General features: G+C 42.4%; 1 protein-coding gene across 5 annotated transcripts; it reads left to right on the top strand.

Moving 5' to 3' along the window:
• The first annotated feature begins 24,636 nt into the window (after positions 1 to 24,636).
• Positions 24,637 to 43,523, top strand: LOC147424907 (initiator tRNA phosphoribosyl transferase family protein). 5 transcript variants are annotated; one of them, XM_086499569.1, is made up of 6 exons: positions 24,640 to 25,054; positions 41,536 to 42,381; positions 42,459 to 42,553; positions 42,643 to 42,751; positions 42,824 to 42,883; positions 42,962 to 43,514. In XM_086499569.1, the coding sequence occupies exons 1-6, from the start codon at positions 24,778 to 24,780 to the stop codon at positions 43,171 to 43,173; spliced, it is 1,599 nt and encodes a 532-aa protein (XP_086355695.1). In that variant the 5' UTR covers positions 24,640 to 24,777; the 3' UTR covers positions 43,174 to 43,514. The 5 variants fall into 5 exon arrangements, with proteins under 5 accessions (XP_086355694.1, XP_086355695.1, XP_086355699.1 ...); XM_086499573.1 differs by having other exon boundaries at positions 24,915 to 25,054; positions 41,497 to 42,381; positions 42,962 to 43,516; XM_086499568.1 differs by having other exon boundaries at positions 24,637 to 25,054; positions 42,643 to 42,883; positions 42,962 to 43,519.
• The last annotated feature ends 28,566 nt before the right edge of the window (positions 43,524 to 72,089 follow it).

The raw sequence follows: 72,089 nt of genomic DNA, 5'->3' as shown, positions 1-72,089 counted from the left end.
TAGCTTTGCAAGTCGTCAATTGAATGATGCTGAAAGAAACTACACCACTACAGAGCGGGGAAGGTTTAGCTATGTTTTATGCAGTAAAGAAATTCTGCTACTACCTTCTTGCCAACAAGTTTGTTTTCTATGTGGATCATCAAGCCTTGTTGTATCTAGTAAATAAACCTTGTTCCACGGGAAGAATTACACGATGGTTGTTAATTCTCCTTGAGTTTGATTTTACCGTTGTGGTGAGACCTGGTAAAAGACATGTCATGACGGAGCATTTGTCTCGCATACCCAATGGTGAATCCCCTAGTGGAGTCGATGATGAATTGCCTGATACTTCTCTATTCCTAGACGAGACCATACCTGAATGGAGTGAGAAGATTGTGAACTTTTTAGTTAACGGTTTTCCACCCAAAGAGCTTCGTAAGGACATAGCTCAAAAACTGTTACAAGAGTGTGAACCTTATTCTCTCATCACAAGAACTCTCTACATGCTAGGAAACGATGATATTCTTAGACATTATGCCCGTGAGGATAAGTATTTATACATACTGCAAGAAGTCCACATGGGTATAGCCGAAGGATATTTCTCAAGGGAACTAACAGCTAAAAAGGTGTTGCAATCAGGCTATTGGTGGCCTACCTTATTTAAGGATGCATCACTTTTTGCAAAACGATACGATGAATGCCAATGTTACAAGATCACACAACGAAAGGATAAGATGCCCTTACATCCTGTTAAAGTGACTCAACCATTTGAAAAATGGGGTTTGGACTTTGTAGGCCTAATTAGTCCGGCAGCTCGTAGCACTCAATCTCGATATATTATCGTTGCCACTGACTATGTAACAAAGTGGGTGGAAGCCAGGGCAACATGTAAGGCTGATGCAAGGTCAATTGCCAAGTTTCTCTTTGAGAACATTATTACAAGATTTGATTGTCCCTTTGAGATTGTGAGTGACAATGGCACTCATTTTATAAATGGAGTGATAAAAGAACTCACTACCAACTTCATGATAGCTCACCATAAGTCCACGCCTTATTATCCACAAGCAAATGGCCAAGCTGAGAGTACCAACAAGATGTTAATCTCTGTCTTTAACAAAACAGTGGAAGCTCATCGTACAGATTGGGATTTAAAGCTTACATCGGCTCTATGGGCTTATTGTACTTCTTAGAAAGTGGCTATTAATTGTACACCATTCAAAATGGTATACGGCCAAGAAGCAGTTATGCCATGGGAGTTTGTAATTCCTAGTCTGCGAAGCTTGACAAGAAGGTTGGGATGGTAACCCTTTAGTTGAGCACTTATATATCCTTGAGAGGTTAGATGAAGAAAGACAACTGGCGATGCAAAATGCACTTGTGGAGAAAGATAAAAGGAAGAAATGGTTTGACCATCATCTAAAGAACAAGGATATCAATGTTGGTGATAAATTCCTTATATATGGAGTGCTAACGAAAAGAAAAAGTTGAAATATGCGAGAAAAGAACCATATAGAGTATGTGAAATCACCCTACAAGGTACCATTCGTGTGGAGACTCTTGATGGAGTTGAAACCATTGGATTCCTCAATGGGAGAAAATTTAAAAGATACTATGATCCTTTAAGCCAAGAGGAACTACGTGCCATCCATCAAAAAAAGGCAGCCAAGGCACAAACAGAATTGAAGAAGATACAAGCTCAAGCTGAGATTAAATCGCGACAACAATGCATAAGACGCCAACGAGAGGACAACCTTGGAGTTACACATGCATTCCACGTTAAAACAGAGGATGATTGGTTGGACTCTGACACACCTCTATGATACCCTATTGAGCTAAATAGCACCTATGGAAAAGTGCTATATAACGTCTTATTGGACACGGGTGCTAAGTATAATTTGCTATCATATGGGGTGTGGTGTCAGTTGGGAAATCCACCTCTATCTGAGAGTATTATCCAAGTCAAGGGTGTCAACAAGAAAAAAATTGTGATTTTTGGAATCTGGCATACTTCTGTCAATTATGACAATGGGGTTGTAGCTCAAGACTTTTTAGTCATGCCTGCTAGAACTATGGAGGGTAATATAAACCTAGGACGCACGTGGATGATAGCCACCAAATGCACTATTGATTAGGGGACTGGGGATGTCACAACGCAGAAACTAACTCTTAGCCCTACCACTCAAGCCGTAGTCCCTGAGATATTGCCTCTTAACAAAATAAAACCCAAAATATTGCATGTCCAAGAGGTTGAACCATATGTCCCCATAGAACCATATGTCCCCATAGCCCAACTCTCTAGAGCTTCAATTGTTGTAGTTTAAATAAAGCTTGAGACACACAAGACCCATCCTAATATAACAAAGAAAACATACAAGTGGGTCCCTAAAGCTTCTTTAGCGACCATAGCTAGCGCTAAAAGACATAAGCCTGGTAAGAGACGTCCCACTCGCCCCAAGAAATGTAAAGAAATGTTGTGTTGGATTCCTAAAAAAATATTGGAAGCCCAAGGCTACTATGAAAGAAATGATCAAATCTGGGTGTCAAAACATAAAGGGTGCCTTACTAGTCACCTGGCCCATGTGAGCCCAATCATGTAGCTCCAAAACGAATTGAAGCTCGTGGAAAGGAAAAAATCACGGAATACTACACACCCGCTCCAAAGCTAGTTTGGGTACCGAAGAAAGAAAGATTTGTTCCACCTAGCTCAGGAAGAGGGAAGTCAAATGAAGCTTCTTGCTCTTCATGTAGTTCCTATACGAAAAGAAAGCTTCGACACAACCTCCACCTACCATTGTACATATCCATACAAACAAGGAAGAATTTGCACCTCCCGTTGTAAGTTCACCACCTACAACAACGTTGCAAATCAAATCATGGGAGAGTACCTTACCACCCTTGCAACTAGATGAAATGCCTAGGGCGGTTGAAAACTATTGGTCAAAGTCTTCACCCATAACAACTTGGAACGATTGGTTTCAAAAGGTGACGACATCATTCCAAAAGGTATGATCTACCCAAGGAAGGGGGGAGTGTTTGCTAACATCCATCATTCACTTGCTTCCCTCTCAACCTTCCTCCCTGACCTCTTAATCTCCCAATCTTAGGGAATGTATATATAAAGCCTTATACTCACAAAAACAAGATAAAGAAGTAAAAGAGCAAGAGCCACCAAACAAAAATATGGAAACCTATGAGTCCTATACCTAACACAAAATCATAAAAACACATTATGCACAAGGAAACGACCTTTAGACATGACCCTTATAATATTTGCACTCTAATCATCATCTATCTATGTGTATAGATATGGCTAGTACGCTAGAGTCATCCACTCCTGCCTTGGATGAGAGGTACCCTCGTTACTTTTCACAAGTGTTTCACATGGTCTTTCCAGTGCTTGCCTGTGAATGGGATTTGGTAGGTACGCTAGCATGTGAGAGGAATTTTGAGGAGTTAGAATGGCTGATACGCCTCTTGACCACGACTGATCCATACTTAGTAGAGAGTGTTTCTCCCATTGCACAATACTACCCTCTTGACCAAGATGACTATAGACGTCTAGTGACCTTCTTAGTAAACATTGGTGCCCCTGATGATGAAGACAATTTAAATGATTATATGATGGCACATATGGTCTCACGGATGATGACTTTGTTTTTCTCGATGACGAGGATAGGGGTTTAGCCTTAGGGTTTCACCCCAATCTCTACAATATCCTATTCCCTTGACTCTCTAGGGGGAGTGCAAATAATTAGGTTAGGGTTCCTTATGTTGTTTAATTGTGTTCAATAAGGATTGGTGCCTATTCCCAATGATGTGCCTCCTAAAGGTATTCTTGTGTTTCATAGTGTGTACAGGAATGTGTTGCTGTTGTTCGGATTTGGACCTTCATGGAATCTTTCTCTCGTTCACTCTTCAAATCAAGTGCGATCATCAACACAAACAGGTGTTTCTTATCCATTAGCATTGCCCCTTATCTTTTTTGCATCCATGTTTATCTGCTTTAATTGTGATTGGTAGCATAATATTCAGCACATTTTTGCTTAGTACCAAACATTAAATTCAATGTAATTTTTTGTCATAATCACTTATTTCGGTTTAAAAATCAAGCCGTCCGACTAAGCTAGTTTGACCAAGCTAGGCGTTAGAGATCTTCTCTTAATACCATGGGGAATGCCTTCCTAATAATCAATGGTTACTTAGGTTCTTAATCCGATTTAGGAAGCATTGTGTGCAATGTACTAGGACTTTCTAGTGGGCTTAGTCCCTATTGACCTTTAGCTTAAGTATTGTAAAGGGAGTTTACTAATGTGATGAGCGTGGGGAGAGTAACATTGTTATTAACCCCCAAAGTTACAAAATTAAAATGCTGAAAACAAACAAACAAAAAATTCAAAGTGCCACAATATAAACTCTTAAGCGGGAAGAGAAATCTCAGCTTGATTAGGTACTTCACTCACATGTATCGCCTATGGTACTAGAGCCCTAGAGGTTCCCAGTGTGGACGCTTTTCCTTGAAAAGCAAAAAACCCAAGCCATACAAAATAAGCACACACATAAAAATTGAATCACTGTGAAAAGACTTTGGGGGGTCAAAGAAAAGGAAATAAGTCAGGCGATGATTCCATGAGCAATTCCTTTTATCGTAGCTTAACTACAAGGTCTTCTAGGTATAGCCTCTAGTCAGCCCTCGGACATGAAATACTTGGCTCTTGTGATTAAACAACTTAATGGACCAGAGAAAATTAGAAGCTTGCCCATGGTATTAATAGTTGATCTCTAGTGTCTTTCGATCGTTAAATTAACGACCCCAGACTTGTTTCGTTTTTTACCTTTACAATTGTTTAGGCATTTGATTATATTACAATTTAATGTTATTGTTGACAAATGGTTTAAAATTATGTTACCAATCAATTTGTCTATCTACAACTGCATATGCTTTTTAATTGTATATGAGAATGCAATTACTGTGCCAATGTTGTTTGAATTTTTCCGTGGTGACTGAAGAAGGCTAAGGACATTCATCTCAAATGCTCTTCCACCTTGACAACCGAGCTTCAATACTATAGATTCCAAGGACGAAATCTACATCAGAAAGGGGGGCATGTTAACCGACAAGCCAGATAGTGGACTTAGCACTGGGCGAATAGGAAGCTTGGGGATTGCCCAACGCTCCCTATCGCTTGGTGTTGACCTTGGTGTAACCGGACGATGGAGACCCTTTTGGTGATGTGATTACAATTCATGCAAAGGAGTCAATACTCGGTGAATAAGAAGCTTGGGGATTACCCAACGCTCCCTATCGCTTGGTGTTGACCTTGGTGTAACCGGACGATGGAGACCCTTTTGGTGATGTGATTACAATTCATGCAAAGGAGTCAATACTCGGTGAATAGGAAGCTTGGGGATTGCCCAACGCTCCCTATCGCTTGGTGTTGACTTGGGTGTTAAAGACATTACAAGAGACAGTTGGGTCAATACTAGGCGAATAGGAGGCTTGGGGATTGCCCAACTCCACCTATCGCTTGGTGTTGACCTTGGTGCAACAGTGAAGTCAACACCAGGCGTATATGAGGCTTGGGGACTGCCCAACGCCACCTATCGCTTGGTACTGACCTTGGCAAATGGGCGTCAGCCCAGTAAACTTCCACAGACATTAGATTGTTTTGAGTCAGGGACCGGGCTTGTCGGTCCAAGAGAAAAAGGGTAAGAGTGATCGCCGATGAGAGGTGCTCACTCTAACTGGAACATTCAAGGGTTACTTGGCTAAGCATGGGAGCCCAAGTGTGAATGGGCGAGCTCATATAAAAGTCACCTAAACCTAAAAAACAATAATTCTCTCATTTGTACAATTGAAGAGTGCTCTTGCTCCATCTCTATCTTCTTCTTCATCTCCTTGTGTGTATGTATATGCGTGTGTGAGTGTGTGAGTGAGAGAGAGAGAGTCTGTGTGATTGAGCATTGCGACGAAGGCACAACAGCGGCGAGGCAGTTGAGCATGGCACGACGGTAGCTCCTTCTTCTTCACGGCGATGAATCTTCCATGAAGGCAAGCGTAGGGCAGTGAGTGACAACCCTTGCTCTCTTGAGCTTGCTAGATTAGTCTAGTTGTGTGCTTTCAACCATTTGTGGCTTGCACACAGTGTATGGCAAGTCCCTTGCATTGACACGTGCAACAGATGTGCACAATTATTAAGACTATAGTTCCCAATGGTGTACTTCAAACTAAGTCCTTCTCAACCAAGATAATAGATCACGGTCCCACTTACCCTAAACCTATTGCAATGAATAGGTCCAACCTTTCATGGAAAACTTAAGGACCTCTCTTCTTAAGCAAGAAAAGAGAAACCAATAGCTCTGATACCAATGTAATGGAAATGGCCTATGAACTTTGAGAATAGCAGAATCAAGAGAATTAGAGTCAATATTTTCATGAGACTACATTAAGAACATAGAGGGTGAACTTAATTAGCGGTAGCAACATAACCATAGTACTTAATAAACTTGGCATGAACAATAATTTTGCGAGAGAGAGAGTTAATGAACTTGACAACAATTGATGACCGGATTTATGTGGAGCCGGTTCCCCCTCCAATAGGCTTTTGTATTATAGATTCTCCAATCAAGAGAGACTTGATACAATACAATCTTTATGTCCCTTGTGACCTAGGTGATGCAATGAAGATGGAAAACTTCATGCGTCATGAGCCTAACATAATCTTTGAAAAAGCATTAACCATCCCCTGCCTAAGTCCCAAGGCCTCAAACACCTTCAAAGGTGGAGAGCTAGCGGGAAATGAGGGTAGGGAAGAGGAAGAATAAGTAACATACGAGAAAGAGAAGTTCCTTATTTATCATCACTCTTCTTGCATAGCATAGCAAAATAGCATAATAATGATGAAGAAGATGGAAAGCTTAAGCATTGGAGCATGGCTCTTGGTTGGATTTGCATTCCATAGCCAAGAGTGTTGGTGTAGGCTCTCAACTTCTCAACAAGCTTGGAGAAGGAGATGGAGCTCTTGCACTTTGCACCTCACACAATGAGTGTGTGTGTGTGTGTGTGTGTGTGTGTGTGTGTGTGTGTGTGTGTGTGTGTGTGTGTGTGTGGGAGAGTATACCCCCCAAGCTATCCCCCTCATTGCTTTGGTCGACCCCCTCTTCTAGCTCTTGGTGGAAGCTCATTGGACCCCTTCAAACCTAGACAATCACATGCAGAGTGCATATCAAGCAAGCATGCTAGCCTTGGAACAAGTGTCCCCCATTCCCCTTTGAGAGAGAAGACTCGATAAATGCATACACAATAAAGTAAATTAGTTAAATTATCATTGGACCCCTTGAGAGGCCAACCAATAGGCTTTAGGCACACCATGAGGGTAACCTGAAGAGGAATTGACAACATCCTTGTTACTTCTTTAGACAATGCTTGACTTATGTGAGGGTGTGTGTGTTTTGTCTCTAGCTCCTACATTTGATGGATCGCCCTCCCCTTGAGTAGGGATCATGTTGACTTTTGGGAACACCTTGAACCCTTCAAGCTTGGGAAAGGTTCTCACCTCAAGCTCAGCCCTAGCACCTCAAGCACGACAAGCACCTCAAGCACCTCAGTCAGCAAGCACCTCAAGCTTGGGCCGGGTTCCCACCTCAAGTACATCCCTAGCTTGCCTAAGGTAAAAGGAATTTTAACACTAACCTTTGGAGGACTTTAATGAAGCTAACCCTAAGGTCTTTAAGCTCCATTAGGTAGCCTTTCTCTTTGACATACCCTCTCTCATTTGGACCCCTTTAACCTTGGCCCCGTGTTGAGATAGATCCATAAGCACATGTCTATATTCTAACCCTTGTTCCCGTTTATTCTCCCACATTAAATGATCAGTTTAATATGAGAAAATCGTTTGGGTTGGTTATATATCAGATTTTATGACAAATGTTGTTATAAGTTAATGTCATTAAGCCATGACAAAAGCTTTCATATTGTGTCATTCATTGTTGATGTCTATTATTTTGCCAAGCCTTGAGCCACTTATGCTGAAAGTCCAAATCCTAAACTTTTGTGAAAGTATAAAGGTCATTTATGTAACCTATTTGATAAGTTGATTAATGAGAAGAATTCTTTTGAGAGTATGACATTATGTATGTGTATCTGCAAGCTTTATCTTCTCTTTTCCCTGCCTACGTTGTCACATATTGATTCTAATTGCTTCTATGCATTGCCAAGTGAAGGCTCTTCAAGTTGATGTAAGTCTCTCACAGTGTTTCTAAAGTTGGTTGACAAATGTCTCTATGAGCTATTTTGTGTTGTACCTTGAGATTTATGAGTTCGATTAATGAACTATCAGTTGCATATGTATTTTAGTGCAAGTATATTCCATAGAAAAATGGAGTTCTAGAGGAGAATAAAACGTATCTCTCATCATTCCTAAAATGTAGGGTATCTCAAACATAGATTTTGACCTAATAAAATTAGGGTTAGAGTACAATATCATTTTTGCATCCACATACTGTTTGGAAGTTTGGAGACCATATGATTGGCTGACCTAGTCCTCTTGATCATCCCTACAAGTTTGGTTGCATTTGGATTCCATATGGTGATGAAATGGTAGAGATTGACTCACGTTCATAAAATAGTGTTTTGTCAGGACAAGGGCAAGGCCGGACCAGACAAGGGCAAGGCCGGCTAGGCAGTGTAGAAAAGGAGTCCAACTAGGGCAAAGGGCTAGGAGCCGTGCTATATAGTGGGAGGTTGGGTGGTGGACTCCAAGGCTCTAGTTCCCCTTGTCTAACATTGGTATCAAGAGCAAGGTTCCTATTTTTGAGAAAGAACAGGCGAGGTGTTGGAGAGCCATACAAAGCTTTGCATGTTTTGCATGTTGGGGTGAAGAGCACCGTGGAGCTCAGCCCCTGTGAAGAGTACGACGAGGACAGGACTGTGTGGGCAAGCGCCCTTGGCAAGGAGAGCCGTCGGGTGAAGGTAGCTCAAACCGAGCACGCAGGGGCTCTATGGCATCGCGTCGGGCTGCTGAGCAATTCACGACCCAAGGCCAAAGCCTGCTTCACGACATATCAACCACCATCTCCCACACAGAGCTCTTGCGCGCTACTGCTCATGCCATGGCGTTTCTGGAGCTCTAAGTTCATACTTAAAACGCCTAAGGCCCTTGGCCTTAGGACATAAAAGTGGTACTAGGGGTGATACACACCCTGCATCAAGTAAAGAGCTCCGACCTCCGGAATTCGTAAGCATAGATCCGAGGGGATCGAAGGCAGGGCTGGCAAGTACACACACACACACACACACATTTTTTGCGTACTATCTGCAAAAAATCAGAAAATTGATAAAGTGTCTCAAGGGGATTCATAAGCGACGTTATTTGTCAAAATTGATTGCGGTCAAAAGCAATACCACTCATACTTGATTTGTCTACAACGGGTTCAACGCGAGTCTGTTAGTAGCTGGACACACCCTACGGAGCTCGACGGAATATTATTTTTTGTAACTATTCTTTGAGAAAAACCGACATTTCACCTTTGTAAATATTGGGGCTTACAGAAGCTTCCGGATTGTATCCCATTTTTGACATTTAGATTGAGTAGATGGTTAAATTGGAACATTAGGGTTTGAGATTGTAAGGTATTTATACCACTTTTGACCTAAATGAAAAAACCTGTGTCATTTTAAAAAAAGTTATGTATGTGAGTGAGCGTACTGTGTACGAGAGAGAGTGAGAGTTTCATCTTGACGCTGCGCGCACACCTGTGGTTGGAATCGAGTGCGGAGAAGTGCAGCGTGTTGTCCCCGACGTGAGCTACGCGCCGATACCTACATTGCGGGTGTACGGTCTGGTTTTGCGAGCTCGACCTACAAGCTTCATCTGGTGATTCGGTGAGCATACGTTATCCGTTTTTGCATTTCAGCATATCCACGTGTTCGCATTGAGTAGAGCTACACATTAGGCACTTTAGTTTTCGGAAACGACGACCTGCAAATTTCGACCAGACATCCTACGTGATTCTGCACCAGGTGTTTAGGGTTGGGATTTTGGTTCATGGACCTTAGGGAGAGCGACCTATTGGTGTTAGTAGGGTCTCCTTCAAGTTCTGTGGCATTTCGAGAACGTTTGATGGGTATTTGGCTCTTGGAAGCGTTGTAGGAAATCTCCTCTTAAGCACTCTTGAAAGTTGCAGCTTAGACATTGGGTAGAGACATCTATAGGAATTAGTTGAGAGTCGGTCGAGTGTAGACTGACACCCTATGCTTGCTTCCATGCGCCTGCGGGTCGAGCTTCGTCCTTAGCTGACAAATCTTGTTAGGTGAGTTCTCGCTGTGCTGACGTCTGTCGCGGCGTATCCGCCAACATTGGTCCGCTGCCGGGGATGAAAACCCTAGGGAGGTGACTGAGATTAGTCCTTGAGGATAGGGATTCTCTGGCTTGCCAGAGTCTAGGTTTACATTTAGATAGGATCAGAGGGTGGAGGACTCTCTAGGTCTTAGAGGGAGTCTAGGGAGCATGTGTTTGGCCTAGATCCTTCGACTTAGGTAGACTTAGATAGTTTTTAGGCCTTAGTTGAGTTGATAAGTAGGAGTTTGAGTGGTAGAAATGGTGGGAGGAGAGCTTGAGAGTCCGGAGAGTTTAGGAAGCAACCAAGACACCATTATCACCATTTCACATGATAAATAGGAGTAGGGTAAGTAGGACATCATGATTTATAATCTGGAGCACTTCATGCATGTTATACTTGTTGTTAGGTTCATCACAAGGTTGTAAAAGACGCAAAAGAGTGTTTGAAAGCTGAAGTGAAGTTCAAAAGTTACTGTGAGTGGTTCTAAGAGAGCTGGAGAGCATCAGGAGCGTTTTTGTCAAAAAATAATAAAAATTGTAAGCCAGGAGACATCCTACATGTAGGATGTCTACATGGTGATCTAGTGGAAATTTTGAAATTTTGAGTTGACCAGTGTGTTCAGAAGGTAGGTTTTACCCTATTTTCACCTAGAAAGTGGAAATTTGACCATATCTTGACAGGGTAAGGCCAGATAGACAGAAATTACCAGACATCCTACCCAAATTGTGCCAAGGCATTATTTTAAGACCAAAACCATAGGATGGTTGCATGAGCATGACCTACATGATTTATTGAGTGCCTGAGGAAGGTTTCATCTAAATTGGGTGAGAAAATTGGGTTTTAAACAGAGTTTAGTATTTTTTATTGAAAAAGGCTAGGACAGCTAAAATTGGGGTCTTTTGAAATCCAAACTAAGATCTAAGCATAGCACTGGGTTGCTGACATCAAAGGGAAGCTGTGACTCGAGTTTGGGGTCAAACAGGCCAAGTTTCATGCATTAGATATCCTACGTGTAGGATGTGTTCTGTGTGATTTGGAACTCCAAACCCAGCTTTGAGCATACCAAAGTGATAAGGACCTTAATAGGAGTCTGTGCTTTGCATTTGAATCTCTTTTGGGCAATTAGACATGCTACACGTAGAATGTCTAATGCATGAAATTGAAGCCAGAAGCTGACTGTAAGCACAACGGGGTGTTGTATAGCCTGAGGCAAGCCTCCTAGTCAATTTTGGTCCAATTGGAGTTGATTTGACTAGTCAGACCAACATCAGGCTTCTGGAACAGATTTTTGATCCATTGACCAGCTTGAAGGTGTCCAAATCAAAAAGTAAAAACAGTTGTGGACTCAACACATCAAGGGGAATCTATAGTGCAAAAACCAGGCAAAATAGAGCAGGAGACATCCTACGCGTAGGATGTCTACTGGGGCTTAGTGAAGACAAAAGCTGACTGAGGAAATAGGATGATGTTACAGTTGATTTAAGGGTTCCAGAACTTCTTTCAGAAGTGAATTTGGACCTTTGTTTGACCTATTGCCGGAGCAAAGATGGAATTAAGACTTTCCACGTAAATTGACCAACATCCAAGGGAAGTACAGTTCCAGATTAGCATACCTAATCCAGAACATGAGAAGTGTATAAAATACAGTAGTGGTTGAGGTTAACCCGCCAGTTATACCAATCATTACTAAGACCACCTCTAGCGGTTAAATGCTTTGATTCGATTGCCGAAATTAAACGCTTGTACAGGTATATTCAGCGGAAAGCGAGAAGTTGTGCGGAAACTGATCCTTTACCAGGTGAGTGGTTGGATTTATGTTAAATTGCATTGCTAAGTTTGAAGAATTTAAGATCAGGAAGACACATTCTTAGAGACCAAAAGGTGGCAAGTGATCAAGGTAGCTTAGTGTCCACCGAAGAGAGTGTAACTCAGGCAAGGCTAGATCCACTAGCACCGATTATTGAGGAGGGTAGTGATACTGACACTTCATCAGACAAGTCCTTCTTCATGATGGGTAGTCAACAGCCAGGAGGTTTCTCCAATGAAGGACCAATGCTAGGAGGCATCACCTCCCTAAATCCTTTGAACGACTCCAAGTTCACTATAATCTTCTTAGAAGGAACAAACTCGAGGGGAGCCCTAGTTTATTCTGACTATCGAGGACGCAAGTGTATTTGTATTGAAGAAAGGCCTGCTCAGAGACTAGAGATAATTCGAGTCTATGATGATGGAGATAGATTCCGAGACGAAAAGGGGAACCACTATCTGATAGTTAGTAACCCTGAGGATTACAATAGATATGGAGATAACGTGGCAAAAGGAAAAATGGTTTTAGAAACTCAAGAACCACCTCCAAACATTGATCGACCTGGAGCGCTTTTTATGTATGATAAGAAAACAACCAGGGTCTCAACCTATAATGAGAATGTGGGGATTTACAAGCATGAGAGCGAGGGAATAGTCTCTTACTTTCGTTGCAAAGAACCCTACCCAAACGAATTAAGCAAAGATAAGGTTCTTTACTTATTCTCTTATGAAATTGCTATGGGAAAGGATATTGTTTTTGTTGATAGGTACGGCCGAGAATACAAACGTATTCTCCCAGAGGAGGTAGAAAAGGCAACGGTTCCAGAAGCATCAACATATGCCCCCGAAGAAGTGCCAAGGGTCACCTACACCCCTAGCAAGTCGACAAATCCCTTTTCAGAAGAGTATGACGCGACCTCACATTCTACCCAACAACAGACGTTCAACTACCAGAACCAACCAGCAACCCAACCATCATTGCAGGCATGGCTTCGACAGAGTGCAACATTAGAACAAGATCGAAACCGAGATGGTTATCCAGCCGCATGAGGGATAAATGATTTACAAGAACCACCACTCTATTCACGGTATCAAGGCAAGAGTAAGCCAAAAACTCAAGGGTCAACAGAGCTTGGAAGATCACCCATAGAGCGAGTTCGAAGAGATGAACCATCTCTTGCAAGAACCGTCAGAAATTACAGCTTAGGAGCACTAGTGGACGAGGAACCCGCCCACTACCGAAGGCCAGAGGAGGTATATAGATTGGGATGAGGAGATCCAATGATGAGATTTGTAGATCATTGTAGAATTAGACCTTCTCAAGTGCAAAAATGGGTAAACAAGAAATACACGGGAAACAAAGATCCTAGGGATCATGTAATAGCCTTTGTGCGTGTAATTAGAGCTGAAGAGGTGCTAGACTTCCCTACCCAATTTACAGGGTTTGGACTAACCCTAGAGGAGGATGCAGCTACTTGGTTTGACTCTGTGGAGCGTAGAGACTTTGAGTCTATGGAGGAGGTGTTTGACGAGTTTATTGAGGAATTATCACAAAGGGGGATAGCTCATAATACTGTCTCACAAATCCACAAATTCAAACAGAAAGAAGGGGAATCTGTGCGAAAGGCAGCCCTACGAGTAAAAAGATATGTTAAGTTCTGCCATGTGGAAGAACTGCCAACTCAGTCCAGACTTATGCTTATATTTATTCAAGGACTAAGGAACGCAGATCTCCAGAAGAACTTACATATGAAGAGGAGCACGACGTTAAACGAAACTAAGGAGGCTCTTTACCTTGTAGACAATTGTGCGGTCTACAAAGAGGGTGAATTCAAGGATCTTGACGATGATTCATCCTCACAACAAAGTGGAAGCAAGTCCGCTAAGACAACACCGAAAGGAGAAGTAGCTGTAAGCCAGGAGAAGCTTGTAGAGGAAGTGCTAAAAAAGATTAACCTGTACGCCAAACCTCAGACTAAACATCCCAAGTGGTGTGCTATTGAACAAAAATGGACAAACCATGAGACGAAGGAATGTTATTATAACAAAGGATATGTGAGAGAGAGACCTTATGCTCCCCAGGCTCAGGTAGCATCTCCTCAACTTCCACCGATGCCTAGGTATCAAGCAGGCAACCTACCAAGACCTATAGGTGTAGAAAGACCACAACCAGTGTTGGGGCAACAACCACCCCTACCAGGATTACGACCAGTCGGCATAAGATACACACCAACAGTAACAGAACCAGAAGACAAGACTTTGGTACCTATGCATGCAGGTTACAAAGATCCCAATGGATATGCTGCAAATCCTGTCTATTATCCACCAGAAGAACCCTCAACGCCAGAACCATGGAGCATGATGGGAAGTGCAGGACCACCAATAGCTGCACAAGCAGCAGGAGAAGGAAGATATAGCTTGGATGAATGAACATTGTTGTTCATAGCCAACGGAGGCATGAGCGTGCAGAGACATGCATACCAACAAAGAGGAGGTCAAGGAGCACCTCAACAACCTAAGGGACCCTGCTACAAGTGTGGTGGAGACCATTGGCTAAGAGACTGTCCTCATGATGAAATCATTAGAGTCAATGCATATTGCACCGAGTGTGGAATTACTCCTTTGATTTCTGATTGCCCTAAGAACCCGAGCAAAGGAGCAAAAACTACCTTGAACATGATGGAAGCAGTGCCTTCCAGTGGAGGGTCAGAAAATGAGACAGTGATACCTATTCAGGCAGTGACACAAGGCCAAGCTCAAAGAATGACGAATGAACTCATAGTTGAAGAGCCAAAAACCAATGCCCCAAGTTCAAAATGAAAATCAGAGAAGTACTTGGAAAGCTAGAAAGGCGCGTATGAAAGCCAAGAGAGAACGAAATCAAACGGCTCTATCCGAGGAGTTAAAACACACCAAGGATAGATTAGAGCGGTTAGAGGATCTAGCTAGTCTAATGTCACACACTACGGCAACCATAGCACCCAAGGAAATAGTAGAACCCAAAAGTGCAGGATCAGGAGGATTAGTGTTGGCAGAAAAGGTAAATGAGCAGTTACATGCACTTTTAAAAGCCTATGAAGCTAGACTCAAAAACAACCAAACCCAAGAGCAAAGATGGATGACTTATCCATATGCCGAATAGAAAAATAGAGGTTGAAAATGTGTCGAAAGATGATTGAAACAGCTCAATCCTTGATAGAAAACCCGCTTGGTAAACCTGCAAGTTGGCACGAAGTACCAGCTCCAACCCCTATCAAATCAACTTTAGAGAAACAAGTAGACATGAAGGCGAGACTCACGATTGCCTCTGAGTCTAGGGGAGAGCCTATCATAGTGCCATACAACAGAAGAGACAAGTGATGGGTTCCAGCCTAAAACATTGGTAGAAATGGGTAAGGATTGTAACGGTCTAGATGACCTGTGGAAGCAAATCCGTGATGCTAACGAAGCTAACAGGGTGAGTTACCACATAAATAGCACAAGAAAAGAGAAAAATGAGATCTTACCTCCTACTGAAGAATTTGAGGCAAGATCACAAATGAACTTTGATATGCATTCACAAGGGGGAGACCAGGGATCAATTAGTTCGGGGCATAGCCAACCAGACTCGCTGAAAACTCTACCCTCTTACCTAGGGGAGTATGAAGCTAAGTCTGAGGTGAGAGCAATCCCATCTCAAAGACTTTCTTCTAACAGAGTGATGGATTCACAAGGATTGATTGAGTTATTGTCCACTCCTGTGGCATGCACAATCACATTAGCCGAACTCCTGAGGTTACGTAGGCAAATTCTTAGAAAAATTTGGAGTAAAAGACTCCACCTTGAAGCTTCAAGAAGGGATCAGAGAATTGGACAAGCCTCAACTAAACACTAGGCCAGTACCTTTAAACAAAGTTGGAGAGTATTGCGAGGAAGAAGATGGAAATACCACGCTACCAGTAAAATTTCAAGGAGTAGTTTCCAAAGCTATTTTTGACAGTGGAGCAGGAGTCGCTATCGCCACCAAGGAAATCTGGAAAAAATGGGGAAAACTGGCTTTGAGAGCTACCAGAATGTAATTGCAATTGGCAAATGGGTTCATGGAAAAGCCTCTAGGACTCTTAGAAAAAGTAATTTTCACCTCGTGCAGAATCAAGTATGAGCATACATTTGCAATAGTCAATTTCAACAAAAAGAACAATTATGAGATCATCTTGGGAAGACCGTTCATGAGACAATTAAAGATGGTCCAGGATTGGGGTTACGACCACATATACCTCAGACATGGCGAGACTACAACCATAATACACCTGAAAGACCATAGTTACAAAGATGTGAACCAGACACCAATGGAAGAGTTTGATTCAGCTACATTGGCAGGGTCCGAACTCCCAGCATGGTTAGGGCAAAAAAAAAAAGCTATGGATGTCCGGAGCTTCACATTGTGGGAGCTTAAAAAGAGAGGAATGCATCTTAGAAAGAGCTATTGAGGACAAGGATTATATTCCAGAATCTTTTCCTGAAGGAACCCTAGAACCTCTGGAATGGGAACACATACTAGCAACATTGGATGTCTGTACCATTACAGATAGCCCAACGACAAAATTTTGCGATAAGGACGGCTATGATGTGCTACCCTATTACATGGTAAGCCTTATACCAACAGGAGATGAGAGTGTAGAACCACCAGAACAAGAAGAGTTTTATAACTCCTCTGAGCATCTGGAGGTAAATAACGATGCAGACAACGAGTGGTTAGACAGCTCAAGCAAGCGTGGGGAGAAAACAGCGAATATCAAGTTTTATGATTTTGCCAATCAGCACCCTAGACGCCAGGAAAGCTATAGGAAAAAACGAGCAGAAAACAAAATGAGAGAGAACCTGATGCCTAGGATAAAAGATAAAATTCACTATCTAATGCTTGTCAAAGCAGAGGATTGTGCAAAAGACCAAATATCAGGCAGATTCTCAAAAGTTCGAAGGGAACGAACGCAAGAGGAAATAAAACAAGTACGGAAAGCCAAAACAGAAACAAAATCAAAAAAATCTCAACAATCAAAACAAGAAAAAGCAAAAGACCCAGAGTGGACCAAATTGGAGCGTAAAAAGAAATACCAAGAACTAAAACGGTCATTACGAGAGGTATGGACTACTGAGGGAGAAAGTGATGGTAAGGAGGAGTCAGAAAAAGGAAACATGAATGTACCATCTCACTATCGAAAATTCACTATCCAGGATAGAAAAATCATAATGACACCACCAGTCAGGGAAAGAATAAACCAGGAATCTTACGATGGGCCGAAAAATGCAAAATGGATAGACCTCGCTGAACCACGTGAAAAGCCTTAGTCAGTCTATATCGCAACTGATTTAGAGCCTGAAGAAGAATTGCTAACACTCTGGCGCCGTTGCCGGGGACTTCCAGCAGCTTCTACGACGCGCACGACCACCCGACAGGCTCCAGACATGAGAGGTAGGCTCACCACCTTGAGCTTTTCGCGCATGTTTGTTGTTTTGTCGCGAAAACTAGCGTAGGGTTCACACGAAAAGCGAGCAGTAGAGACCTACAAGTAGAAGTGCCCACCTAACGGCGAACCCAAAAGCAATGAGGCTTCATCGACAGCTTACCCTAGCACAGGAGACCACTCTTGGATGTCCAAAGGCGGTAGAAAACCATCGGAAAAAACCCTAACTTCTAGAGCCCTGCAAGAGGCCACCAAATGGTAAATCGGCGGAAAGACGCCCAAATGCTACCAAAACTCATGGGTAGGAGCACCTCGACATGCTCGACAAGTCTATATAGCCCACATGGCCATAAGGTGACCCGAAGCGGCACTAAGCTTCAGAAATGGCATCAGACACACAAAGCGTCAAATAGCTCTCGCGGCCAAACCGCATGTCCGTTTCTCACCAAACTTCACGAGCGGCTTTCCTAGACCATCAACAACAAAGTCCTATGGTGGTAGACCACCATAAGTCATCGACAACATGTAAACGTAACCACGGGTGCTTCTAGAGCGACAAATTGCCAAACAAAGCTCCGGTGAAGCCAAAGTCGACAAAAACCATATGGCAAGGATCCCCAAGGGATCGGGAAGCTATGGAGACCAACATCAAGAAATTTCATCGTCGAAAAGCACTCCAAAAGTCAGAAAACGGCCCGGAGGCTTTGAAATCCACACAGGGAGTTTCTTTCTATCTATTTGACTTTTTTGTTGAAATAGGGTTTAAAAGGGACTCAGGGGGGCTCAGGGCAGGCACCAGTAGCACTCACCATATAAATTTCATCAGGAGATATCCTATGCGTAGTATGTCTCAAGGCCAATTCTGGGCACCAACCCCAACATCTCTCATCCCACACTGCTTCTGAATAGCCTGTACATGCTAGCCACCAAGTTTCATCACATTTGGACAAAAATTGACCTCATGTGCATCAAAAAACGCAAAGTCAGGGCATAGAGGCAATAATGGGCCATAGACCTACCAAAACTAGTCCAAACACATGAAACTTGCACAATACACTCATGAGCACATTGCCAAGCTATCTGTGTGGTCATATGTGAAAAATGATGAAATCGACATCCTACGCGTAGGATGTCTAAATGATATTTTTGGCCCCCAGCTTGCATTTTTCAATTCCAGATCTCCTTATAACACCTTCCTAAGCTCATATATCAAGTTTCAAGCCATTCTCATCACATTTGGCCCCCAACACCTCCAAGATGCACTTTTTGAGCCTAAAAACACTACACATGCTCTTACCAACACCAATTCTTGTCCAAATCAAAATCCAAGAGCAGGGCCATGTTCCACATGCCAAGAGCTACCCATAGAACCAACTCCAAGTCATTTTGATGAAATAGACATCCTACGCGTAGGATGTCTCCAGCATGATTTTGACCTACTGTGCAAGAAATGACTTCATAGGGGCCATTAACATGGTGCAAGGAGCTTGTATATCAACTTTCAACCCATTTGAATATCATTTGCCACCTGTTGAGGACATCCTACCCAATTTGTGAGCCTAAAGCCTAAATTTGTCCAAAAATGCACTTTTTGATGCCCAAACCCAATTTCAATCACATAGCCATGTTACACAGGTCAAGGGACACCAGCATACCAAGTTTCACCAAAAACAGGCAAGATATACATCCTACGCGTAGGATGTATAAATGATAATTTTTAGCTAGAAAGCTACTGTGAGCACATGTAGAGTTTCCCTAGTTCCTTTTAAGTTTTATTTTCAATTTTCAAGTCATTTGGATAGTTAGAACTCAGTTTCTCAGCTAATATGAAAAAAACGCTAACTTCGGACTACTGAGTGCCGACAGGATCTATGGCAGCCGCAAAATCACCTGCAAAGAAGAAGAGGATGACAATAAAAGACTACTTGGAAGAAGTGGAGCCATTTGTGATCTCAGAAGGAACCCTGAAGCCGACCAGCACATGGATTCAGGATGACTTGCTAGAGTCTAATAATTTGAAAATCTACCAAGGCGTATTCAAAGATCTTGAAGGAAATGTAGTGGAGCTACCCATGATACCACGGGAGCTCAATGAATTTTTCAGAAGCAAGATGGGAGATTACCTAGAAAAGTTGGATCTACATAACTACTTTGAAGCTTTGCCAGAAGGAATTGACATCAAAAGAGTGTGGGAATTTGTAACTACAATCAAAGAAGATGGAGTGGCCCGAGTCACCGATCTGCAAGGCAAGCCAGATACCATGATTGTCATCACAGAGAGGGTGGTGGCAACCGCACTCGACATCTCCAACAAGGGAGATAGTGTGACAAAGAGGCGAGATGAAGTCAAGGTGTACTCAGAAAAGAAGAACAACTACACTTTTGAAGATATTGCAAACCCAAAAGTGGCTATCATGAGCCAACTCTACAACCAATACTTCCACATGTGTACAAAGCGGCCACAAAAGTATAGGATGCCACCTGGAGCCACTGCCACCACCTTCACCTGGGCAATGCAGAAGAGCAAGCCAAAAGTGACATATTATGTTGCTTATATCCATGACAACCTGGTGAAGATGGGCAACAGAAACCCCACCTACATTTTACCTGGTCAGCTAATAACAAAAGTGGTCTATGGAGCATTGCACGCCAAAGGAAATTGGCATGAGCCTCCTTCACAGAATGATTGGCTAAAGCTGAAAGAAGATAAAGAAGAAGAACCTCCCAGGGCACCCAGAGTAGCCACACGTTTGAAGCGCCGGTTAGAAACCGTGCTAGAAGAGCCGCCAAAGTCGAAGAAAGGAAAGAAAGAAAGTCTACAAGTGCCGATCAAAGAGACCAAGTCACAGAAAGCGGCACGGCTAGAACGACTAATGGAAAGCTTCAGAGCCGAAAGAGCACTCAAAGGAGATTTGAGTGAGTTGTGGAAGCCATCCCTGGAAGCCATGTCGGGATCATCTCGAAGGGTGCACAGAGATCGGTTTGAAGACTACATCAAAAATTTTGAGATTTTAGATGCTACGACAGAGAATATCCCTAACATCCCATTTACAGAAGAAGAAGTGGACGAAGTACGACGGCAGCTGCTAGAAGAGCAAGAAGGCCAAGAAAGGGAGAGAAAAACCAAGGCTGACAGAGATTTCAAGAAGAAGCTAGCGACTCCACCGTCAAGCCCGGAGTCCAGTCCACCCCCATCACCACCTCCCCTTAGCCCTCCATAAGCCCAACAAAAGGAGGATGAACAAGACGATTTCAAGCAAGAGAAGAGCCAAAAAGAAGAGCAGAAAGAAGAAGCTGAGCCCAAAGAGGATAAGCTAGATCCAGAAGAAAAGAATTTCATAATATTTCTTGATCTACTAGCTGCGGGTTACTCTCTAGAAGAGGCAGCTACTGTGGCCTTTGAGTTGACAAGCACAAGGCCCAAGGAACAGATGCAGAGCCTACGGTTAGTAGAATTGAAAGAGATGGCCACCGATACGGTGGACCTACAACCACCTACCAATGATTGGGATGTGGTGATGCAAAAGCTAACCGAGCTCAGGGCAAGATCAATGGCCACTGAGAGTGAGATTGATACTCTTAAGACAAATGAAGTTCTTATCGAATCTGAAGTGGACTCACTGCAAAGACAAGGCCAAGAGAATATCGAGAAACAAACAAAGCTGCAAGACAGTCTGGACGCGGCATTACATAAATGCCAGGAGATGGAACGACAAAATCAGGCAACAAAAAACAAGCTTCAAAGAAGAATACAAGAAAATCAGCAAGTCATTGACAGATGCAAAGAGAGAAAGGGACAACCTCACTCTACAACTTGCTGAAGAGTCCAAAGAAGTGGAAACCCTGAGGAATGCCAAAGAAAAGGCAGAGATAGAGCATGAAGCGAGCCAGGATGAAGTGATCGAGCTGAAAGATCAGATTAAAGTCAAAGATCAAACCATCCAAAGGCCGAGGGAATCTCCTGCCAGAGTCAGAGCTACTAGCTCTACTGGCACCACTTCAGAGAATGAGCTATATGAAGAACAAATGAAGGAGCTCCAAAAGGAGTTAACACTGGAGAAGAGGCAAAGGCTGATGTTGGCCGAGGGATCTATGGTAATGCAAAACCGCCTAGAAGAAGAAAATCAAGCCATGAAGAATGATTTAGAATCCATCAAGAGAAAGCTCGAGGAGGCGGAGAAAATAAATGCAGATCTAAACGACCTCCTAGTAAACATGGGAGAGCAAGCGGAAGAGGAAAAGAAGACACTTCAGAAGCAGATAGAAGAGCTGAGAGGCCTGCAGCAAACGGAAGAGCAGCAGTTTAGCACCGGGCCAGCCGCAATGGAGGGGATCGACATAGAGAATGTGTCAGATCCAGTGGACACCACCATACAAGAGGAAATCCTTGTGGGACCCTCACGAGAGCCCCAAGATCTGACACAAGAAGAAGAAGAAAAGTTGCCGAAGGCCATAGAAGTGGCAGTAAAAGACACAGCCAGAGAAGCATTGGAGTGGGAGCAGAGGGTGTTTAAATCAATGACAATTCAAAAGATAGATGCCAATACCCTTCAGCATGAATGGCTACTACAACCCTCTCTCCCATATCCTTTGCTAAAGTATGAAGTTGCTACGATCAACAAACGAATAAAAGAGGAGCCAACAGTGCCAATGTACAAAGCAGATATCTCCAAACCTGAAGGGGTCAAGCTGATAGTGGATTCTCAGCCCAGGTGGAGAAAGGCATGGCTCACAAAATATCCGCAATATTTAATCCATCTAGTAGAAGCACCTAAAGTGATCAGAGATAACTTCAGTTTCTGCCCTCTACCAAGGATGAGGACATGGAAAGCCCACGAGCTATTGAAGAGAAGCCAACCCACTTGGCTCAATTACCCGAAGCTTCTAGGCTTGAAGGCAGGCGAGAGAATAAGTGCGCAATACATGGTGAAAACCCTAACGGGCGCCATCAACCTTTTTGGCAGTCTTCAAAACCTTCAAACCAGGCCAGGCGACAGGCAATATCTTTTTCTTTCAAGATACATACAGATGTGCATACGATCTGTCTGCTCATCCTTCCCACGAGATGATACATGCACTATATCAGAGAATCATGTTTTTGCCCTCGTATCACCTCCATGCCTTTGAAGAAGCCTTCTACACCGGCGTCTTCACAATCAACACAGATATATTCGACCCGACATTACTGGCTCAGCATGCGAGATATGAGTCCCTTCTCAAGATGAGAGAAAGCCTACACTGAAGAAGCAGCTCAACTGCCATGTCGGGGACGACATGAACAAGGAGGGGGGGAGTGTTAGCAGATGGACACACCCTACGTAGCTCGGCGGAATATTATTTTTTGTAACTATTCTTTGAGAAAAATCGACATTTCACCTTTGTAAATATTGGGGCTTACAGAAGGTTCCGGATTGTATCCAATTTTTGACATTAGATTGAGTAGATGGTTAAATTGGAACATTAGGGTTGGAGATGGTAAGGTATTTATACCACTTTTGACCTAAATGAAAAAAACTGTCATTTTTAACAAAGTTCTGTCTGTGTTTTTTCACGATTTTAAATAATATGGTACATAAAACCTAGAAACTATCTCAAGAAAACCTATCGCAAACTTATAAAACGTTAGCCAAATTAGTACCCATAAAAACTAGAATCCCTTACTTTTATACAAATAGCTTTAGTATTTACACACATAAAAAGCATTTTCGAGAAATGTGAGTTGACATTTCACTGAAACTCGTATCCTTGTCTAAGAAAAAAATGAGCAAGGTGCATGTAATAATCCATGGTAACTACTTATATATATACTTGATACTTTTGCAGCTTTCATGTGAAAAAAATTTATTTGCGACTAGAATTAAATATAGAAAGTCATGTGGGTCAAATATGCAAAATTTGTGAATTCAATTAACGACCACATAAAACATTTATTCTTTTAAATTTGGATTGTTTTATGTTGCATATATACTAGATCTACCACTTCATTACTCAAGGTGATACTAGTTGATAGTTACGCAAGCCACATTTTGTGATTTATTTCATAACCCAAAAATTGTGCATGTTAAAATTCTTATTTTTTATTTATCAAAGATAGGCTTGAAAATAGAGTCCACTTTTGGAGTTGTCCATTCATCTCATTATTTGTATACAAATAGCTCATATGAACATATTTGCGGAATCTATATTCACACTTTCATTGGTTTTTTATTAAGATGTTTGTTTTGTAAGAAATTACACACTATAAATTTTCTTAAATGAGCTTAAATTACAAGATGCGTGCGAGTTTGAAACCTTGGAAAATGCTTACTTGATGGGTATTGGCTTATAGATACATTCTAGACCTTAAGTTTTTTCCCATAACCTAATCGTGTTAATGAAAGAGGCTTTGAAAGACCAATTTTTTTCTCTTTGTCAACGTTTTTAAGATTTGGGTTTTTTTTTAATTATAGCAAAAGTATGGTCTAAGGGCTAAGTTATGAAGCTTGAGTTCTTGTTATAATAAGTTTTTCCCTATCAATAAACCTTGAAATCTAGTACTTTGAGGAGAAGTTATATTCAATTTATGAGAATTTTGTTAAAATTGCACTACTTTTTTTGATTTATCTATCTTAAAACCTATCACCATTATCTCAAAATGGAATGAATTTTGCCAAAAAATTTGGCTATGTTCTTCACCTCATAGATGACCTAAAGCATGTTTCTAACTTCACCAAATAACTATGACAAGTTGTCGGTAAAAACAGGACGCTTGAGTGTCCAATTACAGAACTAGTGCTAATTAGGTCCCTATCAGATGAAGCTGGTCCAATACAAAACAACGCTGTACACTTTCTCTGTCACACTAGCGATGGACATGGTGTTGCAAAGCTGAGGGTAAATCCCTTTCTTTACGTCTAGACCTCGCGTATAATTGCCCACACTATCTTTCTTGGCTTCAGATTGACCTCCGCACTCACCTTTTCGACCGCTTCGTCTGATTGTGCCCGTCTGAACAACCTGCTTTGGGCAGCACGGTCAAATTCTGCCACCTCACACATGGGCTCCGGTCATGTGTGACACAGGCCTTAATTAAGACCCCATGGCATATGGTTGTGCTGACCTTCGAGCTGTCGAGCCTATGGTCGAAGCCTTCATGTGCTAATCAATCTCTCTCTCTCTCTCTCTCTCTCTCTCTCTCCCTCCGGAGAACGGGTTCTCATCTGAAGAAAGCATGGACGACGGCAGTATATACAAGGTGTCGAGGAAGATCAAAAGAAGGGAGCTGCATTCGCTTTATAACTTGCTACGCTCCATCTACCAGGATTCGCAGTTCGTGGGAGAGATACAAGCCCTGTGGCCGGAGCTGCCGTTGCTGGCCAACCTGAGATGCGGCCTCTGGTACTCCCCCTCCTTCCACTCCACTTGCTACTTCAAGTCCACCGATGGCCACACTGGAAACTGGTCTTTCAACCCTTCGCGCCTCAACATGCATGTCGCCCTCCTTGCAGGTACTCATCGCACAGCCTCACTTTGTCTTGGTTGAGATCAAGCACGTGTTACACACGCCCGGGCACAGAGAGAGAGAGAGAGAGAGAGAGAGAGAGAGAGAGAAGAAGAAGAAGAAGAAGAAGAAGAAGAAGAGAATTTAACGTAGTAGGTACTCCAAACTTTGCACCTTCTCGAGGAAGCATGCCATAGAATGAGCCCTAGCCTCATATTTAAAGGCCCTAGGCCCCAAAAAGCAGTTTTTGTCATGGGGACGTGGCAACTGTTAACTATGTCACGAGGACGTGGCAATTGCTAACTTTAGTTGTTGGTTTCTTTCCATGCAGCAAGGTTTCCACTGCAACCAGAGCCAGTTTGGGGTGCCACAGGGTCATTTTGGCATAGCTTGTTTTTCTGGACAGCAGCCAGATATTGCACCTCTGATGCAAAATGTGAATGGCCAAGATGTGCCGATCATGCCTACTACAGCACCCATGTTGCAGACCATTCCATACGACAACTTGGGGGCACTAGAGAAGCCGAAGGCTTACAAAGAAGGTGGTGCAGCTGTAAAGTTCAGGACCTTAAGTGATTTCGAGGATAAAACAAAGGCTCTTACCTTCCTCCAACAGTTTGATACAGCTTATGCGGGAGGGAATTTTACAGAGGCCTCGAAGGTCAGGAAAGCTGCCACTTTCTTAAAGGACAATGCGCTTACATGGTGGACGACATTGTAAATGCAAGGACAGGCACCCGCCACTTGGGTTTACTTTAAGCAAATGTTTGCATCTGCTCGGCTGTCAAATGAATTTGAAACCGATGTCATGACAGATTGGCACCAGCTTACTTCAGCTTCGTGCAAGAGCTTGCTGGAGTACAATAGGAGGTTTTGTAAAGCGTTACTCTCAGTGACCTCCTACAGATTTGTGCCATTGACAGAGCAGATAGAGAAGTACTGTTGTGGGTTGCCTAAAGGGCTTCGCGATTACTGTACAAAGAACAGAGTGGCTACCCTCATTCAGCTTATGGAAGTTGCGAACACTGGTCTTGCCTTGTTGAAATGAGAGGACAATGGATTTCCGAGCAGCGACAAAGGAGGGCAGGAAAAGAAAAATTCAGCGAAGAAGCCCTTTGTGAAAACGGCTCCTTATGCGTCACAGGGGTCAGAAAAGGCCACCAAAGACAAGGATTCAGCCGGGACTTCTGGAGCGCAGGCAAAGAAACAGAAAAGGAAGCCTTTTGTGCGCAAGTCGCTCGAGGAAAAGGTCCTAATGGCTGAGAACAAATGCTTTATATGCGAGTAGCCTGGTCACTTTTCTATCAATTGTCCACAAAGGAAAAGACCAGTTGACTCAGAGGATAAAGAAGACCAGAAAGGCAACAAGCCTAAACTAACGGTAGGTTTAGTGCCAGACATGGTGGGTGACAGGCCCAGCAGAGATGCCAGTGAGTTATGCAGGGCATGGGGTAAAGTTAGGGATCAGACGGCACTTATCTTCTTTGATCCAAGTGCCATTGCCAACTTTCTCTCACCAGAGTTAGCTATGAAGCTGGGCATCAGAGCTGAAGAGATGGGGTATATAGCAGACGCAGGGTTGGCATGTCCTGGCCACTCAGAGTGTGTTACTCCCATCATTGGAAAATTGCGTCTGCATATTCAGTCGTATGTGGACACAGAAGAGTTCTACATCATGCCGCTGGAAGGTTGTGACACCTTGTTGGGGATCCCGTGGATGTTCCAAGTGCGTGGAGTCTTGGATGCCTACAACAAAAAGATCACTGTACAGCATAGGGACAAAACTCACATCTTGGATGTAAAGCTTAAAGGAGAGTCAGTCCCTATTGTATCTGCTTCTGCTATCACTTCTGTAATAAAGAATCATCTTTCTGTGTACTTGATTTTTGCACGTGATGTCTCAGATAGTGATCAGTCAAATTTATCCGTGTTAGATAAGGAAAGGTCAGCATTTTTGCAAAAGTTTAGTGACTGTTTTTTTGATTCATTACTGTCGCAATTGCCGCCAGAGAGACCTGAGGACCATCGGATAGATTTGGTGTCAGGGTGTAGCCCACCAAATAGACCTCCCTACAGGGCTAGTGCGGCGCAGCAGAAAGAGATTATGGGCCAGGTTGAGGAGTTATTAGAGAAGGGGCTGATTCAGCCTAGTTCTTCACCCTTTTGCTCCCCAGTGCTCCTAGTGCAGAAGAAGGATGGCTCATGGCGCATGTGTATTGATTACCGTGCGTTGAATAAGAATACAATCAAGAATAGGTTTCCCATTCCTAGAATTGATGATATTCTAGATCGTTTAGAGGGTGCTGCAATTTTCAGCAGGATAGACCTTAAGAGTGGGTACCATCAGATTCGTATAAGGCCAGAGGATGTGCACAAGACTGCGTTTAGAACGACATTTGGTCTTTATGAGTTTCTAGTGATGTCGTTTGGGCTAACAAATGCTCCTGCCACGTTCAACAGAATGATGGACTGGATTTTTCGCTTGCATCAACAGTTTGTTGGGACGTTCTTCGATGACATGATAGTGTATTCGAAGAATGAAGAGGAGCATAGGCGTCACTTGACCATTGTGTTCGAAGAGCTGCGCAATCACAGGTTACTTGTCAATCCTAAGAAAAGTGAATTCTTCCTCGAAGAGATCCACTTTCTTGGCCATATAGTCTCAAAGGATGGTGTTAGAATGGATCCTAAGGTCGAAGCTATCAAGACATGGCCAGACTTGAAGACTGTGCACGATGTCAAAAGCTTCTTGGGATTGTGTTTCTACTATAGAAGGTTTATCAGAAATTTTGCAGAGATAGCATCGCCTCTTTACGCTTTGCAAAAGAAAGAGGTCACTATCAGATGGACTCAAAAAGAGATTTCAGCTTTTAGTCTCTTAAAGGAAAAGTTGACTTCAGATCCAGTAATTGTTTTGCCAGATCTCAGGAAGTCATTTGTGGTCCAGTGTGACGCGTGTGGCAGTAGCATCGGAGCAGTGCTAATAGGTTAAGAGCTATGGAGTGCTTCCTTTCCCTCTTATGTACAGCGCGGTGCCAGGACTGATGCCCTGCACGCTACGCACTGCTCTCTCTCTCCCTTATGAGCAGTATGTTATGCCCCACTAGTGGGATTTTCATTTGACCAATGTACAGTTATGTGGGTTCATGCGTGATTGCCGAGGCAAGAGCCTCTTGCATAGGTACTGGATTAGCTAGCGGCTAATCCCTCGCAGGTACAGGTGAATTCGGAGAGGTTTCATGCCAGAAATCTCGTCCAATTCAAAGAGCAAGTAGCCCTACAGGTGCGGGAGCTCGGGGTATTGCTACAGATGTGACTGGCAGGCGAAACGGAGCCCAAAACAGGAAATTACAGCCTGCTGTGTATTTTTGCAGGTTTAGGGTTTCGGCCCTAAACGGACCTAATACCCCCAGGAGGTTCGGGGACGCAAGGGGACCGCTGTACAGGTGAACTGGCGCATTTTCGGGGCAGAAAACAGAGAATTTAGCGTGCTGCAGATTCTCGCCAGGTTTTGCAAAGTGTCCGTATGCGTCGGGAAAGTCACCTATTGCGTGGGGATACTGACTGTGAAGCGTCCTAGTACAGTTATGTTACCGAAATCGGGCCAGAACAGGTGTTTCTTAGCCTAGATTGTGCGGGGCAGCTTGTAGGAGATCACAGGTTTTATTCCCTCTGTTAAAGAAAAAAGAAATACCGAAAGGGGCGCCAATTTTGGGGCCTACAGGTTGTCGGTGTCTGCTCGCAGCATTCTAGCTTCCGAGCCGCGTGTGTACCTTAGGTGTTAATCCCCGTTACAGGTTACCTTTGCAAAGTGCTCTGTGTGTGTGTCTAAATTAAAGAATTTCGGGTGAAAGCCAAAGCCTACCGCCCTACGGGCCGGTTTCATTTTACATGAAAAGCCTTCAAACTCAAAAGCTTCTGGTCCAAAAGCAATGTCAAAAAGCTTCCAGCGTAAATCATGGAATTCCGTACAACTGCCACGTCAGCACTTGTCAACGCGTTTTGCGGAAATCTGCTATGTAAGCACTGTCAGCGCAAATTGGGGAGTTCCGTACAGTTCTGCCACGTCATCAGCTGGTTGCGCAAGTGTGCGGGTCCTTCTTTATTTTAATCCTTTGTCACTTGGGGCCCCATCGGACGGGGTCCCATAAGTTGGTAGGACTTCTTCTTCTGCTGTTGCTTGTCTTCTTAGGGTTTAGGCCCCTCGGCCGGCATTTGCAAGTTGGCTCCATTCTTCAGGGCTTTGACACATCAGCAGTTTGTGACACATACTGTGTTTTACAGGTTGTTACCGCGAGAGATTGGCTGTCACAAATGGGACTGCAGACGAACAATCAATAGACTTCATGTCACAAGACGGGCACCCGTGCCAATAGAAAAGAATAGACTGAACAAACTTTTAGCACTTCAATAACAACTGAACTGAGAGAGAGAGAGAGAGAGACGACACATGACACGGAGTGGCGGAATTCCACCCAGAGAGTATTGGCCTCAAACCTTGGTGCCCCTTTCGATATTTCTTTACATTGCATCAACACAGTACAAGCCGGTACTCCAGTCTCTGCACCTTCTCCTGGAAGCATGCCAAAGAATGAGCCCTAACCTCATATTTAAAGGCCCTTGGCCTGAAAAGCAATTAAAGTGAAAAGCCTTCAAAACTCAAATGCTTTTGGTCCAAAAGCAATGCCAAAAAGCTGCTAGCGCGTTTTGCGGAATTTCGTACAACTGCCACGTCAGCAGTCAGCGCAAAACACGGAGCGTCGTACAACTGCCACGTCATCAATTTTTGCGCGAGTGTGTGTGTGGGTCCTGCTTTATTTTACTTCCTTTATGTCACTGGGGCCCCATTGGACGGGGTCCCCATAAGTTGGTAGGACTTGTTCTTTTGTTACTTGTTCTTCTTAGGGTTTAGGCCCCTCGGCCAGGATCTGGCTCCATTCTTCAGGGCTTTGACACGTCAGCAGTTTGTGACACTTCAATAAATAGAATCTGACAGAGATAAAAGGGAGAAGAGTGAGAGAATATCAACACAGTATTGGGATTAACCCATGGGGACGAGACGATAGGCTAGTTCTCCCTCTTAAGGCGTATCTTTACTAATCAGAGAGTATCTTTTTACAAGCACAAGAACCGAAGAAACCCTTTGCTGTAGATCTCATAATTGATGGTACTTTACTTCGTGTTCAGGAACTTGAGAGACGGAGCTCTCTACTCAATGATCCTCCGGTTTGCTCTTGGGGCATGACTACTGTCACGTTTGGTGATGTGGCAATCCCCAAGGGGTTAGGGCCACGATAGGCCCCCAATTTATGGAAGATCAGCGGAAGACACAAACACCTAAAGAGTGTTGACGTGATATCCTGTACAAAGACGTGTTGACGTGGATGTTGTACGGATGTCAACGCAAAACGTAGGAGTTCTTGACGTGGCTGATGTACGGATTTCCGCGAGCCCTTGGGATGCTTGCCTTTAGATAGGGAACCATCCATTTCAAACAAATTTTCAAACAGTACTTTCTCAAACAGAGTGCAAAAGTATCTAACTATAAAACAACTAGAGAGTTCATTCAGGGTTTTGTTCGAACAACCAAACTTTGAGGATGATTGGCTTGCCCTATTGGATCGATCACAGTGATGGTTCGGTTCTGAGGGTGGAGAGTTGCATCATTGTGGTCATGCCAAGGCATGCCCAAGAGAACGTCGCAATTGCCCAACTTCATAATGTGGAAATCGGGTTTTCCATGATAATCTTGGATAGTCACTGGAAGAGCACCAATGAGCGGTACCACTTTCTGAGTTTTCCCTGTAGCTAGCTCGGCTTCAATTTCTCCACCCTCTACATCATAATCAAAGTGCATCTGCTGCAAGAATTTTGGAAGAATGAAGTTCTCTGTAGCTCCGAGGTCAAAGAAAATAAGGGCTTTAAAGCCATTGACTTTGCCATATGCTCGGCACAATTCATTTGTACTCTCAAGGCGTATGCCATAGATATCAGGGACTAGTCCAATAGCGGGTCTAGCTCTCTTAGCTGTGGAGGTGGTGCTGGGGTTCTGTCGATCGTTGGTGCGGGCATTGGCTCCGTTGGTCTATCAGTGCGATGGGGACAACTAGAATGGTTATGCCCTGTTTGAATGAAAGCATCCAAAGCATCGACCTTCTTGTAGTAAGGTGTCTCGTTGTTGAGGCGTCAAACGAGGCTTGTGCGGTTGATTTTCACAAGACTCTCGAGAATTTGTTCGTTGTTGCCGAGAGTTGTGGTTAGTGGCCAGAGGTTCTTCTGTGGTAAACTCCAACTTTCCCTTCATTAGTTTATAGCCAACCGTAGCATGGTCCATAAGCTCTTGCATGGTGGAGGCTTGCTTGGAGAGAGAATATTCTTGCAATGGTGATGGTAGTCTAAAGGTGTATCGCTTGCATTGGGCCTCCAAGGGAACAAACCTGAAGGAGGACACCGAAAGGTACACGTTGAGAAACCTTTGGTTATAGTCGTCCATGGTTTCGGTGGCAAGCATTTTCAAATTGCCCCACTTTGCCAAAATCCGGACGTCAAAGAGAGTAGTTATGTAGCTGCGTGCACAAACTGTCTTGAAAGCTTGCCAGGTCCTTGGAGCATGCGGTTGTGTCGCGATTGAACTCCACCACTGTATAGCATTATCTTTAAGAAATCCTGCTGCTCGAGAAATCTTGGATTCTTCTGTATAGTTCCCCAAAGCATAGATGTTGTCGAATTGCTGTAGGAACTGCAATGCTTTCTTTCGATCTTTCACCCCGATTGTCATGCCACCATTCTTGAAATCTTTGGGTTGGTTAGGCGTGTATCCTGGGTACGGATAATAAGGGTATCCATATGGGCTCCAACCATTGTAGCCATAATTTTAGTGCACCAAGACACCCGTTACAGATCAGCGAGGTTTGGGTATGATGGCTAATTTTGCTATGCCAGAATATCAAGACCTCCGATATGGAATGAGCTACCCGTTACAGATCAACACGGTCTGGGTGTGCTATTGAATGACCCTCCGAATGTTCCTTGGAATGACCCTCGGAAATTTTTGAGCTAACTTAAGTAGTTTTGCAGTTATGCTGTAATTGCTCTTCTTTCAAGAAGGGGATCGTTTCGCAAACTGCTTGAAGTGTCAAGCCACTGAAGAACTAAGCCAACTTGTAGATACTGGTCGAGTAGCCTAAAGAAGAAGCAACAAAAGAAGTAGAAGCAGTAGAAAAAGTTTTACCAACTTACAGAACCTCGTCGAGTGGATCAATTTTTGAAGAAGTTCCCACCAACTTATGGGATGTAACAGACTTGGACACTCCAAGTCAAGAATCAACCGCGACAGCACCAAATAACCACTTCAAAACAATTCACAGATCACAATAGATTTCCACTGGCCCGACGGAGTTCCGTGCCTAGAGATATTGGCCCCAAAGACTGGCGCCCCTTTCGGTATTTCTTTTTATATTAATCAATCATCAAAGTACAAGAGAGCGGTTAGGGTTTCACTCTCAGACTCTGCGTCGAGATGCTCTGAGAAGTGAGGCCCTCATCACTAATTTAAAGGTTACAAGGGATGCCCAAAAGCAGAGCCCCAAAAGCTTTTAAAATCAAAAGCATCAGTTCTCTCTCTCTCTTAGAGACTCTTTTCTTTTTTTTTATAAATAAAAAGCGAAAGCAAAATTCGCGTCGCTCATCATTTTCAAAAAAAAAAAAAAAAGATTTTTTTTTTTTAATAATCCGCCTCCGCGATATCCGGAATTTAGGGTTTTTGGCAGAAATTAGGGTTTGCAGGAATTTTAGGGTTTCTGGCAGAAATTAGGGTTTCTGCTGTCCGCCACGTCATCACTTTGTGACATACCCCCCTCTTGAAAGCATTGTAATCGACCGCGATTACGCCTGCAAAACCGACAAAAGCCATAAACCGTCTTAGCAGACACTGACTGTTAGTACCTACGTACTAGGAACGCACATCTAGCACATGTACAGAATCGACAGTCACATCACACGACATCACAGGACATCACAGGACATCACATGACATTCAACATTCATTCGGATCTTACACCATGATTTATCGGCAATGTAGCTAGCAATCACATCTAGGTCCAATCGGGACCTCATCGATGTCCGATTGACTAACCCCTATTGCAACCATGTCTATTCGAGATCAATCAGACCAAAATGCTGCAGTCATTTCGGCTATCAGTTCCTGCACTCACAAGAAGTCAAGAACAAATCAGTATCATAATCAGGAATTCCATTTCATAAAGTCATCCAGTAGAATACTGTCAGCTCTCAGTATCCCTGAAGCTCAAAGAGACATCAGTGACTTTAGTATCAAAATCGAGGCATCTGTTGACAAAGGAGCGGAGTAACTCCCCTCTTGTGCATCCCACTGCACCAGATCTTCGGCCAAGCTGAGTTCTGGGTTCCGTTTGGAGTAGACTATGCTAAACCAAAACATCGAGGTAAAGTTTCACAATCCGAGGAGTATTTGCTAGGTCCTCCTCCTCCATCCACTTCGCATCAAATGCAGGAAAGTTCTTGAACTTAACCAAGAACCGCCTTCAGACTTTACCTTTCTTCGTATCATTATGTGCCAAAATCTGTTCAGGAACAAGGATCTCCTCGTTTTCTTCCACTTTGGGTTGCTCATCAGGCTCCCCATCATCAGGCACATCACCCTTCACAGGTTTCAAGAGACTCACATGCAATGCATTGTGAATCCTCCAAGTATCTGGCAGTTTCAATCGGAAGGAGACATCATTTATCTTGTCAGTAATCTGGAAAGGTCCGTAGTATCACATAATAAGCTTTGGAAAAAGCCTCTCCTTTCCCTTTTTCTTTCTTAGGCGTGCCTTCTCAAAAGTAAGAGCACTCAATCATCCTCCTTCAGTTTCCAGTCGCGACGATGGCGATCCACTGCCTTTTTCTGTCGTTCTTGAGACTCCTGCAAAGTCTCGCGAACCTTGGCAAAAGCCGTATCCAAATCTCGCGAATATTCATCCGCTTCAAATTTCTAATCTTTCGTGCTCAGGAAGGATGGAACCTTCGCAGCAGTTTCAACAATCTCACATGGCGTCTTCCCCGTCGAAGAGTGTATCGTGTATAGGCAAATTCCACCAAAGGTAAGTTCTTTTCCCATTGAGTCTTCTGATCCGAGATACAAGACTTCAATAAATCTAAAATCACTGAATTGGCAATCTCAAATTGCCCGTCAGTCTGCAAGTGGAACGATGACGAGAACTGCAACCCATGCCAATGTTCTCCCAAATTGCCTTCCAAAACCAACTCATAAATCTGGGGTCTCTGTCGGAGAGAATCGTCTCAGACGTGCCATGTAATCGGAAAATCATCGTGATCATTCTGCATTCTCGGGAGATCAAAAAAAAAAAAAGAAATCCATTTCAATATTTTCCCAGGGACGGGTGGGTATGGGTAAAGGCTGTAACAATCCCTGTGCCTTATGCCTGTCAAACTTGACCTTGTGGCATACCAAGCAACTGCGAACAAACTCTTCCACATCCTTCTTCACTCTCCGCCAAAAGAAATCTCTCTCTACCCCTTTCATGGTGGTAGCAATGCCGCGGTGACCCGTAAAAGGTGGACAGTGGCAATCAGTCATAACCTTTTCCCTCAACGGCTGTGTAACGCACAACATAGTCTTTTTTCATCAAGTAGCCTTCCCGAAGGGAGTATCCAGCTACTGTCTCCCCATCCCGTATCCGTGTGAAAATATCTGCAAAATCTGTATCTGTGGCACACTGATCGACCATATCCTCGAAGCTCCTATGATGTATCGCGGAAATAGCCAGAACCAACGGTTTTCGAGACAAAGCATCTGCCACCACATTCTTCTGTCCCTGCACATGGACAAACTGGAAGTGGAATTGTGACAAGATGTTCACCCACCGCATCTGCTTTTCCGAAAGCTGCTTCTATGACAAGAAGTAGTGCCAACTCTGATGGTCTGTAAAGACAGTAAAATCCGCTCCGAGTAGGTAATGCCGCCACTGAGTAAGAGCGTGGATAACCGCCAAAAGCTCTTTCCCATAGATCTGTGCTGTCATCTCCGGCCTAGAGAACAAACGGCTCTCGTAAGCTATGACATGGCCTTCTTGCATCAAGACCGCACCCAGACTACGACCACAAGCATCACAAAATACTTCAAATGACTTCTGCAAGTCCGGCAAAGTCAAATCTGGTCCTGTAGTGAATTTCTCTTTCAATGTCCGAAAGGCAGTCACCTCTGTGGGTCCCCACGAAAAAGGTACTCCTTTCTGTGTCAAGGTATGCAAAGGGGAAGCAACCTCTGCAAACTTTCGTATGAACCGCCTGTAGTATGAACATAGTCCTAAGAAGCTTCTAACTTCATGGACATTCCTCAAGTCGGGCCAATCACGGATAGTCTCTATCTTGGCCGGATCCATTTGCACTTCTGCTGCTGACACAATGTGTCCCAAAAAGTGTATCTCTGGTAGGAAAAATTCACTTTTCTTTGCATTAATTACTAACTTGTGATCTCGTAATGCCTGAAAGACTTGAAGCAGATGTTCTCTGTGTTCTGCCTCATTCTTGGAGAAAACAATGATGTCGTCAAAGAAAGTGCCAACAAATAGCCTGTACTCTCGAAAAATCCTATCCATCATCCGGTTAAATGTCGCAAGAGCATTGGTTAAGCCAAAAGGCATCACCAAAAACTCAAATAACCCAAAAGTCGTCCGAAAAGCTGTCTTGTAGACATCTCCTGGCGCTATCCTGATCTAATGATATCCACTCTTCAAGTCAATCCTGCTAAAGCACGAGGATCCCTGTAACCTGTCGAGTATATCATTGATCCTAGGAATCGGAAATCTGTTCTTGATGGTGATTTCGTTGAGAGTGCTATAATCGATGCACATTCTCCAAGATCCGTCTTTCTTCAAAACCAACAACACTGGAGAGCAATACGGTGAAGTACTAGGCTGGACAAGACCCTTTTCCAAGAGGTCTTTCACTTGGTTCATAATCTCTTCATTCTGTGCTCGGCTGACACGGTAGGGTGGCCGGTTCGGTGGTGTACTACCAGGTATCAGATCAATGGTATGATCTTCAGGACGAGCAGGTGGTAACTCTCCTGGCAGGCCTTCTGAGAAGCAATCGGCGTGAGAGTGTAGAAAATCTTGGCGTTCTTTTCTTCAGGTCAAAACATATTGAACTTTTATCCATCGTTCAGTTCTCCCAAAAGAATGAGTAAGAAAACTGAAGTTCATCAAGTACAATCTCTAAGCCCTTCATTTATCAAAGTCGCTTTCTCGGCCCGGTAGTCAACCACGGCGTAGTTCTTGTGGTACCAAAGGATCCCGAGTAGAACGTCACTCACGTGCCTTGAACACCCCTGTCATTGCAAACGAAGTTTGCCAATGCTCGGTGTAATGGCAACATCCCATACGGGTGCCAGTCGAACTACCTCCGCCTGTGGCGTCAGTCTGTCGGGCGTAGTTCCAAATCGAGCCGCCAATTCCAAGTGAAAAGAAGTTGGCCTTGGCTCCTTCAAAAGAGCTTCCTGATCCTTCGCTTTGCCCCGAAAGCGGCAAAGTTTGTACTTTCATTCATTAGATTCGGTGCAGGTCCCACGCCATGTGGTACCAGTTGTGCTTTTCTATCTGCCTTTTCTGCCACATTCCTCAGCTGCTCTCGAACTCTCAGACCTGTCGTCGTCTTTATCATTCTGTTCTTTCTGTGCCGTATCAGGGCACTTCGCGGAAATATGTCCATGTTCCCCGCATCCAAAGCACTTCCCCTCTCTGATGAAGCGAGCTCTCTCCTCAGGAGGAAGCTTGGGTCGTGCATCCTTTTTTTTTCTCTGGGTTGCTCTTTTTCATTCTACTTTCATTCCCAGAAGTCTGTTCGGCTCGTTGTGTCATGGCCTCATCTGTGGGGTAGGTCAGACTGCCAGAGTGAATGGCAAAGCCCCGCTTCGCATGACTCATCAACTCCTGAATAGAAGCTGACTTCTGTTCCAAGCAGTGATCTCGGATCTCTGTAGGTAGACCCAAGGTAAACCGCTCAATCTGTTCTCTGAACGAGATCTTCTTGAATGAAGAGGTGGGTAGAAAAGAGCTCCAGAATCTTTCACAATAAGAATTCACTGTATCGCTCTTGGTCATCCGGAGATGGTTCCAAGCAGCTCGTATATCTCGCTCAAACTCTTGAGTCAACCAAGAAGAAATAAAAAGCCTCTTGAATTTCAGCCATGTAACTGGCACAGTCTTGCTTAATAGAAGCGTGGACCACCAAGTACGAGCATTCCCCTTAAAGTAAGAGGCAGCTCTCCGAATCTTGGAGTGCTCTGAATAGCGTCCTCCCGCGAAAGCGATGTCAAACTGCTGTATAAAAGACAAAGCCTTCGAAGCATCTGAGTATCCTGAAAAGTATCAAACTTGATCGAGTGGCCACCTTCCTTAAACTCTCGGACTTTCTTGCTTTTATCTTCGAGAAAGTCATACTGGTTGGCTTTGTAAAAATTCTTCTTGTTCGCATAAAACTTTCCGTCATCGGAATCTGAGCTGTCTGTAGACGAGTCCTCAGTAGAACTGTCAGTCTCTGGGCGAGATTTAGCCTTCTTTGCCTTGCCCTTTCCAAAGCGTTGCTTCTTGCTTCGCTTTTTACCTTTTCTGTCTTCTTCGCTCGAATCCGAGGAGCTAGAAGAACTGTCAGAAGAAGAAGAAGAAGAACTGAGTACTCCTTCAAATCGAACACGCTTCTTCCGTTTCTTTGCCTTGTCAAATGTCAACCGACGACCCAAATATCCCGGGAAGTCAGTGCTTTTCTTTTGCTTTTTGCCGTGCTTTTTGGCTTTCTTTTGCGTGTCAAAAAGCTGAGCAATCCGTGCATCAACCACGTTCTCCAGTTCCTGCTCCGTATATTTTCTTGGAGGCAGAAGGTTTCTTGAGAGCGGGTTTCGGGAGTGGTGTTGTGGTTCTCTGCCACTCCATCTGTACCTCTTCCAAAGAGGTCTGGTTCATATATTTTGCCATCTTCGGGTCCTTGGCAAAATTGAGCATCATCATTGTTGCATCGCTGATCAACTGGCGACGCTCTATCTCTCGCCGCTCCGCCTAAGTAGGCCAAGGCGGGCCATACTCTCTGCCTGAATCTTCGTTGTGATCCCAGCCCGCATCTCCAGATGCAGAGGGAGTCGACTGATCATTGCCTGAAGCCATAGGTGCCGCGGAAAAAAAATTCGGGGATCGGATTTCCCGTAGAAGAGAAATCGGCCGTGCTCTGATACCACTGTAACAGACTTGGACACTCCAAGTCAAGAATCAACCGCGACAGCACCAAATAACCACTTCAAAACAATTCACAGATCACAATAGATTTGCACTGGCCCGGCGGAGTTCCGTGCCTAGAGATATTGGCCCCAAAGACTGGCGCCCCTTTCGGTATTTCTTTTTATATTAATCAATCATCAAAGTACAAGAGAGCGGTTAGGGTTTCACTCTCAGACTCTGCGTCGAGATGCTCTGAGAAGTGAGGCCCTCACCACTAATTTAAAGGTTACAAGGGATGCCCAAAAGCAGAGCCCCAAAAGCTTTTAAAATCAAAAGCATCAGTTCTCTCTCTCTCTTAGAGACTCTTTTCTTTTTTTTTATAAAAAAAAAAAGCAAAAGCAAAATTCGCGTCGCTCATCATTTTCCAAATTTTTTTTTTTTTTTTTTATAAATAATCCGCCTCCGCGATTTCCGGAATTTAGGGTTTTGGGCAAAAATTAGGGTTTGCAGGAATTTTAGGGTTTCTGGCAGAAATTAGGGTTTTTGCTGTCCGCCACGTCATCACTTTGTGACATGGGACCTTGTCCGATGGGGCCAGGGGACCTAAAGACAATAAATAACCAAGTAGGACCCACCCACCCACACACAATTTGTTGCGTAAAAAGTGCTGGCATGGGAGTTGTACGGAGCTCGTGATTTGCGCTGACAGTGCCACGTTGTAGCCTGTACGAATTCCACATTTTACGGTGATGATGTGGCAGCTGTACGGATGTCCGTGAAACGTGTTGGTAGCTTTGGGTGTCAGCTTTTGGCACCACATGCTTTTAGAACTTGAAGCTTTTCATGTAACCGCTTTTCATGGCCAAGGGTCTTTAAATATGTGCCATGGGCTCATTCTTTGGTACGCTCCCGCACGGAGGTGTAGAGCATGGAGTACTGGCATTGTACTGAGTTGAAGCAATGTAAAGAAATACTGAAAGGGGCGCCAGGGTTTGGGGCTAGTGCTCTCTTGGGGTGGAATTCCGCCACTCCTCGTCTCGTGTGTTGTGCATCTCTTTTAGTTCAATGTTATTTGAAGTGCTTAAAGTTTTTCAGTCTGTTCTTTCCCGTTGGTAGGTGGTGCCCCTCCTGTTACAGGTGCTAAGGCTAGCAAAACGCCATGGTGCTGTTATTGGTATTGTATTGGTGGTACTAACTTATCTCAGAATAGTGACCCTGGGGGTCACATTTACAGGTAACTACTGCTGGGTCGGGCCAGGCTCAATAAAACCACACGACGTGCTAAATGCTGGGCTAAATGTCACTTATCGCTTATTAATAAGTTTCTAAACCCTTAACAAGAGGTGCTTTGTATGTAGATAATTACCTAGGCTTGGTACTAATGTGACTCCCTAGGCTTGGTACTAACGTGATTGTACTAGCAGACACTGGCTGTGCTTATGTGCATTCAGATGGTATGCAACTACTCTAAAGTGCATGTTATCTCTTTCGGCAAGGGACCGGAAGTAAACACAGAGATAACTGCAATCTACTGCAATCTACACACTTGGCGACACTTTAGCACTTAAAAACACTTGATTAACTGTGAACTAAAAGAGAGTAGATGACACGGCCCAACGTAATTCTGCGCCCAGACCCATTGGCCCCAAAGACTGGCGCCCCTTGTAGTATTTCTTTATTATTATTGTTCAAAAAGTACAACTCCCAAGGGTCCGACTCTCTCCGAGACTCTGGCGCCCAAAAGCTGGCCAAATCAGCCAGTGGAAAATGCGAAATTCCGTACAATATTGCGGAAATTCCGTTCAGCATGCCGCGTGGCAATCTGTGCAAATCACGGGCGTTCGTACAGTTGCCATGTCATCAGTCTTTTACACAGTTTGGTGATTGTGTGTGTGTGTCTGCTTCAGGTTTTTAGGCCCCTCGGTCCATTCATGTAAGTTGTTTAAAAATCCTAACCCATTTAATAATTGGGCCACTTGGTAGGACTTTAAGTTGGGAGTCCTTCAATTTCTTCTTCTTTTCTCTAGGTTTTAGGCCCCTCGGCTAGTTCTTGCAAAACATATTCAAGTTAGCCTAGGACCCGAAGGTCACATAGATGTCCTAGAATTATGTGGATGGCTTCAAATGCAAATACCACATAGAGAGCACTGAAGAGGATTCCGGCTTTGACCAAGAGATTGGCACGGACCACCTTCCTAGGGGAAGGGAGTCTGGGGTGGGCCAAGGCCAAATGAACTCATTGATCCGATGCGCCTATAGCCACCACGTAGAAACCCTAACCCGAAAACCCATCACAGTGCCTAGGCATGCAAGTTCTGTGTACAGGCTTACAAGGGTGGCGGAACACTTCCTAGGCTCCTGAACCCTAGAAGTAGGAGTCAGCTTGTCCACTTGCATGTAGGGTTAGATGTGCATGTGACAAGCATAGAGCGACGAGGAGTTGGGAGACATTGGTTGTAGTTCTACTCTGGTGTTGGAGATCAACCAATCAAGGTTCTTGGTTCCTACTCTACCCACTTTCCTATGGATCGGCAATTGGAGTCTGGATAGCAAAAACTATGCCATTTTGGAGATCGACGATGATTGCAATCTTTGACTCATAGGAGCTTGGAAGCGTTGTCAATAGAGCAAGTCACATTGCTGAGAAGTCGGGTCAGGGCGAACTCCACAGCCCAAGTGCCAACTAGGAGTCCCCTATGAACTAACATCCACATGATGTAAGAAATGTGCCTGCTGATGCCCAGATCCCAATGGATGACCAGAACTATGAAAGGAAAGCATGTCAACTATCATGATATCTAGGATCAGAACAATATTGCAACCCCTTGCAACTGTTCACTATTTTTATTACTCTCACTAATCTTTGGTCTTTAATGTCATCACAGATTTAATTGTAATAATGTACTGTCCTTGTCACCTATTTAAATGTTGCCTATTTTAAATAACCTTCGTGAGAAAATATATCAGCAGCACCAAGGTATACCGATTGCTTTTATACAACATGCATGGTACACTCATTTTACAGCCTACAAGTTGTTGTCATCCAAGGACACATCCTGCAGTGGCTGAGTATAAGTTTTAAGCCAGTGCCCAGCAAGAGTTTGGCAAAAGTTTTTTGAATCTTTAAACTCTCAAATCTTGTGCATGCATGTCATTGTCAGTATACCAATTTGCTTTCTGGTCTACTGGTATTTAGCAGTCGAGTATTCTTAGATGGAGCTGCTCTCGACTTCTGCAGCTCAAAGAGGCGGTTGTTTTATTGTTGATGCTACTCGACAAGGGAAACGGTTTCCTGACAGTTTTTCAAAGACCATTCCGATCTGGGCTTGTGTTCTGAATCGGGCAGTTTATCAATACAGACAAAGGGCAATTGATGGAATTTCAGGGGACCCAGCATTAGAATCTGACCATGTCTCTAAGTCAGAAATTGAGACCTGGGATTGTTCACTTCATCTTCCCTTATGGATCTCGGACACTGAGAGGGAGAAGATTGAGAGGCAGATAGACAAGTGGGTATGCATACTTTGGGCTGCCAATGCAGACATAGGATGCTTGTCAAAAGCTTTGAAAAAGCCTCTACAACCTTTATGGATTTCACAAAATACAGTGGTCTGGTTGAATGAAGTCCCTGAATCTGCTACTTGGACATTTACACCAATTGTTTTAGTATCTGCATCACACCCACTACCGTGCGCACAAAGGATGTGCGATGGGGGCTCGGGTTGGAACTATATTCCTGGAGCAGCTGATGATGAGGAGAGCTGGGCCCGAGGCCTGACGCCCGCTTTATTTTGGAAGCATGCTCTTGCTCTTATTGAGGGGTCGACTGAAAGCTGCACCAGGATGGTAGCGGAGATTGTTGAGCGAGAGCGGGTATTGCGAGCCTACAGGGGACTCCAAGCAAATCAAATCAAGGTTAAAGCCTCAAGGAAAAGCTGTGATAATGGTAATGAATCTCAGCAGCAGGAACAAACGTTATGTGAAGTGCATATGAAGAGTGTCATTGGGCATGCACCAGCAAGTCCGACGTCCAGTATTTCTTGGATTGGTGAGACATATCTTGCAGTTGGTAGCGCATCATGTGGTATGTTTTTCTACTTTCTGGGGTATTTTGGCAAATTTTCCCTATCTTTTAAGGACTTAAATTCAATTTTTCTGTAGGTCAGTCGGCAGAAATAGGAGTTGATTGTGTTATCGAATGTGGCGTTAAGTCTCATTGGCTTCCCAACAAAGCTAACCTATTCTTACCATTGGTGGTATGCTTGTTTTTGTTACAAAGAGTGCTGAAGTTCTCAAAGTGAATTTTCTGTCTGATGCTCTTGAGTGTGGGTTTTGTTTCTTTCAGGATTCAAAACATGAGCGCTTCTCTCTGCAGAAGAATTTGTTTCAAGCCATGGCTTTTGCAAAGGAAAGCATTCTACAGCAGCGTTCGATACTCATCATTTGTGCCAACGGTATGTATGGAATTTTTATGGTGAAGATTATGCTTTGGCTTAAACAATACAAGCTTATGTGCGTTTTTTCAGGGGAAGACTTGAGTGTGTGTGTCTGTTTGACAATTCTTTTGGCTCTTTTCAATCCGGAAGGTATGATACCGAAAAGCTCAGATGCCAGTTCTCTTTTTCTCATTTTGTTCACATAGAATAATGCTTCATTTTCTGCAGGTGCTTTTGATGGTGGGTCCCATTTTGATAAGATCTGTGTTACCAAGTGGGATGTCCGTCAGCGTCTAGTTTATGTTTGTAATTTTGCTGCTAATGCAAGGCCCTCTCGAGGGAACTTAAGGCAAGTCTATCAATACCTGTTAAGTTTGAAAAATCCTAACAGGAATTCTTTGGAGGTTAACTCATTTGGAGCAGCAACAGAGGGTGAATAGTGAACTCATAGTTTTAGTTTGCTGGTTTTTGAGAAATGCTGGCTATCATTTGGTGCAAATGGTCTTCAGCTTTTACTAGTCAATATACTTGATGGTGCTCTGTCTTAAATTCTAAATGCAAGTATGTGTGTGCGCGCGCGTGGGCACAGGTGTGCTGTGGGCATGTGTGCATTGAGGAAAAATTAGGGGCTATTTATAGCCCAATGGCTTTCTTAAAGGGGTCTTCAGGATTCTTTGATCATTTTACAAAAGTCATTTGTCAAAATAATCAGCCCAAAACTTCCAATTTTTTTTTATGGTTTGGAGAAAAATTTAGCCAAGACTTGCCAACCCATCTACACTTACAAATTATTCAAGGGGTCTTATTTTGTACCCTCATGTGGGCTTGCGAGTGTTGCAAGCAACATTGTGCATGTGTGAATAGACTGAAAATTGGATGAGGATTGGAAGAGTGATATCCAAATGCAATCGAGGCCAGGTAGATTTGAGCGCGGCACCTGTACTGTGGGCAGCAAATTGAAAATGTCTTGAAGCGTTGCTATGATTAGAAAAATGAGATTTGAGTGGATTTGAGCTTGGCATTCAGTTGTGGCAAAATGAAAATGCACAATGAGAAGAAGTTGATGAATTTGAGCTGTGCATTTCAATTGTGGGTGGCAAAGTAATAATATGTCATGCAATGCCGTCACGAATTGAGAGAGAGCTTTCCTTGTAGAGGATTCTGCACTCTTTCTTACAACCCAAAAGTGTGAGTGCATTCCCTATGTCTACATAGGACTCATTAATTTGATCTACTCTTTGAGTTTGATCCTTGTCCTGTCCAACGTAACAATGTTAAGTCACCACAAAGTAGTGATCAATGGACAGACAACAATGGAAAATTTTTATTTGATGCACGCTCGGTGATCAATGGAAATGTAACAATATTAACTCACCACAAAGTAGTGATGCACACTAGGTAATCGTCTTTCAAGCTTGACCCTTTCCCTGCACCATTTCTTGCACAAGTTAGCTTTGCTTTTAGTTGAAAAACATTTTTTATCCATAAGGGTTATAATGTCCTTTGTTCTTCGGAGCTTGATTAGGATTTGATGATGTTGGCTTGGATGTCTAGTCTTGGGCTTCCAATAGTTCCTTTGTTGGAAGCCCAAGACAAGACATCCAAGCCTTTGCTTTGATATGGGCTTTTTCATTCTGCATTTGCCTTCATTCTGTCAATATAACTTTGGCATAAGGTGTTACAAGAGGGGTTACTTGTTAATGGTGGTTAGGATATAATTTGAGGTTGTCACTTATGACATGAATTAAAAGGATAGAGGTTGCCGTTATGTTGGTTAGGTCCATAATTTCTTGTGTGGATGACTTCAATCATCTACTACAATCGAATTTAGTGCAATGTCATAAATATATGAACTCTTAACATGTTTTTGTATTGCACCGTACATAATTGACCTTGGAATTATAGATAATTAGGATATAATGGCAATCTCCAAGTAATGTTACTAACACCTTGAGGTGCTAGATTGTGCATCCCTTCCATAGGTCTAATGATTTATTATCGACTTCAAGAAAAGTTGCTAAGTATGTGGTTACTTGGTACACACTCTTTTGTGGAGTGGTACATGCAAACATTAAAGATTGTGAGAGCTCTTTCTAAATTTCAATCTATGTGCATTTCCCTTACGGAAAAGCTTATTTTCGTATTTGCATACTAGTCAATGTATAATGTTGCGGCATTGGAAAGCACACACTACTTTCATACTTTTTCTCTATTCAAAAAAACAAAACGGGAAGTGAACAAAGAGGTGCTTCAAACGTTGGGAAGTCCTTTCTACATTGAGTTGATGCCAAAAGTGAAGAAAGTGGTATATGACAAGTGTACCAATATTTTTTTATGATTTGATCGCGTTGCAAACATACATTGTGCAGTTGTTCGATGTTACTTTCGAAGAGTGTGAGGTGTCCTAAATTTTGTCATCAAGCTAAATGAGTGAGCTTGTAAAAAACGAGTCACAATCACACATGAGCAAAACTTTGGATGATGCAAGCATTGGATTGAATGACCCTAGAAATGTTATGTGCATTGTGAGCACAACACTTTTCTTCTTGTAACCTTCAAGGTGAGTTGACGTTATGTTTCACCGAATACGATTTTGAATGTCCATTTCAAACAACTCAAATTTACCATTTCGAACTTTGATATGTTAAATTGGGTTTTTCATCAAACTACATCCCGAAAATAATAAGCAAACAAAAAAATGGAAAGAAACTGAATGTATTAGCTCTTACATTGTTGAGTGATACATGGTTGAAAACTTAAATATCTTAAAATGCACGCACCCCATTTTCAAAGGAGTAAAACAAGCAAAAGCCCTTGCTTGTGTTGCATGAGAGGGGTTTACATCTTGAACAAGCCATATCGGAGAAGACCGGTGGTAGATAGGCATCTTCACGATCTCAATTTTTGATCCATTTTGGATATCCCACTATCCAGAGTACATATATGCACAATACATGCAATTTGTAGAATAATAAAGAAACTAATGTTTCTTTACATCTGTTTCACATGGACCACTCAACCTATTCGTACAAAGCAAAGGGCAATCTCAACCTTAGAGACAATGTTCTTAGAGTTGGGTTTGCAGAGAAGACAGGTTAAGATAGAGCATGATGAAAAAAGTTTAAAAATGGTCGGGATGTTTCAAAGAAGTTGTCCATTGATGGTGTGAAAGCTCGACTCTTTTGTGCGCGTCTGCCGCACGTGTCGGAGCTAGGGACTTGCCGAGCATCGTGTGCGAGCCACGAAGGCTGCAAGCACACAACTAGCAAGCCTAGCAAACTCACAGAGCAGGGGTGTGTCACTCACCTCCCTGCGCTTGTCGCCGTGAAGGATTCCTCGCCGCGAAGAAGAGGGAGCCGCCGCCGTACTGCGCTCAACCGCCTCGCCGCCGCAGGTGCCGTCGCAATGCTCGATCACACACACACACACACTCTCTCCCTCTCTCCCTCAAGCGCGCGCGCGCACACACACACACACACACACACACACACACACACACCTGTGAGCACACAATGGAGATGGGGATGGAGATAGGGCAAGAGCACTTCTTCTATTGCACACTGAGAGAATATGTCAATTTTAGGTTTAGGTGACTTTTATATGCAACTAATCCTTGCGTGTTCCAGTTAGAGTGCGCCTCTCATCGGCGATCACTCTATCCTTTTCCTATTGGACCGACAAGGCTAGTGCCTGACTCTACTAAATAAATAATACGGCGTCCGTCGTAGGCGATAGGGTGTCCGTGAGCCACGAGGGTTAACATGCCCCCCTTCCTGATGTAGATTCCGTCCTCGGAAGCTATTGAGTTGAAGCTTGTTATGTCCATGTTGTAGAGCATCTGGATTTGAATCTGCAAGGCAAAGTCACTGTTTCAGCAAGCGGAATTATATGGCCATAAATCATGAGGGGAATGTAAAGTACATGTGGAAATGAGTAAATGCAAGATTTATGAAATGTTAAACTACCATTAAGGACAAATAAATCGCACTTTGAGTAAATTAATTAATCAAGAGTTTTGGGATTATGGGTGAGTCTATCAATTAGTTAGCTATGACTAAGGTTAAAACAACTACTTTAGTACTAACTAAGCTAAGAAGATTATCTAAATGCAAGATTCCTTAATTGTGCTTTTCAGCTTTGATTAGCCAACTAGCTCTCACAACTGCAAACAAAAGCTTGAAATGTTAACTGTAAGCTCGATGGAAGTCTTTTAAATGTCATTCATTTTTTTCTTCTTTTTTACTTTGGTTCACAATCATTTGACGTGTGTGCTTATTTTGTATGTCCGGGGATTTTTGCTTCTCAAAGAAAAGCGCCCACACTGGGAACCTCTAGGGCTCTAGTACCATAGACAATACATGTGAGTGAAGTACCAAATCAAGCCAGAATTTCTCTTCCAGCATTAGATTTTTCATTTGTGGCACTTATGTTTTTTGCTTCCATTTCCTTTGTATTCTCACTAGTGTTTTTGTTGTTTAAGTGAGCAAGCTTCTCTATGCCTTAAACATTCCTAAGGTCTCAAATACTCAGATAATTTTATCAGCTAGGCCTAGTGGTCAAGTAAATGAGTTAACCTAAAGTCACGGTCTCCTAATCTCAAGGTTCATCCATAAGATTAAACTCTAGTTCCATCAACTTAAGCAAAGACAAATTTATACATCTATAATGGCAGATAACAAACATAACTATTGCACTCAAACAAACCATGAAAAATCATTATTAGCAATTATACATACCACCAACATGAATCATGGAAAGTAGTACACCTGGAGGTATGGAGTTGCTCATTTCGTCGAAGCAGATATCCTCAGTCATGTGGATGGAAATCCATATAAGTCATACCTAACACATCCAAAAAACAAGCACTATACCTCTAGGAGGCATGTCAGTGTGAAAAAATTAAAAATCCTAGAAAACAAACTCAAAACACAATCCAGACCCCTAACCTACCTATCTGTCATCCCTTTTAGAATCAAGGAAAGAGGATATTATATAAACCGGGTGGCCACCCTAAGGCTAGGCCTCTATCCTCATCATCTAGATAAACGAAATCATTTTCCATGAGGCCATACTCTTTCTCGGTCTCTATTATTTCTTCTTCATCATCCTCTTGCGCAAGCGTGTTAATCAAGAACCTCGCGATGTGTGGATACTCATCTTGTGCAAAAGAATAAGCATGTGCCACCGGAGAAACATTCGCTACTGGGTAGGGATCACTAGTTATCCATAGACGTATAGCCATTCTAACTCCTCAAAATTTTGCTCACGCGCAAGTCTCTCTACCAAATCCCATTCGCAAGAAAGTACATGGTAGCAGATGTGAAAACTTGAGAAAAAGAAAAAGGGTACCTTTCATAAAAAATAAAAGCACATGCCTCTGGTGAACTAGCCATCTGAGAATACAGATAGATTTGGTTAGGTCTTTAAAACATGAGTTGTTTTTGTGTGCTGCTTGATGTGACATGGTGAATTTAGACTTATGTGTAGGATCTGATAGGGTGCTCTCTCGTTGCTAGTCGCTCTTGCTCTTTTACTTTAAAAAAAAAAATAAAATCTTTTTTTGTTTGTTTGCTAGAACTAGTATAAGGCTTTATATATATATTCCCTAGGATTGGAGATTGAGAGGTCAGGGAGGAAGGTTGAGAGGGAAGCAAGTGAATGATGGATGTCAGCAAACACTCCCCCCTTCCTTGGGTAGATCATACCTTTTGGAATCATGTCGTCACCTTTTGAAACCAATTGTTCCAAGTTGTTATGGGTGAAGGCTTTAACCAATAGTTTTCGATCGCCCTATGTGTTTCATCTAGTTGCAAGGGTGGTAAGGTACTCTCCCATGATTTTATTTGCAACATTGTTGTAGGTGGTGAACCTACAATGGGAGGTGCAAACTCTTTCTTGCTTGTATGGATATGTACAATGGTAGGTGGAGGTTGTGTCGAATCTTCTATTTGCGTATAGGAACTACATGAAGAGCAAGAAGCTTCATTTTATTTCCCTGTTCCTGAGCTAGGTGGAACAAATCGTTCTTTCTTTGGTACCCAAACTAGCTCTAGAGCGGGCGTGTAACATTCCGTGATTTTTTCCTTTCCACGATTTTCAATTTGTTTTGGAGCCACAGGATTGGGTTTACATGGGCCAGGTGATAGGTAAGAGTACAATTTACGTTTGGGCACCGAGATTTGATCATTTCCTTCATAGTATCCTTGGGCTTCCAATAGTCGTTTAGGAATCCAACGCAATGTTTCTTTACATTTCTTGGAGTGAGTGGGACGTTTCTTACGAGGCTTTCATTTTTTAGCATCAGCCATGGTCACTAAAGAAGCTTTAGGGACCCACTTGTATGTTTTCTTTGTTATATTAGGATGGTTCTTGTGTGTCTTAAGCTTTCTTTCAACTACATTAGTTGAAGCTCTGGAGAGTTGGGCTATGGGGACGTATGGTTCAACCTCCTGGACATGCAATGTCTTGGGTTTTATTTCCTTAGGCAATATCTCAGGGACTATGGCTTGAGTGGTAGGGATAAGAGTTGCTTTTTACATTGTGACACCCCCAGTCCCCCAATCAATAGTGCATTTGGTGGCTATCATCCACGTGTGTCCTAGGTTTATATTACCCTCCATAGTTCCAGTAGGCATGACCAAAAAGTCTTGAGCTACAACCCCATTGTCATAACTGACAGAAGTGTGCCAGATTCCAAAACCCGTAGTTTTTTTCTTGTTGACACCCTTGACTTGGATAATACTTTCAGATAGAGATGGCTTCCCTAACTGACACCACACCCCATATGATAGCAGATTATATTTAGCACCCGTGTGCAATAAGGCGTTATATAGCACTTTTCCATAGGCACTATTTAACTCAATAGGGTATCATAGAGGCGTGTCAGAGTCCAACCAATCATCCTTTGTTTCAACGTGAAATGCATGTGTAACTCCAAGGTTAGCCTCTCGCTGGCGTCTTATGCGTTGTTGGTGCTCTTTCGCCTCAGCTTGAGCTTGTTTCAACTTTTCCCGCATATTTCAACTTTTTCTTTTTGTTACGCACTCCATACATAAGGACTTTATCACCAACATTGATATCTTTGTTCTTTGGATGATGGTCAAACCATTTCTTCCTCCTATCTTTCTCCACAAGTGCATTTTGCACAGCTAATTGCCTCTCTTCATCTAGCCTTTCAAGGATATATAATCGCTCAACTAAAGGGTTACCATCACAACCTTCTTGAGAAGCTACTCGAAGACTAGGAACGACAAACTCCCATGGCATAACCGCTTCTTGGCCATACACCATCTTAAACGATGTGCAATTAATGGCAACTTTGTATGCAGTACGATAAGCCCATAAAGCTGAAGTTAACTTTAAATCCCAATCTGTGTGATGAGCTTCCACCGTTTTGGTCAAGATAGAGATTAAGGTTTTATTGGTGCTCTCAGCTTGGCCATTTGCTTGCGGATAATAAGGTGTGGACTTATGGTGAGCTATCATGAAGTTAGTAGTGAGTTCTTTGATTACTCCATTTATAAAATGAGTACCATTGTCACTCACAATCTCAAAAGGACAACCAAATCTTGTAATAATGTTCTCAAAGAGAAACTTGGCAGTTGACCTCGCATCAGCCTTTCGTGTCGCCCTGGCTTCCGCCCACTTTGTTACATAGTCAGTGGCAACGATAATATATCGAGATTGAGTGCTACGAGCTGCCATACTAATTGGGCCTACAAAGTCCAAACCCCATTTTTCAAACGGTTGAGTCACTTTAACAGGATGTAAGGGCAGCCTATCCTTTCGTTGAGTGATATTGTAACGTTGGCATTCATCACATCCTTTTGCAAAAAGTGATACATCCTTAAATAAGGTTGGCCACCAATAGCCTGATTGCAACACTCCTCCGGCTATACCCATGTGGGCTTCTTGCAGTATGTACAAATACTCATCCTCATGGGCACAACGTCTCAGAATATCATCCTTCCCTAGCCTGTAGAGAGTTCTTGCAATGAGAGAGTAAGGTTCACATTCTTTTAATAGTTTTCGAGCTATGTCCTTACGAAGCTCTTTGGGTGGAAAACCATTAATTAGAAAGTTCACAATCTTCTCACTCCATTCAGGTATGGTTTCGACTAGGAATAGAGAAGTATCGGGTAATTCATCATCGACTCCAGTAGGGGCTTCACCATTGGGTATGCGAGACAAATGATCCGCCATGACATGTCTTTTACCAGGTCTCCCCACAATGGTAAAATCAAACTCAAGGAGAATTAGCAACCATCGTGTAATTCTTCTCGTGGAACAAGGTTTATTTACGAGATACAACAAGGCTTGATAATCAACATAGAAAACAAACTTGTTGGCCAGAAGGTAGTAGCGAAATTTCTTCACTGCATAAATCATACCTAACCCTTCTCGCTCTGTAGTGGTGTAGTTTCTCTCGGCATCATTCAATTGACGACTTGCAAAGCTGATGGGGTAGTCCAATTTATGCTCTCCTGGTTGAGCTAGAACACACCCAAGAGCAAAGTTTGATGCATCAATATGCACATGAAAAATTACATTCCAATCGGGCACTCGTAGAATAGGGGCGCTAGTCAAGGTCTTTTTCAATGACTCATAAGCATAGTCACACTCCGCAGTCCAGTGGAACTCAATAAGAAGCTTGTACAAAGGACAAGCTATCTCGGCAAAGTTTAAAATAAACTGTCGGTAATAACCAACATGGCCCATGAATCTTTGAACTCCCTTATAGTTTGTAGGTGGTGGCAATTCAGCAATGGCTTTAATTTTGCTCTCATCTGTGGAAATCCCATTTTTGGACACTATATGCCCTAAAATGACTCCATGTTTAACCCAAAATTGGCATTTGAAAGGATTTAAGGAGATGTGATACAATCTACACTTCTCAAACACTTTTCGTAAGCATGATAGATGTTCTTTCCAAGAGGAATAAACACAAAGGTCATCTAAGAAAGCTTCGCAAAACTCCCTCAAATATTCTCTAAAAGCAGTGTTTATTAATCTTTGAAAGGTAGCAGGGGCATTGGTTAAGCCAAAGGCCATAACACGGAATGCAAACACTCCAAATTCGGTTATAAAGGCTGTTTTAGCTTGGTCCTCTAGCGCAATTGTGATTTGATTGTAGCCAAAGTACCCATCTAAAAAGCTATAAGCTTCCTTCCCTGCAACTCTTTCAAGCACATGTTCCGAATATGGCAAGGGGTAATGGTCCCTCCTAGTGGCGGCATTGACCTTCTTGAGATCTACGCACACTCTGAGTTTCCCATTCTTTTTGGCACAATCACTATTAGAGACACCCATTCTGAGTGCTCAATAGGGTATATGAATCCGCATTCCACAAGCTTTTCAATCTCTTCTTGAACGATCTTTGCATATTTAGGATTCATTGGGTAGGGTCATTGCTGAACTGGTTTAGCCATGCTATTCATGGGGATTGTGTGCTGCACCACGGAAGGTGGAACACCTTTCATATCATGATATGTCCAAGAAAATATATCCCTGAATTCCTTGAGAAGTTCTTTAAGTACACACTCCTCAGTCGCTGTCAGATCTTGGGCAATGAAGACAGGTTTAGACTCTTCTCCTGGGTCTGCTAACTCTATTTCCTTAACTATCGCTGGACCATCATAGACTCCATTGCTCCCATCGATAGGTTTTCTTTGGGCCTTTGTATACACAACCTTACGTTCCTCTGTGGTATAGGATTTGAAATGTTCAGGTGCAGGGTGTAAGTCTGTGGGGTCCTGTTGTTTTGTGGACTGTGATTTAACTTCTGATTCCTTTTGTTGTTGAGCTGACTCTCTATTTTGTCGTCTCCTTACGGTACGGCTCAACCTTGGCTTCTCTGTAGCCTCTAGTTATGTGATGTCAATGGGTTGTGGACTACACCACATAATGCTTTGAAGGTATTCACCCCAGTTATCTACCAACTTTCGATGAGCATCACATGCCCCTATATAATTAAGCCATTCTGCGGTAGATTTCTTTTCATTTATTCTAGCACGCACATTTGCTCGATATCGTCGCCTCTTATATCTCTTACTCTTCTTGTTTAATTCTCGATTACGGTCTATTTCTAGTGAAGACTCACTAGATGAATCACTACTTGTGTCTTCTGCTCCCTGGATAGATTATCATCTAAGTTACCACTGGGCCCTGAATGGTTTGTCCCCACATTTGCACTAAGATTTAACTCAGATTATTCGTCCTCAGAGTCAATTTCAACTGATGATTCTGACCCCAAATCGTGTGGGCTATAGTCTTGTGAGGCGCTACTGGTTTCAATGCCAGTCAAACTTTCATCTTGTAGATCATCAGAAGCTATATGCATTGCTTCTAGCATGTTTAAGGGTACAAGTGGTGGTATTTCATCCCCCTCAGGTGTTACCCAGGTCGTCTCCCTATTTCCCCAAGTGTCTATGGGTGCTGCTAGGTGGACCCAATCCACATTGTCCGACTCAGTCATCCCAGGTAGTACATCCATATAAGGATAATCTTCCCCAACCTTAGTGCCTGCTTTACACGTGTAACAATACTGCAATGGGGCCTAGTGAACTGTGGTGTCAGATCTATGATCAATTATAAACCTGTTTCCTAGAGGATGTGCTCAACCCGTCACAAGATCCACTCGAATGATAGAATCTTGGAACTGCAAGTAGACATGTTTTTTAGACCAGTCATGCACCATTTTTGCTTCCCTCATGAAAAAACGTCCTAAGATCATCTTCGATGCCATAGTGTGTTTGGAGCAATAGACCCATTGCCATAGTGCCATAGTGTGAAGAAGATCTTCTAGCATCCCAATAGGTTTAACAATAGACCCATTGGCCATCTTAACTACTATGGTTGTGGTCGCAAGGTGAGGTCTTCCCATAGTTTCCCAGCAATTTTTAGTCACAATGCTAACCCTAGTGCCACCAGCAAGGATTCCCTTCACAGTTAATCCCTTAGTAGTGATTGGTATGGTCGCATTGGATTCATCACCCTCAAAGTATTGTCCCAACTTGTTAACAGGTATTTCTATAACAAGGTTCTCATCTAGGTTGGGTTGTGGATCTAAGTGTTCCTCCTCTATTGGCATCTTCCCAGCTCCATCCATCTGTGCAAATTGTGGTAGCCCAAACTTCAGTTCTCCATTGAGGAAGGCTCGAAGAGCTGAGACTAGCTCGGGGTCTTTATATAGTTTGGACATGATGGTGGTTCTAACTTCTGAAGACATGAAATCCATCAATTTGGAAATGTTTAACGGCACCTTTTGGCCTTGATTCCCTTGACGTGGGGAAGATGGGATCTCCATTTCTTTGATAGGATCAGGTAGTCCCTCTGTAAACATTCTTTCCATCAAGAAGTGAGTACGCCCACTTTCCCATGACTTTAAGTCACTTTCTTCTCGGATGACACTAGGTACGTCCAAGGGTCTATGGACTTGGTGAGGTTGTTGTTGCATAGGGAACACGGTGTCTGTAATCTGGATCTTCCTAGGTGCTGGTTCTAGATCCCTTTGGGTATCTTCTACCAAACTCCTTAATTGCTTGACTCGCTCAATCTCCTCTGTAGGGTTTGGGTAAGTTCCTATCTTCTTTTTGGATCCTGGCCATTGTGGCTCATGAAGATCTTCCTTGTTGGTTTCTATGTTAGTGGTCGTTTTGGTCTCCATGGTTTCACCTGAATCAGAATCTTCTTCAGCGTCGTTCATATATACGGGGTCATCACCAGTCCCTATGTTGGTCTTTGAACTGGGGTCTGACTTCGCTGCTTGTTGCGATCTCTTTCTTCGTGTTTTCTTCTTTTTCTGAGATTGGGCAATTGATGCTGTGTCTCTTTCCTCAAGAATATAATTTTGTTTTTGGAGCATCGATCGTGTGAGTACGTTTACTGGTACCACGAGTGTACTTGGTGATGGCAAGTACATCTTCGTGTTTTCTTCTTTTTCTGAGATTGGGCAATTGATGCCGTGTCTCTTTCCTCAAGAATATAATTTTGTTTTTGGAGCATCGATCGTGTGAGTACGTTTACTGGTACCACGAGTGTACTCGATAACTTCAATCAAGTTTAATGGCGTGATCTTCGGTGCATTTGGATTATTTGGACATTGGGCAATCAAATGATCTATGCCACATTGATTACACATGAGTATCGGCATTGTAGACGTGCTCACTTGATTGGTTTGCATTAGTGTGGCATTCTTTTGTAGCCTAATAGGACACTCGGCTACACGATGTGGACCTCCACACTCATAGCATTGAAGAGGTGGTCTCTTAGCAGTGTAGTTGATATTTTGGCCTCTTGCCGCAAGAGCAGCTACTTGATATACATGTTTGACTTCTCCCCAATAGTTCTCCATGTAGTATTGTGGACTTTCTTCAAGCACATCCATCCCATAGGCGATATTAGGATCTATAACTTCCTCATAGCCTTCCAAACAAGAAATAGATGACTCACAACCCACTTGATTCACAGAAGTGATTCTCGGATGTGGTGGTTGCGGTCCTAGCACTAGAGGTGGTAAGGGTGTTGTTTGAACAACATTTTAGGCCCTAGGGACCATATGTTGTGATGTTTGTTCAAGAGGTGGGGCCGGCATCAATGCAGGCACTCGAGGTGTGTCTGTCCATGCTAAGGTTGGTCTATTGGCCATCGCACGCTTAAATACTATGCAATCCTTAGCTTGATGACCATACCTCCCACATGCATTGCAGTTCCCATTGAATTTTACTCTAAAAGTAGGGCATTCAGTGGTACTATGCGGTCCATAGCATACTGAGCACCATTGTTGCTCCCTTCTTGGATACATATGAGTGTTTTGCGGAGCACGATTGTCTCTAAGACTCTCTTGAATAGCCTTGGTGAGATCTACTAAAGTCATCTCACATATCTTTGGCTCCTTAGCAATAGGCTTTAGGGTCATTGGCTGATGCCCTGATGCTTGCGAGCTAATAGATTTAGTCTCAACAGACACTCTTTCTCCTTGAATCATTAAATTATCCTCCAATTGGATCTCATTGGTGGTGACTGCTTCCCAAGTGGTGATACCTCTAATGACTAGACCATTGTAGATATCCTCATGTTGTAATCCCCTAATGAATCTATCAAGCAATTGGTTATTGTTGAAGCGCTCATTTGGATTACAACGAGAATTCAAATGCTTCAAGCGACTTATAAAGTCTCTCACTGACTCTCCTTCCTCTCGTTGGGCTTTCTGGAGCCGAGAGGCTACACCCCAAAGCACTCCCTCTCGTATGTATTCTTTTAAGAACAGTCTCCTAAGAGTAGGGTAAATCGTTTTTTCTTCCACCCTTAGGGTTCTATACCAATCCCCAACCTTTCCACTTAAGGTTAGGCTTAAAGCATTGCTCTTATGTAGGTCATTGTGTTCTCCTAGAGAATCGCATATTTGTTCAAACACTTCGATATGCTTTCTCACATCCCCATCTCCACTAAATTTTTGTGTGAGCTTGGCTTTTTGTACTGCCTTACTTCTAGGCTCTCTATCAGGCGTGTTACGCATATTCTCAGCAATAGATCGACCAACAACTTGAGCAAATGTTGCCAAGTCACCTAAGTGAGCAGGCACCGTGGGTGAAGGCACGCCAAAGACTACATGTGGAGTAGGTATTGGCATTGGGTTCGGCGCATAGGAAGCCCTTGGGTTCCACGTTGGGTACGATGTTGTGCCATGTGGTGGTCCATAGTTCATATGAGTGGCCCTAGGCATAGCAGACGTCGGATGTGACATGCTAATGCTAGCCGGTATAGTCCCATGGAAATAAGAACTTGTGTATTGTGGTTGTGGAGCATATGTCGTTGAAACAATGGGAGGGGTAGGGACTACATGAGTATGTGGACCCATAGGTGCATACGATTGGTACGCACTTGTAGGTACTATTGCAGGCATTGAGCTACCATGTAGCGGTGTTTTACTAACAACGAGGTCCATGGTGTGTTTCTTGGCATACCCATCATTGGGGTAGGCATGGTATCCGTGGTGTCATCCAGGGAAAGATGAGCTAGACTTGGAAAAGTAAAGCTATCACTTGTGGGCTCAGATTGCATTGAGACCCATGGCGAAACAACATATGGGGGATCGATGGGACTCACTGAGGGAGTCTCCATTTATGATAGAGTGGGTTGTTTCCCTTTGCCCGTGTCTAAAAATTGCATAGGACCCGTCGAAGGTATGTTCATTCCTCGATTTTGCCTCTCGGACTGGATAATCCTATGGATGACATTGCAGATAATGTGTTGTTGTTCCTCTAGACTAGTGGCACTAGATGTGGATTGTACAACTTCTAACCAACCCACATGGTATGTGTAGCCCATGTATAGGTCGGTCAAAGTCTCTGTGTGTAGGTCATATTCCCAATTTTCATTGAGAAATACCCCGTCCAAACTTGGTGTACTAGAGGGTTGTCGTGAGGTGGATGCAATGTTGCTTCCCGTGTTTTGACTTTTAGTCACCGCTACCTTAGAGGCGACTTTGGAAGGTGGTAGCTCGGTAGGGCCCTCATTAAATGAGCTAGGTAGAATGTCCATGTGGACACTCTGAGGGAGTGTGGGGTCTACAGAAGATGTGAATGGTGATTCTACTTCCCCACCCCCTTCGTTTACTTCACTAGCCGCAGGTTCAGAGCGCGTAGCTCTACTAAAAGTTTCCATCAAACGGCTAAAAACACTAGTTCCAAGTTGTTGGGCCTAGCTAGGTACGATTTCATTTGTTCCCCCGGGGCTTTGTGTAAGATGCTCTTCCTTAATATCGTAGTCAGAGGAAGAGTCGCTGTTGCACTACCTTGGGTCCCCACCGAGGGCCTAGACCCTAGCGTGGAAGGATAGTGAGTACCCCTGTAAATCGAGGCACTAGCTAGTTGTTCGGACTCTAGCACACGACCAGAGCGTAGATACATGTGCTTTGGGCGCCCTACAAGTGTCGGCAAGTACCCTCAAAGGTTACTTGCTTTGTTTTGTGGGTGTTTTGCACCCCATTTTCTACTTGATTTTTTCTTGTTTTTGATGTTTTTTGAGGTTCGAAAAACGGATTGGGACGTGTGATAGCTCGAAACGAGCGTATCGCTTAGGAGATCTAGGCACACTTTATAAAACACTGTTTGACTATCGGAAGCTCCCAAAGTCCCTAAAACAATCAATTTCTCCTAGTTTCTACTTGGGCACATGGCTTAACATAGAAATTTGAAGGGTGACTTGTGGAGGGAAAGGTGAAGGCTTTGCTCCACATGCTTTCTCCTTTCACCTTAGCACTAGCCTATATATAGTGAATAGCATTTACCTTATATCATAAGACCAAGTCCAAGCCCAAGCCCAAGCTCAAGCTCAAGCTCATCAAATGATCCCGATCTACCTTTTTGGACAAACTTAAAATATTCCCCCCGCCAATAAATCAAATTTATTTTTTAGCCATTGCATTTTTTACGTTTTCTGTCATTTTTGTTTTTTATTCTCTGTTTTTTGCAAAAGACAAAATGGACTAGCTGTGCAGAGAACGAAATGAACTAGCTGTGCAGAAAATGAAATGAACAAATATTCTTTGTTTTTGTGCAGAAACCGAAATGAGCTAACCCATGACACAGCACAACCTTCCTACTTAAGCTTGGTGTTTCCACAGGGCAGCACAGAGTGCTTCCTGGAGCTTGGTGCAGGGCAACTCCCCGGCAGCGGCGCCAAAAATGTGCGCGTCTGCTGCACGTGTCGGAGCTAGGGACTTGCCGAGCACCGTGTGCGAGCCATGAAGGCTGCAAGCACACAACTAGCAGGCCTAGCAAGCTCACAGAGAGTAGGGGTGTGTCACTCACCTCCCTACGCTTGTCGTTGTGAAGGATTCCTCGCCGCGAAGAAGAGGGAGCCGCCGCCGTACTGCGCTCAACCGCCTCGCCGCCGCAGGTGCCGTCGCAATGCTCGATCACACACACTCACACTCTCTCCCTCTCTTCCTCAAGCACGCACACACACACACACACACACACACACACACACACACACTTGTGAGCACACAATGGAGATGGGGATGGAGATAGGGCAAGAGCACTTCTTCTATTGCACACTGAGAGAATAGGTCAATTTTAGGTTTAGGTGACTTTTATATGAGCTCGCCCCATTCACATTTGGGCGCCCATGCTTAGCCAACTAACCCTTGCGTGTTCCAGTTAGAGTGCGCCTCTCATCGGCGATCACTCTACCCTTTTCCTATTGGACCGACAAGCCCGGTGCCTGACTCTACTAAATAAATAATACGGCGTCCGTCGTAGGCGATAGGGTGTCAGTGAGCCACGAGGGTTAACATCTTCCTACCAATGCCTACAACTGAAAGACAATGTAAAAACTATAGTACACAAGAAAGATAAGCATTGAAATACAATAGGTGAAAAAATTTATACAATGTTGTAGTTGATCATGTAGACAATGGTGCATCCAAGGAAAAAACTTTGGACGCAATAGTCAACTTTTATGAATTGAACGCATGGACTGATGCCGACTATGCAAATTTCCAAGAGGTTATAAGGAACTTCTACAAGACATTTATCAATGCCTGGACAAATCAGAATATCACTCACTACATGGTAATGTAATTAGTTTGATCATATGCCAATCTTTTGAATTACAAATCTATTTCCTTGTAATGTTTGTGCTTGCTTTGTGTGCATCACATTATATGTAATCACGTGCTTTGGTTAGCAAGGCAATACGACAGCTTGAGTATTTGGTTTACACAGGGCATGGAAAAAACCCACTACGAAGCTCGTATTGCGTATTTCAACTACACTTGACACGGAGGTGGTGTATACAAAGCCAATAGATTAGAGAGCTACATCAATGGACGTATCAAAAACTTATACACAAGTCACACCAAAAAGAACAAGTCAAAGACAATCAGATTGGCTATGCAATGAGACTAGCCAAACAAAAACGAAGGAAGGAGATATGGGAGTTATCCTATGTAGTAAGACGACATGCAAACTGATGGTTATAGAAAGAACCCGTGGAAAGGGTTTGGAGAACACCGTTACAAGCTGTGCCTTAACTCTCAACTATAACAAGATCCAAATACAAACCTTGATGTAATCTTAACGTTCCATAATGTGGATAATTTTTGTAACAAAGTAAATACTTTGTTAGATATCGAAACAACATCAATCTAAGTTTGATGCATAAAAAAATACATTCTGATTGTTTTAGTAATCGAGAAACGTTACAAAGTAGTCTGGCCTTTTGGCTTTGGCTAAAGAGCCCTCTTCCTCGTGCTTTGTTCTCTTCGACAACATGTCTCTTCATCAACATTCATTGCGAGCACGTTGAGGTCAGAAAATTGAATCCCTTCATCTGCCTCAACCTACGGGCCCTCTTCTATAAATTGAAGAACTAGCTGTTTATGTTTGAGCAGATCATGTTTTTCCTTAGTGTGACAATTAGCGTGGGTCTATGATTCCATAGATGCCAAGGTCAACACCAAACATTGAAAGCGTTGTGTGCTTCTCTAGCAGCATGACCTTGTCTGCATTCCATCTGATAGCAATGCCTTCTAAATATTTTGAAAGTGTCTTTAATGCAAAAAGAGAAAACTTAACTTTATCTTTGGAAAAGTTGGTATTTAGATAGCTCAAACGTTCTCAAAGTATTGTCCAAGGGAGGAATTCTTTCCCAGGTCTCCCTTGTCTCGTCCACGCGGACAAGGAATGAACTGATCATTGTAGACAACAAGCTACCAAAACTTAAAACCAAGTATTGGTGAATACACATGAAAGTCTTCAAATAAGCACTACAAACATAAAAGAAAATATTTTTTGCAAGTATACCTTCCGATTTTGATCTTTTTTGACTAATGCAACATTTCATAGGTCAAGAGAGCTCTCCTTTGCAGAGGATAAGGAGGGTGCCAATGACATTGATGGAGGACTTCTCTCCAACTTAGTGATTCCAAGACTTTTTTGCACCGTCTTGAACTCCGCCTCCATTGGGAGCATTGGGGCACATGCAACTACATCCTTGTATACCATTGCTAATGCCTTTGCTGGTTCAAAAAACTCACCTACTGTTACATGAGCATCCAAGATAAAATACTTTTCATTGACATGGTCGATTATACTGTCATCCTCTTGTAGATTTTAGGAAACTATAGCAAAGCAATAGTCCTCTCTCAAGTCAAAAATTCAATGATTTCATTAAGCATTACATAATGATGATCATCGATGGGAATGATAGGAAGGACATTTGTTGGCAAAGATGCCTTTGAAAGTTGTACACCCTCTAAAACACGTAAAGCACCATGGCACAAACTCGTCATCTGTGACTGAAGATTGACTACTCTTTGACTCCTTCGTTATGTCTCGGCGGTCGTTTAAATTTACATTCAAAAATAGGATGAACGCGACATAGTGTTTCGTCACACGACACTTTTGATTTTGTACAAGATGTTTGATGTCATTCTTAGGAAAATGCACTAATAGCTAGAGACTGTTCCTGTAGAAAATATGTTTCTTAGAATGGTATGATTTGATGTCCTTCAATGGACATAATGAAAATCCTAGAATGCAAAAGCGCCACTGACTGTCTATTGTTGGTAGGTATGAAAAAAATATACAAGGAAATATAATGCAAAAGCCACCCACTCTTGCAATGAGAAGACATGATTAAATACTGGCTTGATATCCTTTTTCCGTTGTTGAAAGCCAATTTGGTAAAGAAAAGGGAAGAGCTTATCCTTGGGCGCCTCATTAGAGCAAGGCAAATCCTCCTCTATTGCAATCTGGAAGGGATCCATTTTTGATAGGAGGCGAGAAAACCTACAAACGGAAGGGCATTGAGTATGTAGGATTTGGGTATGATAGGAGAGGATAAAGAGATGGAAAAAAATCCATCATGTCATGTCAGTCGTCCTAATGATTGTGTTAATATTGGTGCATTAAATGTGACACAGCTTGAAGCAAGCTCAACCATACCATATGACATGTGTTTGGCTAGGGTGAGTTATGTAACCAAAATAATAGCTTATAAATGACTCGACTTTCATCGTGCATATAAAGCACCTCTAGTGTACAGTCCTGGCTTTATCCATAGCAAGAAAAGAGCATAAGAAGAAGGAGAAAGTGAAGCTTTCTAACAAGATAATGACAATTTGAAGGATGTTCAAAAACTGCTATCCAAGGCAAAACAATGCAAAAGGAGCTGAAGACAAAGATCAAAGCATCTCTGAAGGTAAAGGCTGTGGGAGCCAACAATGCAAATACGGAGGACAAAAAATTTCTAAGACAAAGGACGACCGGGAATAGTAGGAAAGGGAAAACAAGCTAGTGCATCATACACCTTTTGTACTTGTTTTAAAAGCATAATGGAGAAGTCTATGGTTTTTTTTTTTTTTAATCTATGCGTTATTTATATCATTTTGTTCTTTTTTTTAAAAAAAAAACCCTAGTGTTGCATTTTTTGGTCCTTGGTGATGATGTGAAAGGTATTTTAAAGTTATATCGTGCCACAACGTGAAACAAATATAACACTATGAAAAGTTTACTCCATTTCACATTGTGGTCTGATAAATAGTTGTTGTGCCATAATGAGATACATCTGTAGCAAATAGGAAGAGTACCTTATATGTTGCACTGTTGCGTGACAAAGAATGTCAGACCACAACGCAATAATGAAGTATGCTTGCTACATCACCTCCATTCTCTCACATTGTGGTGCAGAAAAAAATTATCATGCCACAACATGAAACTAATGTAAACCCTACGAAGACTACCCTCCACATGTCATATTGTGGCATGACAAAAACATGTCATGTTGCCACACTTAAAAAGGAGGTATTACTCGCAGGTTTGATCTATTCTCTCATGTTGTGGCAGAAAAAGTAGTTATCGCATCACAACGTGACAAAATGGAGACCCTAAGAAGACTACCCTCCATGTCTCGTTATGGCGCTACAAAGAAATGTGGCACCACAATGCGAGAAGGATGCATGCTTGTTAAACCCTCTTCATTCTCTCACATTGTGGCATGATAAATTAATTATCGTGACACAATGCAAAACAATCGTGGACTTTAGATATAGTATCCTCCATGTCATGTTGTGGCACAACAAAGAAATATCACGTCACAACGCGAGATTGAGTGCCTACAAGACCTCATTTCCTTGTTTCACATTGTGCCATTATAGAAAATTTCATTGTGCCACAATGCAAATTAAGGAGTGCGGTTGGTCAAGACCCCTCCATATCGCGTTGTTGTATCGCAACAACTGCTTGATTGCTATTTTGACACCACCCTCCCAAGTCACCTTGCGAAAATGCTACCACGTGTCCTTCATGCACGTGGTGCACACTTCCCAAAGAAATACATCCCTTAAAATGAACAAAGCTATTAAATGTAGTTGACCCCTTTTGATATCGCAAGATTCGTAATGATGATGATGTCTACCGGCATATATAACGTCTCTATTTTCATAGCCTCCACTATTGTGAGACCTCTGTCCTTCCCTCTCAGAGCTGTCTTTCAATCTAGTGCTCATTTATTATCAATTATCTCCCTTTTATGTCACATTTCTATTTTTTGCAAAACGTGGGCTTTTCATGGCTCGCACGAAGCAGATAGTGAAGAAGGTACGTACCCACAACTTGACCAATCTTCTTATTCTTGTGTTGGAGACAAAACTCTCCCAAATTTACAAGCAACTATGCAAAGTTGAAGGTATGAGCAGGACCAAACAATTCTTTTTGACCTCCGCAAACTCTAGAGGCATACTTCTCTCGCCATACCTAAGCTTCATTTTTAGAGAGTTGTGCACAAGATCTGTGAGAGAGTCAACCTCAATTTTAGGTGGGCCAGAAGCGCAATGGGTTGCCTTCACAAGGCAATCAAAGAATTTATTATTGAACTTCTTGAAGATGCTATGTGCTCACAATCCATGGCCATAGAGTGACTATGATGCACTGGTATATAAATTTCTTAAGGCTCTTGCAATTCAAGTATACGACAAGACCCTTGCGCCAATGACAATTTTTGCTTTGATTGACTTTTTGTGTGTTGCAGAGCTAGAAATCTTGGAAAAGGTAAGCAAGAGGAAATCAAAGCGTCTAGTAGATCGGCCAATTATGTAAACCTTTACATTTCTTGCAGCTAGCATTGGAAGCTCAGAACATTGATGAAATTAAAACCTTGGCCTTGTGCAAAAGTTTTGAATATTAGCAATATTGCAAAAGCAAGGCAGTTCAACACAAAATTGAGGCTAACACAATACCATGTAATAAATTATTGAAGAGCAAGAGTGTGTGGAGGTATAGAGGTGAAAAAGTTTTGAATACTAGCAATGATGGAAAATCAAGGCAGTTCATAGTAGAATTGAGGCCAACACAATAGCACTAAATTAATTATTCAAGAGCAAGAGTGTGTGGAGATACATAGGTACAACAGTGTGTGGAGGTACATAGGTGTACACACACACACACACACACTCTATGGAACACGCACTGACATATCACACACTTAGGCCTACATGGTCAACCCCATGGTATAGGTTCGACACATTATGCCCCATTTTTTGGATCGGCTCTATGTTAGTCCTGCTCAACCCAATGCTTGTAGTTGTAAAGTCTAAACACGTGGTTCTATATACACACTCTGTCACAAAAGCACACAATACATGGAACATAGTAATGCATGATAGTCCTAAGGAGATACAAACCCGTAACACACACATGCTGGCATAATAACAAGACGTCATTTATACTAACAGATTTTGCATGACACAGACAACAACATCTTTGGCGGAGGAGTAGTCAAAAGACAAGGACATACAACATGAGCAGGCTGATGGAGCATTCAAGCAATAAACCTCTTCTTTTTTTTGTTTTATTCTGGCGTAGATAAGCCAAGTCATTTGTAAATGTTTTCTAGATGCATGTTAGCATCCTTCAAATTATCTGTAAATGCGTGTTAGCATCCCTCAAATTATCAAAATTCCGCTTCAAGGTCTCAATGACATTATGAAGTTCACATCTCAAGTGGTTTTTTTCCCCCTTTCCCTTTTTACAACAAGGGCGCTTACTGGTATAACAAATGGTTACCTTTTATAAGGTCAACATGGTAACTAAGGCGTTTGTTTGAAGCTTAACAACTTGCAGTTTGAAGCCTTGCTAAAAATGGCACGCATCATTAATAGAGGCGCTGTATCCACCCCTGGCGAGAAATCGCTGCAGCTGGCATGGCCAGAGGACTGCCTTTAAGGAACCGGACTGAGCCTCCCTATAAAACCAAGGCATCGCAAGGCATACTAAGCACTATATGCACATATACACAGAGCGCATACACGGTAGTTTTCCCAGAGCTTCACACGCACAGAAGTGCCATAAGTGAGCGTCCCGGCACGGCAAGGCACACTTGCTATTGGTGGCGCAATCGCTACACTACCAAGCCCAAAGGCATCGGCCTCTATTACACACAAGGCTACTGCGCAAGCTACAGACATTACAAAGGAGGTACACTAATTTTGTTCAACTTATATGTTAAAATACAGTAAAAATATTATAGGCTGAACCATCCTTGGTATCCATTTTTCTCACAGAAACGTTCTGTAAGGCATATTCTTAATTGCTAGTCACTCAACGATTTCTCATAAAGGGCTCAGTTGTATGCACACGATATCTCAATGCACTGTATGCCGTAGATAATCACAGTTGTATGCCGTAGGTAATCAACCCGGGACGGCACGACACATTGGCTGGTGTGTGCGTAATCGTTACACTATCAAGCCCAAAGGCATCGCTTTCTACTGTACACATAGATAATTCGCAAGCTGTAGACGTCTACTATCCACAATGCTAATTTGCAAGCTGCAAACGATACAGAGGAGGTAAGTGCACATTTCTGTACAACTTATCTATTAAAATACATTAACACGAATGTAGGTTAAACCATCTTTTGTATCCAGTTTTTCACAGAAAGTTTTGTATGGCATGGTATCGTTTTTTATTCACTCATATTCCAGTAATGATTCCAGTAACAGTAATGGCTTTCTATTCACTCATATTTATAGTAAAGATGTTTTAAAGGCATAGTATTGTTTTTGGTTAACACATCGTCCAGTAAAGGGTCTCTCATACATAAGGCACTCATCTATTGATACACATAGGAAAAAAGCATGACATCACGAACTTAAATTTCCGACGGTAGAACAAAAACTTGCATATGGGCATGCAATCTGATTAAACATTGGTGGGATATGTGTACAAAGTACAGCAATAGGGAGTTCCACGAACAATCCATATTCATGTAAATGGCACATAATAGGCACAAAAAAGAATACCTCGCTCACCCATAATCTTGTTTTGGCATACTTATGCATAAGGCGTGCATTCATAAATGCAGTTAAGCAACAATTTAGTGTGTAAATAGGTTTGTAGTGTACCTAAACTAAAAAGGACGTGTGGTCCGATTAATTTTTGTACATAAAATTACTTGCCAACTGAAGGTAACGGTTGGAAGGAGAGCAATACCTTGAACCTACAAAGGCAAAAGGAGCACTTTCGATGTCTACTGCAAATAACAACCAGGTGAACTGATATTGAAAACCTGGAGTATAAGTTTTTTTCAAAAAAATAAGAAGCAAAGCGGTGTTTTTTATCGATTGTCTTGTATGTAATATCGGGCATAAAGGAGGTATTAAATCTTTGCATGAGGGTTTAGGATAACCTCATATAAAGCCAATGTCATTATGAAAAGACTCGGTTTTTGCCAAAATTTTCAGAAAGTGACCTTAATATATACTCACTTTTAAACCATAGCAAGGCTGCCCCTAAGGCATTAACCAAACAGTGTATAAGAATCGGTACGGAAAACCTTAGATGTAAGGCTGGTAAGTCAAAATGGAGGTTTTTTTATATTTTTTTTTCTACTCTTCTTTATGATTAATACCTAGCAAAAAAATGGATCAATGATTTAATGTATAGGACACCTCTTGTAAAGACAGATGTCGGTCTCGTTTGGAATAAGGTTTTTTTTGAAAAATAAACTGTTTTACAAACAAAATGCTGTCGAAATTTTCAAAAAAATCAAGAGTGCTTGTAGATTATAATGCTTACTTATATACCATAACGATAGGGTTGCCCCTATAGCAACATAGTATAGTCTCTAAAGAATGCTAAACTCCTAATCATTGATGACAAACAGGAGTACAGGCAGACAGCTAGGATGAGTGTCACTCGTGATACATTCAAGCTACAAAGGATTCGGAACAAGCTCATGGCAGCACACAAAGGGAAAAATCAAACCAAGCCATTAGCAATTAGAGACCCCATTTCCAAACCTTGTAAACCTATACGAAATTTCACAGACCGTAATTGACCATATCTACATAGATGAGAAAAAGAAAATGTAACATATACCTAGGAGTAGGGTTGGGCTTCAGGGTGTGACATCGATAACAAGCAGTGGGGATTGCTTGATATACCTGTCACCCATTTAGTGCAAATTAATTCTAATTGATTGTACTTGTGGTTGGTTGGCAGGTAAAGATCCCTGCTTTCATCTGATAGGAGTTCCGGGCTAAAGCTCCTATTGTTTTATGTACCGAAGGATCTTGTAACAATTTTTATATTAAAAAAAGTTCTACTTTTCTTTGGTGTAACCATATGATAAGTGTAAACAATACTTAAGTTCTCTCAGTATATGATTCTAAGTGATGGGATTTTTCAATCAAACACACACACAATTTTCCCAAGATACCTTTGGTCGGGTATCTATCATATACTGAGAAAACTTAGTATTGGTATAAAATAAATGGTTTAGTCTTTTTTTCTTCAGGCTTTTGGATTCCATCTCTCACCCGTCTGGGATATGGAATAGAAGAAGGCACTCCTATTCCTCCAGTGGGGACCCAGTGTATACTGTCTTGTTTCAAGGGTGTAGAATTCCACAAAAAATTGCTAGATTTTGAGAAACAAGCCATGCATACCCACTCTATATCAGTGTTAAACACAGCTTCTATTAATGATTGGCTTTCCTTATTGATTCTTTCTAGAAAAGATAAAGACAAGCTTCTAGAGGCCTTCAATACCTTCGTAGCTAAACTTCCCATTATTGATGCACACGATAGTTCAGATCTTGATTTTTATTTTACGTCTCTTCCCACTATTTTGAACAAACTATATTTTATCAATAACCTTCCTACCGTGCCTATAGAAATCAAACACTCAGAAAAGGTTATCAATCCTCTTCTGGATCTTGACCTTCTGGAAGAAGAAGAGAAGGAAGCCCTCAACTTCTTGACAGATGCAAACTGTGTAGCCCCTGAAAGGGCGGTCTCTAAATTGTTTTCAGAGGTAATCCCTTTACTACCACCCAGGCAAGTGGAGTTAGATGCCATTAGACTTGAGCACAAACTTTGGGATTATGAAATTTTGAACCATCGAGCACCTTTTACAATTTCCTCTCTAGGGTTGTTGTGTAGTATTCCCACAGACATTGTTGAGCAGTGTAAAACCTTAGCCTTACATTCCAAGCATCTTTTGACACAAGATGTTCTCTTCGAACTTAAACAGGTCAAATTATCAGATGTCGATGGAAAAAAGTGTCCAAGCACTTCAATCATTGCTCGCACCAAAGGACTCTCTCTTATGGACAGAGCAAAGGATCAAAAACGGTTTTTGAGAAACTGTTGGAATTCCTATCGACCCTTCCTGAAATGCCAATGCAAAAGGGTGGATCCAAACTCCAATTGTTCGTCATCATCAATTATTTGGTTTGATCAGTTTTTGTGGTACGTATTCCAGAATCTACCAAAGTTTTTTTAGTTCTCATCAGGACCAGTCCAGGTGCCTTTATTGCATGGGTGGCCTCATTTTCGATTGAATTAAGGCAAACAGTAATCATCTATTATCAGTTTCATGAGCACATGCTAGAAGCAGCCAAGGGATTGGTCCTGTACACACCTGGGACTCCACTTCTTCAAAAGCTACACAACACACCTGTCTCCATACAATCGAAACCCTACTTAAACCACCCAAAGGCAAAGAGTAGCTAAAGAAAATTACACACACACCTAGCAGCATGGCATCCACAAGCAAGAGAGCAAGGCAATTCAGAGGATCAGAGGATTATGGAGATACTCCCAGAGCACTTGAATACCCAACTTCTAAGGATCAGGTACATTTACTTCATACAAGAAATAATGGATTGTTACACTTTGAACGCAATGTTAAGATGCATGGAGGATTCGTTCATATATTATTTTGTAACAAATTTATGGACTTTATTAATCCTCATAAGGTTTTTCAAACACTTATAAATGACTTTCACATCAACAAAGACCTATCTAAAATGAGGATTTGCTTTGGGTGGAAATATACCCGAAACTTGAACCATACCCTCTATAAACCATCTACTATGTTTGCCCAGGAAATTGATGAATCACAACCATGTGGTTGTTTGACACATAAAAGGTTTTCCAACTTTTTAGTTGACCTTGAACCATTTGGAAGACATGTGATCACCACTAACCCTAGCATAGCTAGACATAAAACATTCCAAGAATTTATCAAGAAAGGGATAAATCACATACAGTTAGTACCAGTAAACCCTAAGGCAGTAACAAAAGAACTTGGCAATGTATGGAAAACCTTATGTATCCTTCTAGGTTGTGAGGATAGAAAATCACATTACAATTATATCCAGGGATCAGTTAATGAATTGTTTTCCCAAAGATTTCCCTTCTACAGGAAAAAACAAACTCCCTGGTACAAAAACACGGACATGATGAATGAAATAAATGAAATTTTACAATATCTATTCATATGCGGACTTGACAATCTGCGCAAACTCCCATTTTTATATGTAAAAAACTTATCCAATTAGCGGCAAGGAGACGGCTGGAAAGCCCCGAATTCCGTCTTCTTTCTTCGGAAGAGGAGAAAATTTGCCAAGCCATAGGATCATACACCCATGAAATTGGGTTAGAGACACCAGCTGTGTTCTCTCTCCCGTATCTTATGGGAAATTTGCCAAGCCATAGGATCATACACCCATAAAATGGATTTCAGATGGATCACTAATGCGCATAGTTGTGTATTTACTCCTGCCACGACTATAATCACCAAAATACTCAAAAGCGTAAAACAAGGATTTGAAGAGTACACCGAAATCACACATAAAAAGCTACAAATGATCTCTGGGACACAAACCAACGGGTATTGGATGATTAATAATCAATACGATTTTTTGATCAATCTACCAAAACGTATTACAAATATTCATTCCTTTGATATAACATCTTGTTACGAAGCTATCCCTCACAAAGGCAAGAATGGACTACTTGAGGTACTAGACTACATTATTAGACTCATCAAAGGTATGCAATATCTTGGGTTTAAGAATAACCGCAAGCGGATTGTGCTCACAAAAAAGAAAAGGGAAGTGGTATGGATATTTGAGTATTTGCATAACATCAATGAGTTTGTCCTTGATAACTGCTTTACCAAACTAAGTAAACACATTTATCGCCAAGAAAAAGGTATACCAATGGGATATAGCTGTTCACCATTATAGTGTAATTTATATTTAGCTTGGTATGAAATTGAATATATAAAGAAACTATCCCGGCTTACCAGATTTGATATGATGAACGTATTTTTATATTCATGGCGATATATGGATGATTTGCTATTTGCTAATAATCCATTTATTTCACAGTGTCTAAATCACAAAAAAACCCCTGTCCCAAGAGGACCCCTTTACAATTTACCCTTTGGACATCACTGGGATTAAAGCCACACACAAGACAAATCAAACCACATATTTAAACACACACATCCAATTATGCAAATCAATGGAAGGTGAGTATATAACGTGCACCGCATGGAAAAAAGACAAATTACCATGCCCTAATGTTTCGTTTATTCATGCTACCAGTAATCAACCAAAAAAGATGGCATAGAATGTGTGCATATCACAGGTGCTTCCCATATTATATAATGCATCCCAAGAATCATATGCGGTGACAGATTTAAATAAATTGATCTCCATGTTCGTAGAGAATGGTTTCAAAAGAGAGAAAATAATTACATGTATTACTAGTTTCCTGGAGAGAAATCAGTTTCCAGGAATTAGGTTTACCATCAGTACATTAAAACAACAAATTGGTAGAGGATAGGTCCACTTGGTGGCCTATCCTCCACCAATTGTACCTTTCCTCAGGGTTGGGGGAGGGCCACACACACACACACACACACACACACACACACACACACACACACACACACACACACACACACACACACACACACACACACACACACACACACACACACACACACTCTATGGAGCATGCACTGACATATCACACACTTAGGCCTACATGGTCAACCCCATGGTATAGGTTCGACACATTATGCCCCATTTTTTGGATCGGCTCTATGTTAGTCCTGCTCAACCCAATGCTTGCAGTTGTAAAGTCTAAACACATGGTTCTATATACACACTCTGTCACAAAATCACACAGTACATGGAACATAGTAATGCATGATAGTACTAAGGAGATACAAACCCGTAACACACACATGCTGGCATAATAACAAGACATCATTTATACTAACAGATTTTGCATGACACAGACAACAACATCTTTGGTGGAGGAGTAGTCAAAAGACAAGGACATACAATTGTGTGTGCACAAGAAAACTATTTTTCAATTCGTTTTTCTCCTTGTAGATCGCAGATCTGAAAATTTTAACTAAGGTACTCCTCTGTTTCAACATCTCAACATAGGTGAAGGAGTTGCCTTGTGTAGAAGATAGTGTGTAGGTGAAGGAGCTGCCCTAAAACTGTGTGTGCACAAGAACACTATTTTTCAATTAGTTTTTTCTGCTTCAACATGTTCTACAACTTTGCAGAAGAAACTTTTTGCGAATTCCTCACCATTTTTTTGATATTCAGTTTCAAACTGACTGTATATAGGAAATCTCAAATTTTTTGTTTTGCAAATTGTACAAGTATGATGCACTTTTAAAAGCATGACTGGTGCTTGAAGGTGAGTGCATAAATTTTGAGCTAAAATGAAATTCCAGCTTGTGAAGAGCTTGAGGTTTGAGTTTTTTTGGTAGATTTGTGTAAAGACAAAATGGGGGTAAGATTTGGCCAATGGATACCCATTTCTGACCGAGGTGAAGTTGTCGCCATTGGCACTACAAGTGGAGATTCTTTTGTCTTCATAGGACACTTTGTCAATGATTTCATGCTTCAGTTTATGCTCTTTTGCAGACGAATTTGCATATGGTTATGGTGCGTAACTGATGCCCAATGTACATGCATTTTAGCAAGAGATCCATTGAGCTCTCTTGAGAGCATACTTTTTGCATTGATC

This window comes from Adiantum capillus-veneris, chromosome 25 (assembly GCF_014529385.1).
Source record: "Adiantum capillus-veneris isolate H3 chromosome 25, ASM1452938v2, whole genome shotgun sequence".
Lineage (NCBI taxonomy): Eukaryota > Viridiplantae > Streptophyta > Polypodiopsida > Polypodiales > Pteridaceae > Adiantum > Adiantum capillus-veneris.
Note: the sequence above shows the minus strand (reverse complement) of the source record. Positions and strands in the feature narration are given on the sequence as shown.

Excerpts from the sequence above, each read along its gene's own strand:
- LOC147424907 (XM_086499568.1), top strand. The coding sequence starts at position 24,778 with ATGGACGACGGCAGTATATACAAGGTGTCGAGGAAGATCAAAAGAAGG. Across the intron at positions 42,554-42,642 it reads ACCTATTCTTACCATTGGTG|GATTCAAAACATGAGCGCTT; the intron begins GTATGCTTGTTT and ends TGTTTCTTTCAG. Across the intron at positions 42,884-42,961 it reads GGCTCTTTTCAATCCGGAAG|GTGCTTTTGATGGTGGGTCC; the intron begins GTATGATACCGA and ends CATTTTCTGCAG.